The sequence below is a fragment of the Anomaloglossus baeobatrachus genome, chromosome 5, assembly GCF_048569485.1.
Source record: "Anomaloglossus baeobatrachus isolate aAnoBae1 chromosome 5, aAnoBae1.hap1, whole genome shotgun sequence".
Classification (NCBI taxonomy): domain Eukaryota; kingdom Metazoa; phylum Chordata; class Amphibia; order Anura; family Aromobatidae; genus Anomaloglossus; species Anomaloglossus baeobatrachus.
The window spans coordinates 340,961,074-341,033,162 of NC_134357.1; positions in this window are offsets into that span (position 1 = coordinate 340,961,074).

Genomic DNA, 72,089 nt, shown 5'->3' on the forward strand with positions numbered 1-72,089 from the left:
GAATCTAGGCTTCCATTATATAAGGAAATAAGGCCCCATATACAGTATGCTGTTAGACGGGCTTTGCACACTACGACATCGCAGGTGCGATGTCGGTGGGGTCAAATTGAAAGTGACGCACATCCGGCATCGCATGCGACATCGCAGTGTGTAAAGCCTAGATGATACGATTAACGAGCGCAAAAGCGTCGTAATCGTATCATCGGTGCAGCGTCGGCGTAATCCATAATTGTGTGTGAAGCCGCAGGAGCGAGGAACATCTCCTACCGGCGTCACCGCGGCTTCCGTAGGATATGCGGAAGGAAGGAGGTGGGCGGGATGTTTACATCCCGGTCATCTCCGCCCCTCCGCTCCTATTGGCCGCCTGCCGTGTGACATCGCAGTGACGCCGCACGACCCGCCCCCTTAATAAGGAGGCGGGTCGCCGGCCAGAGCGATGGTCGCAGGGCAGGTGAGTGCATGTCAAGCCGGTGTAACGATAATTTTCGCTACGCCAGCTTTCACAAGATATTGTACCTGCGACGGGGGCGGGGACTATCGCGTGCGACATCGCAGCATCGGCTTGCGATGTCGCAACGTGCAAAGCCCGCCTTAGACTTCATTGAAATCAATGTAATTAACCACTATTCATATCCTAAGGATCCATGCACATGACAAAGCTGTGTGCACAGAGTCTGTAGGACAGAATGTGGAATCTTAGGCACTGCGTATGTTGCTGTATGGTACCTGTTTATAGCTTACACTGCTATATGGTCTCTATGTATAGCGTATGCTGCTATATGGTGCCTGTGTATAGCTTATGGTGCTATGTGGTACCTGTAAATAGCGTATGCTGCTGTATGGTGCCTGTGGATAGCTTATGCTGCTATATGGTGCCTGTGTATAGTGTATGCTGCTATATGGTGCCTGTGCATAGTGTATGCTTCTATCTGGTACCTGTGTATAGCATATGTTGCTATATGGTGCATGTCTATGTGGCGCCCCTGAGGCTTCAGGCGCCACAGGGTACTGCACCTCACATAGGGTGCAGTATTCATCTCGGGTAAGAAGGGGGTTATTCACCAGTGTTTCCACATTTTACCTTACATACAGAATAGGTACCCTCCCACTGAGGACTAGACTAGGGTTGGCAGGGAGTGCGGCCATCACGAAGCACGGGACTTTCCCGGTCACTAGGACAGCCTCCTGGGGGGCGGGCACCACTTGGGGTAGAAGTAGGAGCAACTCTTACACAAACTTCAGTTTAGTCGGGACTAAAGTTCTGGCAACATGACACCAACTCCTTCCTTCTTTCTTCTTCACGGTACCTCTGGCTTGGAGCAAGAAGCTCAGCCCGGGTTCCTCACCTCCACAGGGGCAACTCTTAGGAAAGGACATTTCCAAACACCGGTGGCTATTTCCAACTTATCCGGGATCGGCTGGGCAGGTAAGGGCCACCCGTGACATCCCCAGACCCGACATCACCGGCCCAGCGAAGAGTACGTTTAACCCCCTTGCCCCATGGGTGCTACAACTTGGCATCACAAACAGGATTGCGTGCCCATGGTAAGGGGCACTGTGCGCCTTACAGGAATGTGCTAAACCATATTTCCTGAAAAGGACAGTGGCCATTAACTATTCCAAGTGGGAAAAGAAGGGGCGTGCCATTGTGGGACGAACCCAAAAAAACCCGCGAAAGCGTGGGTGGAGCCCAGAAAGAGCGTGAAGACGAGCCCCACTGCCAGAAACGAGCAGGAAACCCTGTGCTTACAAGGACATGTCCACTGAGGAGGAAGTAGAGACTGTTCCTATAGCTGTAGCAGCAGCTCCAGTGCTGCCATTTACCATGCCGTACCTTCCGGAAGCTACCTGGTTACCACAATATTCAGGAAAAGCCTATACCCTGACCGACTGTAAAGAGAGACTTTACGGTTTATTCCGGGTGTACCCTATGACCGAGGACCAGTAAGACAGCATCCTTATTGGCCAACTTGACCAGGGCAGCACAGCGAGAAGTCAAGTCCTGGCCGTAGACCGATAAAAGAGTGGCAAAGGACATTTTGACTAAACTCAAGGAAACCTTTGACACCCGTACAGCAGCCGAGATAAAGATGCGGTTTTACGGATGTAAGCAACAGTTGCAGGACAGTATATGGGACTATGCTTTAAATCTTCAAGAGGCGATGAGCGCTGTTCGGCAGTTGGAACCGGAGGAAGAGAAATATGAGAACCGCCTGCTGACTGACCAGTTCATCGAGGAGCTCCTGTCTGATGCCCATCGGACCCAGATGCACATCGTGTCCATGCAAAACCCTAACTTCAGCTTTGCAGAATTCAAAGATCAGGCCATCCGGGCATTGCGCAAACCATATGCCTGCAGCGCCACGCTTCGGCAACCGGGGTTGGTGCCAGCTACAGCGGTGACGGTGGAGGCCAAGGAACAAGCCTTGGGTAAGGACTCCATCAAGGAACTGCGGCTCCAGATCCTAGAGTTGATCAAAGGTATGACTACTTTGACCAAGGCGGTACAAACCAAGCCGGGGGCTCAGCAACCTGTAACCATTGAGCTGGCCTCCGGCGCTGATGACCTCCCCTTGCGGCGACGTGGAAGAAACCCGCTGCCTCAAGTACCTGACCGTTATGATGCAAATGGGCAGCCAATCTGAGGGCGCTGCGACAAGGTTGGACATATTGCCCGGGGATGTCCTTTGAGTGCCCATAGCCAGGGGGCTGGGACCAGCCCTCTGGTACCATCAACAGTCAAGAAGGAGTAAATGTTTCTTTATGCCAAGAACTGTTGTTATATGTTGCAATTGATTACTCTGATTTTTGAAATGTTTGCAGTACTGGTGCCTCCCATAAAGGGAAAATTGTTAACTTGTTTATATGCTTCCAGAAAAATTGCAGTGTACTAACTTTGTTTTTGTTGCAGCTTGGGAGTGCTGCCATTTGCCGTGGAGGAATATGGCACCCCTGAGGCTTCAGTCGCCGCAGGGTACTGCACCGCACTTAGGGTGTAGTATTCATCTCGGGTAAGGAGGGGGTTAATCCCCGGTGTTTCCACATTTCACCTTACATACAGAATAGGTAACCTCCCACTGGGGACTGAACTAGGGTAGGCAGGGGGGTGGCCATCACAAAACATGGGACTTTCCCGGTCAATAGGACAGCCTCCTGGGGAGCGGGCACCACTTGGGGTAGAAGTAGGAGCAACTCTTACACAAACTTCAGTCAAGTCGGGACTACAGTTCTGGCAACACAACACCAACTTCTTCCTCCTTTCTTCTTCACGGGACCTGTGGCTTGGAGCGAGAAGCTCAGCCCGGGTTCCTCACCTTCACAGGGGCAACCCTTAAGAAAGGACATTTCCAAATACCTGTGGCTATCTCCAACTTATCCGGGATCGGCTGGGGCCCATCACAGCTGAGACCGGTACCCTGGGGCAGCACTTGAACTGTGAGTAAAAAGACCTGGAATCGCAGCAGCTGACTCAGCCTCTTATTGCTGGCACCATCACCCCACGCTTCGGTGCCAACGGCCACGACTACAACCTCCATCATCTTCACCCTGACCTGCTCCACCTTTGGGGAGCAGAACCATCCTTGCTGCGACACCACCAGCCGCGGAGGACATCACCCGCAGCGGCGGCTAATCCCTGGCCACGTACCACAGGTAGAATTGTGGCCCCCTGAACAAGCCAGGACGTCACAGGTACTGCAACAACACACCCCACACCCTGGTTAGACACACCAGCCACACACACACAAATCCTTGTTGCCTCCCTCCAGGGGCTGATGTCCACACCAGGTGGGGCGGAGCCAGGCAGTTGGCTCCTCCCACCGAGGAGTTCACAGTCCTGGAGGTGGGAAAGAAGGTCAGACAGATAGTGAAAAGGAGTAGAGAGTGAGAGTCAGGGAAGTGGTAGTGGGGGAACTGACTGGCCGTGTCCGGGTACGTGGACCGGGCACAGAAACAGCAAGGTTGGCAGACGGTGGTGACCGTCTGCAGGAGAGGCAGATTGGCGCACAACCGTAGGGACCGGGGACGGGCGATGGCCCGCCGGTACTGGACCGGGGAGCGAAGAGAAGCCAGCACCATCCGGCAGGGCATACGGACCCCGACCAGGCTAGGAGTCACCGTTAAACCGGTCAAATCCGTCAGCAACGGGAACCTCCGGGGTTTCCCAGCAATAAAGACCCGATTGAAGGCAACCGTCCAAACCGCGAGGGAGATAAAGCTACCGCCAGAGCTGGAGCTCCCAGGGCCAGAGCCTGCGGGCAACAAAAGGGGCTCCCTTAGCCAACACACCACTGGGGAGAGGGTTACCGGTGGGAAGCCATCGGGGCCAAGAACATAACACCGGTGCAGGGAGAGACCGTTACCGCCAACCGACCGGGAGTGACCGCCGCAGCCATCTGTGGGATTCGTCCATCCAGCCGTTTGTTTTACAAGAGACTCCGTGTGCGTTACTGGCTGAGTAAGTACCACCGTGCCACCTGGCACTGCGCTGCCCCGCGACCCTGCACCTGGCCAGGCCCTGCAATCCACCAAACAGACAATAACTCCGGGCCCCGGGACTACCAAAACCCCCCTACCCACGGAGGGGAGAGAAACATCTCAGCTGCTCCCTGCCATCGCTCCCAGGATCCCCGTACAGAGCAGCGGTGGTGCCCCAACCTCACCACACACCGTGGGTGGCGTCACAAACCGACATCCAAAACACCAACAAACCACCCCTTTCACTCACGGGCGAGGAGCACCGCTCGAGTCCCCAGATCCGGCCCAACGCTCGAGCCACCGAGCAGCAGCAGCAGCGCCGGACCCGAGCGTGGTGAGCGCAGTGTCCCCTCCCCGCCCGCGACAGAATCACGAGAAAAACTACAACTCCCACCATCCTTCCTCCCTTTCATTGTACACATTGGGGCCACGAAGCCCGGCAGGGCCACCCATGACATCCCCAGACCCGACATCACCGGCCTGGCGACGAGTACGTTTAACCTCCTTGCCCCGTGGATGCTACAACTATAGTGTATGCTGCTATATGGTACCTGTGTATAGTGTATGCTGCTATATGGTGCATGTGTATGTGTCGCCCTGGGCAAGCCAGGGGACACAGGTCACACACCACCACACCCCACACTCCAGGTAGGCACATCACAGCTAACCTACAAATCCTTGTTGCCTTCCTCCAGGAGTCTGATGATGCACACCAGGGGGTGGGCCAGGCGGTTGGCTCCGCCCACCGAGGAGCTCACAACTCTGGAGGCGGGAAAACCAGGCAGTTGAAGTCTAGCTGAGGGCTAGTGAGGAGACAGCTCAGGGAGGAGCAGGAGTGAGGAGCTAAGTAGAGGAGTTAAGAAAGTGAAAGTGAAAGTAGAAAAGTGGAAAAAGGAGGAAAGCAAGTAAAGTGACAGTGAAGAAAGAAAGCCTGAAGGGTCCAGCTTTGTGTCGAGCCAGATCAGCAAGGTCAGCGACGGCGGTGACTGTCTGGAGGGGGACCGTTTGGAAGTTCCTGGAAGGACCCCGTTGGCTGTGTGCCCGGTGGTCTGGAGCAGTGTTCCGAAGGACAGTCAGCACCAGGGCAGGGGCCTCTCAGACCTCGGCAAGGTCGGAGTCGCCAGATTTGCCGAATCCGTCAGTGAAGGGGACGTAGATCCCCCAGCAACCAAGTCCCGATTGAAGGCAACAGCCCAACCTGAACCGGAGAGACACCGCCACCGCCACGGCACCAGTTTCTCAGGGCCAGCGCCTGCAGGCAAAGTGTAGAGCTCCTCCGGCCCAGATTGCAGCCGGGGAGCGGGTAACCGGAGGGAATCCACCGCTACCACAAGTAAAACATAGGTGCAAGGAAGAGGGACATCACCGTCACCTACCGGGAGTGCAGGTGCAGCCGTCTGTGGGACCGTCCTACCAGCCGTTTGGTTTACCGTACAAACTGTGTCCACGTCTCAGGCTGAGTGAGTACCACAGTGCCGCAAGGCACAGCGCTGCCCCCGCGTCCCTGCGCCCACCGGGCCCTACACTTTACATCTCATCACTGGGCCCCGGGATCACCAACCCCTACCCACGGAGGGGCAACACAACACCTGGCTGCTCCGCATCACCATCCCCGGGACTCCCATACTGAGCAGCGGTGGTGCAATCACCACAACCGTGGGTGGCGTCACGAACTATAACAATCCCCACACCCAACCACAAACACCCCCTTTCACTCACGGGCGAGGAGTGTCGCTCGAGAAACCCCGGGATCCGGCCCACAGCTCGAGCCACCAGGAGCAGCTGCCGGACCCGAGCAGAAGGGGTGAGCGCGGTGTGCTGACACCCTCCTCCCCGCCCGCGACATGTATAGCGTATGCTGTTATATGGTGCCTATGTATAGTGTATGCTACTATATGGTGCATGTGTATAGCTTATACTGCTATATGGTGGCTGTCTAGTGTGATGTTATGGGCAGACAAAGCACCAAACAAATGACAGTACGCTTGTAAAATGCATAATTTTAAAGAAATTGTTAAATATCGTGTAATAAAAAAGACGTGTTTTATCTTCAAAATGAGTGGGAAGCTTGTTGTAAGCAGATTTGAAATGTTGTTACGTGGATTGTGGCACTGAATAAGCACCAGAATCCATGTAAAAAAAACTTATGTTATTGCTAACGTAGTGTGCTCTATTACAGTCAATGGCCATGTTGGCGCATGCGTCTGAAACATGTTTTGCAGGATGGGGGAGGGGCGGTTTGAACGGATGCCCCGACAGGACCACTGAACGTAAGGCAAAACGCAGTGTAAAAGTAGCCTTATAATGCAATTCCATAATATAATGTTTTGTGGAACTGGAAGGAGACAGCAGGGACTGAACGAGTAAACAGGTTAACCTTTAATAGAAATAAGTGACTGATAAGATCATTACTATCTGGTATCCATGTAAATGTGCATCATTGCTCCTTGCTCCATTCCAAGAAGACGTTATGGGCGCACAGTATGTTCCCAAGCTCATGGGGCAAGTTATTAATCTATGGACAGACCTGCATGGAGGATTTATCCCCATACTTTCTACTATGCTTTGAATTAAAAAGAATTTTCATCACTGAGTAAAAAGGCTTCTCAATGCATGGGCACTATGAATGTGTAGCGCCCAGAGAAGGGGGTACTCGGTCCCGGGCGGTAACAAATGGGAATGTCAGTCTGGTGGCCATTGCCCAGTCCCGTGCCCTGGGTCCATTTTGTTAATGGGGGGTATTTACAGGGGAGATAAGAGTTTTTGTCATGTGACGCTACCTGCGGGTCGCGGTTAGTGATGGAGAACCGCCGCTGCTGAATGTGGGTACTCCCAGGGCTGGTGGTAGTGTCAGCTGTGATGGTAGGCCCTCCGCAGGTAGGGCTGTGCCTGGGAGATGTAGTGGGGCAATAATGGAGACCACACCAGGTTGTCTTTAACAGTCTCTACTCACTGTGGACCCAGGGGTTGCTGGTTCAGGTCCCCGGAGGACCAGTGCTAATGCAGTGACCCAGGTTGCTCTGTCCTCGGCACTCTCTGTAGATTGAGTTCCTGTAGCATGGAGCGTTTGGGGACCCCGACTGTCCCTCTTGGGGTACAGTGTCCGTCTCCGTACAGCAGACAGTGCGGACCCTGCAAGGAGGTAAGTGTCCAAACTCCGGTCCTAGTTTACTGCTGATGCCCCCGGATTATTTGGTTCAGTGAAGTCCGTGAAGGTGTCCTCACCAGGCAGGTATTTGCCAAACAGTCTAAAACTTGCACTTGACCTAGGGCCCTGTGCCCCATGCGTGCTCCGGTCCCAGCGGTATCTCGGTACCCGTCTTGGCGGCCTCTCTCCTGTGCCCCCGGGGTCACCGTTACATGGAACCAGCTCTGGCACGTCCGCACACCTCTCCTGTGTGCTTCACTCTCCTCTGGCTACCACTGACTGACTGACCCCTCCCACTACGCTGGCTATACCCAGGGACTCGTTCCCATGGCGACCAGCCCCTTACATGGTTAACCCTCTATGCCCAGTGTGGAGAGAACTAGGATTTAGATTGTGTTTTGGTGGAAAAGGCACAGATACTCCAGGTCCCAGGCGGTTCTCCTGCATCCCCAAGAGGATGCAGTTCCCTGTAGTGCCCTGAGGGTCTCAGGGGCGCTACAAATGAACAGCTAATAAGACATATATGCAGCAGATTTCTTGAAGAAATGTATGCAATAGAGTTCACACCTGGGACATCTCCCCCTGCCCTCATAAGAATGCAACAGTATGACAGAGATGCCAATATTTCTGAAGTCATTTAAGCCCCACCCCGATTGACAGCAGCAGCTTGTATTGAGCAGCAGCAGGGAGGAGGGACACTGAGGAGCTATCATTTAGGCTCAGTGTGCGGAGAATAAGTTTAAACTTTCAAAAAGAATTACACAACCATTCTGACATATATTACTAAAGCAAGTACACCAGCCTCATCAGGTGTACGAGATCTATCTAGTAATGCATCCAGCTTGTATTGTGAATAAGTGGTGACAAATCCATATTAAATTACCACCTATGTCATTACTGTGACAATGGTGACAGCATAATACTTGTCATCAACCTTCCCAGACAAATGGAAAGTCGTGAAGTAGCTTGAACTCTATAATATATCTTTGTCAAAGGAGAACGCCTAAATTGATGATAGTAGAAAGTAAAAACACAAGTTTAATTGATTCAGGGTGTTTTACCGGGAAATCCTGGAGATAAATATCTCATTTACAGGTGGTTTTGGCAGAGACACAAACAGCATTTCTTGTTACACATGTCTCAGAGGCAACAAAGGGATGATGGAATAGAAATTGTGCAATGTACATACCTGGAGATAAGGCGTCTGGGTGCACGTATTATTAATTGCCGGCTATGAGCAAAGTTATGATGTCAAGTTTACACATACACATCATTGTTCACAAAGATTCCCATATGACAAATCAATGTCTTGGAGGAAACCCTGAAGAAGCATGGAGGACAGAGGAGATATAAGGATAAAATGTATTAGTGGTGTCTTTTTGGGTAGAAAATAGCTTGTATATTCACATTGTGTGCAAAATTCATACATGTTTTTTGTTGTTATGACACTTCTAAAATATCCAGCAACTGAATGGAAATTTCAGCTATGTCTTACAAGGTGTCTTCTGCCAGGAATTTAAAGGGCTTGTCCAGTTGATAAATTAATAGTTGTAGTTCTGCTTAAAAAATAGGACTTGTTAATGTTCACCTATCAGCAGGTTCCCCGGGTCCTGGCAGCCGCACTTCTGATCCTGTGATCTGTGTTAACACAGGAAAGATGAGTAAATGGGTCTGGATGACTTTTTTTATTTAGTCAAGCATGTCTATTTCAGTGTCATGACCAAAACATAGACAGACAAGAGTTAACTCCTTAACGGGACTATGTTAGGTTGTTTTTGCCAGCTATTCTGAAGCCAGCATGCTGTAAGAGTTAACATGCAGATTACAGCCAGCCATCTTTTATCTGAAAGTGTGTTTTTGTTTACCTGTAATGTTAGTTGAAGCCTCTTAGCTTTATCATTAGTGGGTCTCAGGAGCTCCAGAGCTGTAGTCTGACTCTGCCCTCCATTGTGATTAGCAGCTCCTGTCTATGGAAATGTACACTGAAAGCTTGGTGTGGGCAGGGGCAGCTCTGCTACATGCTAAAAATAAAAATGTTCACTGTGTCAGAATGGCTGCAGCCAGTAATCTAAGTGATACATCATTAGATTCAGAGTTTCTTTGCCTTCATCATGCTGCTCTCAGAGGAGGTAGCAAAAACCTGTTGACAGTTTCCCTTTAATGACCTATACTATACATTTTCATTATAGGTCAATAAGAAATGTATGAAGTTGGAATAAGTAGAATCTGCCTGTAGTTACAGCGACTGGACCTTGCTCCAATCACAGTAGCTTAACCACTTAAATTCCACTGTTGGTGCTTCCTTTTATAACTACTGAATAAACTCAGTCAGCCAGCCCCCATTACACAAAGCACTTAGGACCTCCAAACGCAGAAAACTCTCTCCAGTGATGGGCACAAGGCCAGAAATGCTTCTGGTACTCTACATTGATATGTAAAATCAGGGCACCATTGATAATTCAAGTACTTTAGTATGTTCTATAATTTTTTGTTAGGAACACATCAAATATGAAAGCTGCAGCGTGGTGGAGAACACAATAGGGTATGGAGGCGTGTCACTGGGCCAGAAGAAGAGTTGGGCTACGTTCCCACAATGAGCTTTTGGTGACTTTTTTCGCTGCATCAAACATTCAATGTCTTACAGTTTCAGCAGAGTGGATGGGATTTATAGCCCTCTAGTGCGTTTCAAATCCACAACATGTCAATTTCTCTTGTGGGAACGCTGAGTTTTAAGGGTGCTTTACACGCTGCGACATCGCTAATGATATATTATCGGGGTCACGGTGTTTGTGACGCACATCCGCCGTTGTTAGTGACATCGCAGCGTGTGACAGCTATGAGCGACGATCAACGATCGCAAAAACAGCAAAAATCGTTGATTGTTGACACGTCGTTCCAAATCATAATGTCATTGGTGTTTCATTCCGCAGGTTGTTCGTCTTTCCTGCGGCACCACACATCGCTGTGTGTGACACCGCAGGAACGACGAACATCATCCTACCTGCGTCCATCGGAAAGGAGGAAGGGAGGAGGTGGGCGGCATGTTCCAGCCGCTCATCTCCTCCCCTCCTCTTCTATTGGGTGGACGTTTTGTGACGCCGCTGTGACGTCGCTGTGACGCCAAACACACCTCCCCCTTGAAGGAGGGATTGTTCGGCGGTCACAGCGACATCACTGAACAGGTATGTGCGTGTGACGCTGCCGTAGTGATATTGTTCGCTACGGCAGCGATCACCACATGTCGCATGAACGACGGGGGCAGGTGCTATCGCTCGCGACATCGCTAGCAATCGCTAGCAATGTTGCAGTGTGTAAAGCACCCTTTACTGTGCAGATTTGCCCCATAGAATTGCATTAGATGCAGAAAATCCGCAGGTAAAAAACGCATATTGATTTTAGTGCATTTTCGCTTTGGAAACACATAAAAAAAGTATGTAATTTGCACTTAAATATATCAATAAAGCTTAATACCAGGAAGTATCAAAAACAAAACAGCTTTTTTTAAAGCATGGCACCCCAAAAGTAGACAATGAAAATGCAGGTAAAAGAAAACCCCCACAAAAACGCAAGTAACCTAATTTACCTAATAGGTGCAGAAATAGTGTAAAAATTCTGTAACATAAAAAATTCACCTAAACCTCATTAGGGGAACGCAGGCTAAAGAATTTCTTCGTAAATTCTGACGTCATTAAAATATATAAAGAATAATTTTGTCCTGTGGGCTGAGACCCCTAAAATGATTAAAAAGTCATCCCCTCCAGCTGCCATTGGCTTTATTTGCCCTCCACCTTGTTTTGTACTTTCTTTAGATGGCTTAGGGCCAACATTTTAATGGAGTAAGGTGTCATATGTCTATTTTAAAGCCGTAATTTGGCTGCAAAATATCAACAGCATTTGAGTTGCTCCTCACATGTAGCTTACATTAACCCCTTCACCCCCGGACACTAAAACACCCTAATGACTGGGCCATGTTTTGCAATTCTGACTAGTGTCATTTTGGCAGGTTATAACTCTGGAACACTTGACCGGATCCTTGTGATTCTGACATGTTTTTTCATAACGTATGGTAGTTCCGGATAGGGATAACTTTAGGCCGATATTTTTTTTTTATTTACTTGTTAAAATTTTGGAAATTTGGGAAAAATTTGAAAATTTCGCAATATTCAAATTTTGAAATTTTATGCCCATAAATCCGAGAGATATGTCGCACAAAATATTTGCTAAATAACATTTCCCACTTATCTACTTTACACCAGCGCAATTTTTGAAACAAAATTTTATTTTGTTAGGAAGTTAGAAGGGGTCAATTTTCATCAGAAATTTCTAATTTTCCCAACAAAATTTACAAAACCATTCTTTTAAGGACCACATCACATTTCAAGTGACTTTGAGAGGCCTAAGGGACTGAAAATACCCAAAAGGGACACCAGTCTAAAAACTGCACCCCTCACACTGTTCAAAACCACATCCAAGAAGTTTATTAACCCTTTAGGTGCTTCACAGGAACCAAAGCAATGTGGAAGGAAAAAAATGAATATTTTTTACACAAAGATGTTACTTTAGCGATAAAATTTTGCATTTTCACAAGGGTATCAGGAAAAAATGCACCATAAAATTGATTGTGCAATTTCTCCTGAGTACATGATACCTCATATGTTGTGGAAATCAATTGTTTGGGCGTACAGCAGGGCTCGGAAGAGAAGGAACGCCATTTGACTGCATAATTGGCTGGAATCATTGATGGACGCCATCTCGCGTTTGGAGACCCCCTGAGGTGCCTAAACAATGGAGCTCACCCACAAGTCAGCCCATTTTGGAAACTAGACACTCAAGGAAGTTATCTAGATGTTGGATGACCACCTTCAACCCCTGGGGGCTTCACAGAAGTTGATATCTTTGAGCCATGAAAATATTTTTTATTTGTTTTTTACCACAAAATTGTTACTTCAACCAGGTAGCTTTTTTTTATAAGAGGATCAGGAAAAAACGCACCATAAAATATATTGTGCAATTTCTCCTGAATACGCAGATACACGAAATGTAGTGGAAATCAATTGTTTCGGAAAACCTCCTACAAGTGACCCCAATTTAGTAACTAGACCCCCCAGAGGAACCTATGCAAATGAGTATTGAGCACTTTGAACCCCCAGATGCTTCAATGAATGTTATAATGTTGCACCCTGAAAATGAAACAAATACATTTTTACCACAAAAATGTTCTCTTAGTCTCTATTTTTTCATTTTCACAAGGGCAACAGGATAAAAATGGACCTCAAAATGTGTTGGGCAATTTCTCCTGAGTATTCTGATACCCCATATGTGGAGTAAACCACTGTTAAGGCGCACGACAGGGCTCGGAAGGCAAAAAAGCGCCATTTGAATTTTGAAATGCAAAATAATCTAGAACTGTTAGCAGACGCCATGTTGAGTTTGAAGAGCCCTTGATGTGCCTAAACAGTGGAAACCCCCCACATGTGATCCATGTGACAAACCCCCCCTCTCCAAGGAACCTATCTGTGGGACATTGTGTAGTGTGTGTGGGGCGTGTGTAAAAAAAAAAAAAAAAGAACAAAACTTTGTGTGTGTGTTTCTGTGTATCTATTTTCGTTCAGCAGAAAAAACCTAAAAAGAAAAAGAGAAAACAGAAAAGAGATTCAAATTTGGTAACATAAAAAGAAACCTACTAAATGGATGTCAGTAAAAAACAAAAAAAAAGTCCTGACCAAAATCGAGCATGGATGCCGATCTGTGATGTGCATCACAGATCAGCGCCCAGCAGCTTGCAGGACGGATGAGGTGCAAAATGCGACAGAGAATGACGGACAAAAAATAAATCCTGACCAAAATTGAGCATGGATGGCGGCTGCAGGACACATGGACGGATGAGGTTGAAAAAGGGATGCGGGATGAAAGACAAAAAAAAAAAAATTTTACTCACAGGACCAGGAAGATCAGTGACCAGAGGAACTCTGCAGCAGCTAGCTAGATGGACGACTGAAGCTAGGACCCGGGAACGACCCAGCGATGGAGGCACTCACTGGCAGATGAGTTCAGATGAAGACCTCGGATGACCCAGCAGGAGGAATCGGACAGCAGTGTCAGCAGGCAAGCGGACGTTGGAGGGAAACAGGAAAAGCCAAGGGCAGAGAGGAGGAGGGGCGGGGGACAGGAGAAGCCATGAGGAAGGGGGGGGATGGAGAGATCGGAGGGCGGGGGATGGAGAGATCGGAGGATGGGCAGTACTTGCAAACAGCGCGGCGGAGATCAAGCAACTCTGCGGAGATTGGGCAGCACAGCAGAGACGGCAACGTGGAACTACAAGTCCCAGCAGGGGTATGGCGCAGACTGGCTGGGTGAGGGCTCTCCAGGCCAAAACAAGCCTTGGGGGAGATGTCACCATAAGGTCAGCCCGCCCCTCGCCCCCTGATTGCACATCATAGCATGATCGCTCCAATCAGTGCTGCGGGGGGGGTGCAGTTTTTGCTGGCCTCCAGCCAATGATCGGTGCTCCGAAGCACAGATCATAGCTGGATCGCACTATTTTAGGAATCTATTTTGTGTGAAACAGTGTGATTGCTGTGATTGGTGGTTCAAAGTTGAACAGCCAATCACAACGATCGTGGATTGGTGGTGGCGATGCCACTCCCCTGGGGTCAAGAAAAGGTTTCCCTTCTGTAAAAATGTAAGAAACAGCAGGGGGCATCATTTGAAAGCCGTTGCTATGGCCACAGCAATGAAATGAATTTTAGGCAGTAAAATTACGTCCCTGGTTGTTAGGTGACGTAAAACTAGGACGTAATTTTACTGCCCACGGTCGGGAAGCGAAGACAATGGGAGCAGAATTATCTGAAATGTGTAAAACCAGTGACGAAAAATCCCAGTGTCACTTCACGGTCATCATCACAACCCCAATTATTGGCAAATCGGCAATCTTTCTGTCATGCAACACATTTCATGTGGCCCTGTCTTAACTCCAAATAACTGAAATCACAAAGGGAACGCAGCTGAAGATGAAAACACAGAGCACTTACCATGTGGTGGTGTTTAGCCAAATTCTTGTTTAGCACAATGTCTTCATGACTGGCAAATTACTGTTTAGTTTGACTTCATGACTTAGATCAGTAGACATGTCTACATGAAACACACAAGAGCTCATTAACCTACCAGTATGTTTTTGCTCTGTAGGTAAAAATAGAGAAATCGGTGGGAGGAAAACCTATTATTACTAATAGAGCAGAACATATTATTACCAATCATCGTGGGAGCTGCACGACCAATGGTGGCCATACGCGAACAGATCATTCACACATCTAATACCAAGCCCATCCACTCAATATACAGTTTTGTTATATAGTTTTAGTACGCTTTTTAGATCCACCAAGAGCTGCTGACTTTCAGGTGTCAGGTCACAGGATCATGGCCATATTTTGTGACCTAATACATATCACACTTTGTGGAGGCATGAAGTAGCAGTTCAACATCACAGGTTATTTCATCTAATAATATGTATAAGGGGGCCCGTATAAAATAGCAGGTGTACGTGGTGTTACGTGGTCCCAAGAAAAAACTTCTTAATGTTTTTGTTTGGAAAAGTGGAAAGAAGCCATGTTGGGTTTTTGATAAAAGAGAACCTGTCACTTGATTTATGCTACAAATTCTTCCAAAGCCCTGGGAAGGCAATGATTGCAGTCAGATACTTTTTAGACTGGGTATTTTAGGGAGAGACCTTAGGGTACGTGCGCACGTTGCTTTTTACCTGCTTTTTACCTGCTTTTTTGCTGCTTTTTCTTCTGCGCTGTTTAATGCCAAAATGGATGTGTTCTTCTATTCAAGCAAAGTCTATGGGAATTTGGGTTTCTTGTTCACACTATGTTGTTCAAAATGCTGCCTTTTTGTGGCAGAACTTTGGTCAAAAACTCAGCTTTGCAGTGCAAAACCCAAATGGCAAAAACAATTGACATGTTGCTTCTTTGAAAAGCTGAGTTTTTGACCAAAGTTCTGCCACAAAAAGGCAGCATTTTGAACAACATAGTGTGAACAAGAAACCCAAATTCCCATAGACTTTGCTTGAATAGAAGAACACATCCATTTTGGCATTAAACAGCGCAGAAGAAAAAGCAGCAAAAAAGCAGGTAAAAAGCAGGTAAAAAGCAACGTGCGCACATACCCTTACAAATCAGACTTTTCCAAGTGCCACAAGAGGTGATTGACAGGTATCTCGCAAAGAACACACATAATAATAAATAATAATAATATTTATTCTCTTATATAGCACTATTGATTCCACAGAGCTTTACATACATTGGCAACACTGTCCCCATTGGGGATCACAATCTAAGGTGCCTATCCGAATGCCTTTGGAGTGTGGGAGGAAACCCATGCAAAAATGGGGAGAACATGCAAACACTTTGCAGATGTTGTCATTGGTGGGATTTGAACCAAGGGCCCCAGCGCTGCAAGACTGCAGTGCTAACCACTGAGCCATTGTGAAGCCCCGCTAGTATGTGTCGGTGCAGTACCTTCAGGGACTCCACATGGATGGAACAGTCTGGTCACAGGTAGGGAACCTTCTTCTAGGATTGTCGTGACGCCACTCTCAGTATTGCGGTCAGCGGGGACCGCCACTACAGATTAAGGGATGCCTGGGGCTGATGGTGGGTGCAGTCAGTATATTAGCCCCCTGAGAGTGAGGCAAGCCCCAGGCCCCGGTGTATGTGTGTGGGACCACAGGTCGCAGAATGACTCAAACACAGTCCAAGAAGTCTTTCAACGTGTTTACTCACTGTTTGGAGGTCACGGTGAGATGCCCGGGCGACACTGTGATAACCAGGTTGAACCTGGAATTCCAGGAGGCCGTTCTGAGGGTAGCTGTCCACTCGCCTTCCTTGCACTCTTTCTGTTTTAGGAGGATCCTTTGCTTGAAGCGTGGTAGGACCCCTCCAGGGAAGCTGTTACCACCCTGCTCCCCTCTCTCTGGCTCGTCTGCCGGCAGCGTGGCCTTGGTGGGATGGCTTCTGGCCCTGTCCCCTTATGGGCCTGGTGATTGCTGCTTGGCTCAAGCTCTGTGTAGTCGTGGTGAGGGCATGAAGTACCCCCCCCACCTGTAGGTTAAGCAGCTCTGGATGATCTGCTGCCTGTACTGGGGACCTAGTTCCCCTTGTGTGCTCGGATACCGGGATCTCCGTACTCAGCCACCCTTCTCTCTGGATGATTTTCAGGCCGACCCACGGTACTCCTTTCTCCCCCGCTTTCAGCTACTGCACTCCTCAGGACCTGTCTGACACGAGAGCTCCTCTGCTCCCTTCCACACACTTCAACTTCTTCCTCCAGACTCTCCTCTTCCTCTCTCTCTCTGCCCTGCTTCCTAGCAACCAGCCCCTGAACACACCCCTAGCTGGGAATTGAAAGTTAACCCCTTCTGGCTACCCAAGGGTCCCCTCTTGTGGTGTGGGAGACCTGGTCACTATCTGTTTGTGTGTGCACCTCATCCTGGCCTTTGGAGATTACCTGGAAGCATTGCTCCCGCATGGGTGCAATACTCTGTGGTGCCTGACCAGGTCAGGGGCGCCACATTCCCCCTTAGTTATCATCAGCACGTCCTCGGGCTGCAAAGACAAGAGAAAGAAAAAAAAAGGTAAATACAAACTTTTCCCACACAGGGGCAATTATTTACATTTAAACATGCCAGGTACCATTCCACCACCAACCACCCACATGTCCGAAACCCACCCAAAAACCTCCAGGAGGTAGGTCGCCGGTCCTTTTGGTGACCAGGGCTGGGCCATCACATTCCCCAGACCTTTCCTCCAATCTTCCTCTCCTGAGGGGAGTGGTGTAAGGTAGGCCCCATAAACAGGCGTACCCGCTTCCGAGTGTTGGAGGGCAGGCCCCATAAACAGGCGTGCCCCCTTGTTGGTGCAGAGCCATGCCCCTCAACAGGCAGACTCTGGGGTTGATACCAAGGAGGCAACTTTTTACAATGCAAAGTTTGTGGTTAAAGCCAGTTCATAACCAGTGGTCTAACATTTTAAGGAGGTCTCACAATAGTCCTTGTGGGCACATTTCACTTAAACGTTACTTAACTGTACTTTCTCTATAGCGTAATGGGAGCTGACCAAAGTTGCTGCGGGTTGACCTACGCAGTACTATACTGTCATCTGTCTGAGGTTGTGTCCTCCCACCCGATGTATGTGTCTCGATGTGAATAATAGGTGTACTAGGTATTGATACCAGTGCATGGTCTTCTGCTTCAGCTACATTTGACAAATGGCAGCACACTGAGCGCTGGCTCCCTGCTCTCCTAGTTACAGCACACATCGGGTTAATTACCCGATGTGTGCTGCAGCTACATGTGCACAGAGCAGGGAGCAGCGCACATCGCTTAGCGCTGGCTCCCTGCTCTCCTAGTTACAGCACACATCGGGTTAATTAACCCGATGTGTGCTGCAGCTAAATGTGCACAGAGCAGGGAGCAGCGCACAATGCTTAGCGCTGGCTCCTTGCTCTCCTAGCTACAGCACACATCGGGTTAATTAACCCGATGTGTCCTGCAGCTACATGTGCACAGAGCAGGAGCCGGCACTGACAGTGAGAGCGGCGGAGGCTGGTAACAAAGGTAAATATCAGGTAACCAAGGACAGGGCTTCTTGGTTACCCGATGTTTACATTGGTTACCAGCCTCCGCAGAAGCCGGCTCCTGCTGCCTGCACATTTAGTTGTTGCTGTCTCGCTGTCACACACAGCGATCTGTGCTTCACAGCGGGACAGCAACAACTAAAAAATGGCCCAGGACATTCAGCAACAACCAACGACCTCACAGCAGGGGCCAGGTTATTGCTGGATGTCACACACAGCAACATCGCTAGCAACGTCACAAAAGTTGTTCGTTAGCAGCGATGTTGCTAGCGATGTTGCTTAGTGTGACGGGGCCTTTAGATTTCAGTAGGAATCAGTTCTAGATTTCCATAATTTAGTAGCTACAATTATACGGCTTTTACTGTAGTGTGGTTAAAGGCAGAGGACCCAGTCAAAATAGAAAGCCAGAAGGTCAGAACAACCTGCAAACTTCATGCTAAGTTTACCCATGCTGATTCTTAGGTCCCATTGAAGGTGTGAAGGAAGAAACCATTTCTTGCAAAAGGGTTCATCCTGAAAATCTCGGTTCCTTGCAGAGCTGGACCTAAATTCTTGCATCAATGAGATATAGCTTAGCTTCAGTGGTTTATGGAAACTGATCACTGGAGAGGTTGACTGCTAAGTGTGTGGAGAACAGGCCAGCACGGTTTGCAAGTTCAGAGCTTAATTCATGATCAAAGCCAAGGCCGTTGTCCCACAGCTAGTCATTCTGGTTTCTTGACTGACTGCTAACCCCTCCCGCAGCCAAGGTGTTAACTTTGAATCTCTGCTCCAGGCACCGAGCGAGTCTCAGGTGATTGCGAGCTTCTGAAGCACTTATTACATCAGAAGGCTTCATTTTTTTTCTAAGTCCTGCCTAATTAATGAGAGGCCTATCAATATTCATGTGCATAGACGTTTAGAGCCTACAAGGTATGTCAATATATCCATTTTCTTGTTGGAACTAATTGCCCGTGGCTATATCAAAAGATAAATCTATTAATTAAAGTGTACTTTGAAAAGATTTGAGTGCTCGGAATTGGGCCTTTTGGGAAAATTCTTCATGAAAACACATACCCAATATCACTAAAAAAAAAAATTGCAGACAACTTGCAAAACTTGATAAGTGAGAATCAAAGGAAGACCAAAAAAAAAGTGCTCAGCAGCAAACAAGGCGTTTGGAGCGCAGAGAGAAGAACCACATTCTGAGCTTTTGATAGTCGGTTGGAGTTTAAAAAAAATAGTACTTTTGGGTTTCTTTAGAAAAGTTTCATCTGCAAATAGTTGGGGTGGAAAACAAATTGGGAAGTTGAGTGTCAAAAAAAGTGAATTTCTACTACTTACAATGGAAAATGATTTCCGTATAAACTCATCTCCTAGCATAATAATTAAACTGGTGTCTGTCTCCCAAAAATAGGAGGTAAGGGTTCAAAATGTTGTAAAAAGAATGTAACATAGAGAGGTGCTTTCAAATTCTAAAGGAAAATGCCAGAACTTTTAGTCATAAGATGATTCTCACGAACATGTGGGTCATGCAGCACACAAGTCATTCTACAAAAGATGTTTAAAGAAGAAGAGTAAGGTCCCAATTTTGGAACGGCCAAGTCACAGTCCAAACCCTAATCCTATGGGAAGGACCTGGAGTGATCAGTTCATCAGAGAGAACCACCCAACATAATAAGCTGAAACTGTATTGTAGCGAGAAATAGGCTAAAATGTCTCCAAGCCGATGTGAAGAATGATTTAGATTCAGTTATTGGTTGTCACACCAGATATTTAACCACTTTGTGACATGCACAATTTTAGTTTTTACGTTTTCATTTTTCTTCCTCTTTTCTATTTTTCTGCCCACAAAGACATATGAAAGTATCACGCAACAGGCATGACGAGCACGTTCAGACCAAAAAAAAAAAAAAAAGAGTCTGCTGCACAATGAAAAACACCAAAACAACAACTAAACAAGGGGGAACATAATACAATGGAGGTCCCTACCGCTAGGGAGAGGGGTAGGGAGCACCTTCTGAACTCACCTCAAGCTGACTCCTCAGCTCCCTAGCATCCCTATACAGGTTCTTTCAACCTATCGGCGAGCAGGATACCTTGGGCCCTTAGCTGGCCCTAAAGGCATCCTGCCTAGTGAGTAGGCCAACGAGTTCACTAGGCTCGCCACTACAATACAGAAACACAAGGGAATGGAAAAAAACAGAGGAAATACCGCAACGTAAAAGAATAAAGTCCGGCTTCTGGAACTCTTCAACATTGCTCCTTTCACCAAGGAGGTCAGTATACAAATGGATTTGTATCAACAGCAGTGATTGCTGGGTAACACCTCTATTTAAACCTGATGGGCGTGACTACAAAGTAATTGCGACTGAAGCACTCGGGTAGAGACTACTAGAGAAGATGCCAGCAGAAAAACTGACATTAACCGTTTAGGTATTAAAGGAAACGAAAATACATTTAAATGTGGATAGCCTTATGAATATGAGAGGCTGCAGTTCGGATGCTGTCACTAGACTCTAAAAACAGAGAGACGACCGTGACAGAGGGCTTGTTATTTTGTGGGACAAGATATATTGTTGAATGACACAATTCATTTTACTACTTAGACATAAAGTTAAATGAAACGGGGGGAAAAGTCCAAATGGGGTGAAATTGCAAAAAAACACAATTCAGGCATGTGACTTGGGGAATTATTTTTACGGTGTACACATTGTTATAAAAATGACCCCGCTATGTAATTCTCCTCACCAGTGTGATTATGGCAATACTAAACATGCTCATTTTTTTTTTTTATTAGTTAAGTGATGAAAAAAAAATCAGAAGTTTGCATAAAAAAATTGGAGGAGTTGTGTAGCCATTTTACAAGACCCGCAACCTTTTCATTTTTCAGTCAATGGAACTGTGTGATGGCTTCCTTTTTGTGGGACAAGGCAACATTTTTATTGATACTGTGTTAGGATATATATGACGTTTTGATCGCTTGTTACAGCATTTTTGTGGTTTTGCGGAAACCATACAAGTGTAATTTTTGTGTTCTTGAAAGTTTTTTTGTATACAGTGTTTACTAATAGTGTTCAATATTTTCATATTTTGATAGTTCAGACTTTTCTGAAAGTGGCGATACCACATTTATGCATTGTTTTTATTTTTCTTATTATCTTTATTTTTAATGGCGTAAAAGGGGGCTGATGTGATGTGAATGGTTCCTTTTTATTTTTTCATAGTTTTTAAAACTTTTTTTTTTACTTTTTGCTGTTTATAAGGCTATGTGCCCACATTGCGTATTTGCATGCAGTTACGCTGCGTTCTGCACTGCAGCGTAACTGCATGCGTCCTGCATCCCCAGCACAATCTATGAAGATTGTGTATAATCCATGCCCACGTGGCGTTTTAGAACGCAGCAATTTGCATGCTGCCAAGATGCTGCGTTCTAAAAAGCAACATGTCACTTCTTTCGTGCACTCTGCATGCTGTCTCCATTCTGTCTATAGGGAGAGGCAGCATCCAGAGCGCACAATTCTGCAGTCACCAAAGTTTCAGAACGGAGCTTTTTAGCTGCGCTCTGAAGCGGACATGCAGTGACTTTACGCTGCGGTGCAGAGCGCACACACGGGGGCACATAGCCTTCTAGTCCCTTTAGGGGGACTGTAACCTGTGATTGTCTGATTGTTTGTGCTATATGCTGCAATGCCACAACATTGCTGCATATAGTAAAAATCACTATCTCTTTTGAACCCTGACCAAAGGCAGGGCTTCAGAGGAGCGCTGCTATGACCAACACAGAGGTCTTCAGCAGACCCCCTGTGGTCCTAGTGTACCGCCCTGAGAGGGGCCCGGCCCCTTCTCCGCTGCTCGTGCCGAGCCACTCGAGGTCCGGGCTCGGGTTGTCGGTGGCACGAGCGCCTCTGGACCGGGGGCCACGTTGCTCTGTTAACGGGAAGGCAGTGGGGCGGTGGTGGTGTGGGACGAAGCGCGCAGCCGGGTGGGCCGCGCTGTCGTTCCTACAGGTTGTGACGCTACCCACGGGTCGTGGTGATGGGATGCACCACCGCTGCGGCTGGAGTGAAGGTGGGCTCGTCTGGGATCGGTGTTGCGGCCGCAGCTCAGATGTCAGCCCCTCCGTGGGTAGGGGCGGTGTGTCCCGGGGCCCAGTGGTGGAGGACCGCTTGTGTTGTTGTCGGGGTGCAGGGTGCCGTGCTGCGGTGCAGTGTCGTGCCCGGATGGCACTGGTGTACTCACGATTAATTCACACTCAGAGTCACTGGTAAACCAAAGTTCGGGTATGGTCGGGTCCTGCAGCCGGCTGCTTGTGTCCCCTGTGAGGTTGATGGTGGCCCCTTTCCCTTGCACCTCTGGTTGTGGTTTTTCGGCTCCCCTGCCTGGACAGTGGTAGCCCGCTCCCCGGCGCTGAGCTATCGGAGGAGCCCAGGGTTGCCCGCAGGCGCTGGCCCGTCGGATGTTTGGCCCTTGGTGGTGGTACTCACCCGGTATCGGTGGGCTTTTGCCTTCTTTCGGGATTTTGGGTGTGGATGAACCCATGAGGTCCAGCTAGCAATCAGTCAATTTGCCTAAACTCAGTGGCTTCTAAGCTAGGACGGGGTCTGAGTACCCGGTTTCTGGTGCTCCGGTACACGGTTGACTCCCCGATTCAGGGCCGGCGGGCTCCAACCCAGGCCCGGTCCCTACGGTTCCACCGGTTGCTGTACCGATACTCCTGCAGACGGCCACCACCGTCTGCCTGCCTGACGTTTCAAGGGTCCCAAGCTCCTACCCGGGTCCCTGACAGCTTTACAACTCCACTCCTCTCACTGTCACTCTACAACTTAACTGTTTGTACTTCCTGTCTCAGGACAGTAGTCTCCTCGGTGGGCGTGCCTTTCCGCCTGACTCCGCCCACCTGGTGTGCCCTACTGGCCCTGAGGGAGGCATCAGGTCGCCCTTTCGGGTGACGGGTGTGTCCTCACAGGGGATGGGGGTGTGTGTGTGTTATTGTTACGTCACCGCCGGAGTCTGCTCCAGTGACTTCTGCTCCGATCGCCAGGCGACGCCGTGTTCCTGCCGTGAATGGTGCTGGTGATGGGAGAGGAGTCGATGCCAGCAGCACCGGTGGGCGCAGGCTCCGATCATCCACTGGGCTGGGTTATCTTGGGATCTGCAGTACCGCTGGCTGACTGTAGGTGGCGGGTGTCTCCCAGCTGAAGTACCATCATTCAGCTACAGCTAATGGGAAGACACCACACCCTTCTTATTCCCCCTCCTGTCTGCTGGCCTCTGCCAGAGATAGTTCTGATTCTGGCTCATGTGCTGTTTGTTTTGTGATTCCTGTGCGCTGACTTGCTTGTTGTTGACTACCCTTCTGCCTGCTGTTTTGTACCTCGCTGCCCGACCCGGATCTGACCACTGCTACGTTTTCTGTTTACGCCTTTGCCTGCCGATTCTGTCCCTGTTCTGCTGTTCCTGGTTTGACCCTGCCTGACGACTACTCTCATCGGACTGCAGCCTTCCACGGGTAGAGATCTCCAGGGCCTTGTGCAATTCCAAATCCCTGTATAGGGATTAAAGGGTTCTGGGGTCCTGCTTGGTGAGGGTCTTCCCTCTAGTCTGTCCATTACATCCTACCTGAGTCTGTTTATCCAGGCAGGTGTTACAGTTATGTGGTAGGTGTTATTACCTGTGACCCCTGGGGTACAGGGAGTCACACTGGCAACCCATCAGTAACCCACGATCATGTCAGTGGCACCCTGATGATGGCTTAAAATAGCACCCCCCTCCATACACCTACTCCCGACATGCGCATTACATGTATGGCGGATGTCATAAAGGCGGTGAAACAGAGGTTCACATACTATTATAGTCTAATATTTTTGATTATTTGTTTGATTTCATCTTATTTATCTACTTTTAGAACTTTTGTGAAAATATGGTGTAGTTTTAGGCTAAATTTATACAGAAATCTGGATAATTCTGGTGTTTAGAAACTTTCAATCACTACCTTAATTTACATAACGTATTTAATTTGGCACCATTCGCACTTAGAACTGGGCCTAAAGTTCATCTTGTCATCACAGAACAATGACCTTGTGTCTGCCGCTTTGAATTGGTGGCATCATTATAGATGATACTTCTGTTTTCTTTTTTGGTAAAGGGCATGGATTGGATGTTGAAGTAAAGAACATGAATATCTTAATACTAAAATTATAGTCCATATCGTGTGTATCCGATGCTGCCCAATATCCCATGTGCCGCTGTGGACGCATACTGCACTTCCGTGTATGTACCATATGTTTTATACGGAGGTGGGCAGTTGTCTTTACATGGACACCCTTTGAATCTAGAAAAGAATGAGAAAAAAATTATAATAGCCTACAACAAAAACTCTGCCACATATAGGCACCATACAATTAAACACAGCGTGCCCACAAGGCAAAATGAAAACCTATACGGCATGTGCGACCCTAAAAGGTCCCTACACGCAACTTTTCCTTAAAGTGTCTGCTTTCATCAAAAGTACAGCCTAAATCTCCTTGATTCCTGTGGAAGCTATGCCTTGGCCAACATCCTAACCACAAATAACATCATTGCTCTTTGTATATGATGATGTCATATAAAGGCATTATTTATTTGTGTAGCAAGCTCTATCTACTGCCATTACGACACTGTCTAATTGATATGGTATTCCATTACCTCTACTCTACATCTCTTTGTAAAACTGCCTAGGAGCCAGATTGCAGTTGCCACTTTTTCCCCTCCAATGACCATCCTTTATTACATATAGATAAAACCTGTACTTTATTAGCTATATGAATTTATGTTGCAAATAACTCATATTATGTATGTAATGAACTCTAAGAGACCAATGAGAATGGTAATTTGAATTCCCTCTGTCACAAATAACGTGACAGGTTTCATTACAGCCACCTATTTTACTAGCATAAGTAGTTCTTGCCTATGCTACGTACTGATGCATCTATTTTATACTGACAGACACCAAACTGTTCAAAAAAGTTAAAAACTACACTATGATCATGCCAGAAGTGTACAGTTGTTTCTCACTGCTTCCCTGAGTATTCTGGTTTTTGTTTTTCTAAAATTTTGCCAAACGGGTCCAGACATATTGGCCTTTTAATTCAGTGCTGATTTTTATGGCTGTTACCAAGAAGAGCAATTCTCACAGGGTAATAATGCGGGGAAGACTAAAGACACACCTCCAGGTAATCCTGTGATCCACCCCTTCTTGATAAAGACACACCTCTGGGGAATCCTGTGAACTACCCCCTCTTGATAAAGACACACCTCTGGCTAATTCTGTTATCCACGCCCCCCCTTGATAAATATGTAGTGCCCCTTAAACCATCAGGGTGCTACAAGGTTCTTCATCCCCACCAGGATGCAGGGCCTACCCCCTTAGGGACCCAGAACCCCAGTGCTGGTACCAGCAAAAACCCAGGTAATCCCAGGTTTCCCCAACAATCCCCCATACAATGGTACTTAGCTAGGGTGGGACCAATGGATGGCCGCCTAGAGGTGGAGCCAATCCAGTCCACTAGTTGACTAGGTGGGAGGAGCAGACTATGTAGAGAGGGAGTTGAGTAGTGACTGTAGAGGTGTGAAGGTGGAAGCAAACTGATATCCTGACTCAGGTTAACGGTGACCTGGTACCGAGGAGAAGTGGTTGCCGGTGGAGTACGGTAGAGTACTCCCGGAACTACGCACCGACGGGGTACAGGACCCTAGGACAGGAAAGAGCTTCAAGCCGACCTGTTAACACCTGCACAGCAAGGGGACCATCAAGGACCTTTCTGACTCTACAGAATCCGAAGACTCAGTAGCAAAGGGAGAACCAGGGACAGGACCAGAGACTCCAACGCCACAGGGTTCACACTACCGTCAGGCAGACAGAAGTGGACAAGCCACAGAACGGGGACCCCCAGTTGTTCTATACCACGGGGACCCACTTACCAGAGACAGATGCAGGGAAGAAGGTACCAGAGAACCTTACTGGCACTGGGAGGAAGGGGACCTGGAGATGAAACCAGCCGGCCTCGGGCAACCAGTTAACATCTTAAGCAGTGAGTAAACCAGTTGCACTGAACATCTGTGTGGACTACCCTCTTCCGACGCCCACTGCACCATACACCCTCTGGGGCAAAGCCCTACTCGCGGAGGGACTACCACACAAGATGCCAATACCATCAGCCCCAGTAGAGACATTCTGCAGCGGCGGCTCCACACACTTAGCTGCAACACCGCAAGTGGCATCACATGTGAACATTATCCTAATCTCCCCTGTAAATATCCCCATTACAAAAAGGGCCCAGGGCATTGAATCGGGTAACAGCCACCACCGTGACATTCCCAGTAGAGACTCTGCCCAGAACCGAGTACCCCATATACCTGGGAGCTACAAATATACACCTCATTGGAATCCTGTGATCCACCCCCTCTTGATAAATATGTACCGCCCCTCTCTTGGCAGCCGAGCTGCTCGGATCTGGTCCTTCTGTGGGTGGCTCGAGGGTCTCCGGACCTGGGGGTCTCGCGGTCACTTCAAATGAAATGGGGAGTGATGGGATGGTGGGTGTATGATGTATATGTATGGGCTGAGCCGTACGGAGTTCATGACGCCACCCACGGTATGTGGTGATATTGGACACCACCGCTGCAGTTACGGGGTACCCGGGGGAGATGTTGCGCAGCAAGTTGTTAACCCTTCCGTGGACAGGGATGGTGGCCCCGGGACCCGTTGGGGACTGGTGGTGCAGGGAGATGGGCGACCGCAGGGTGCTGATGTACTCACTATTAGAAACACACACGAATCTCTGGTAAACCAAGGTGATGGTGGTCGGTGCCCGCAGTCAGCTGCGTTCGGGTTCCCCCACCTGGCTGGTGGTCTCTGTCTTTCTCCTGCACCTGTTTTGGAATGGTGGACTACCTGCGCTTGCAACTTCAGGAGTCCGCTCCCGGCTGGATGTGGCCTAAGGAGCCCTTGTCCGCAGACGCTGGCCCGTGGGATCTCTGAGCCTTGGCAGTGGCCTGTTATCCCACTCGGTGGTCTGTTGCCTTTAATCGGGACTTTGAGTGGGACAGGACCTCTAGTCCTGGCCGCAATCAGTTAATTAACTGGTTCCAGTCGCTTCTGGACCTAGGCTTCAGGGTCTGAGTACCCCCCTGTGAGCTCCGGTTTCCGAGTCGGTTCCCCGGGTCGGTACCAGCGGGCCATTACCCTGTCCTGGTCCACCTCGGTTCCACCAAGCCGTCTTCCCGGCTCCTGCAGACGTAGACCACCGTCTGCCTCCTAGCCAAAGGCACCAGGGCTCCTACCGTGGTACCTGTCAGTTTTCCTTCAGACCTGAGACACAGGCCTGACCTCCACTCTCACTGGACTCTACCACTGATCTGACTTTTCCCCTCCCCAGGCTGTCTAAACTACTGCCTGGTTCCGCCCCCTGGTGTGTCTATCAAGCCCTTTGGGGGTGACTAGGGTTTTAAGGTTGGCTGTGTGTTACCTGTGAGGGAAGGGTGTAATGCGGGGCCCTATTTGTGACTACCTGGCCCGGCCAGGGCGTCACAAATACACACCTCCATGGAATGCTGTGATCCACCACCTCTTGATAAATACACACCTCCATGGAATCCTGTGAACCACCCCCTCTTGATAAATACACACCTCTGGGGATCCTGTTATCCACACCCTATTGATAAATACACACATACATGGAATCCTGTGATCCACTCTCTCTTGATAAATACACAGATCCATGGAATCTTGTCATCCACACCCTCTTGATAAAGAAATGTCTCCAGGAAATCCTGTAATCCACACTCTGTTGATAAAGACAACGTCTCTAGGAAATCCTGTGATACACGCCTTCTTGATAAATACACACCTCCATGGAATCCTGTGATCCACGCCCTCTTGATAAAAACACACCTCCAGGGAATCCTGTGATCCATGCCCTTTTGGTAAAGACACGTCTCCAGGAAGTCCTGTGATGCACACTCTTTTGGCAAGGACACGCTTCCAGAGAATCCTGTGATCCACGCCCCCTTGATAAACAAATGCCTCCAGGAAAGGAAAAAGATGAAAAATGTTATTAAAAGTCCAAATTCCATTTTACATTATTTCTTTTAATGCAGAGACATAACTACAGTGGATATAAAAAAGTCCACACACCCCTGTTAAAATGCCAGGTTTTTGTTCTGTAAAAAAAAGTCATACCAAGAAGAATCAATGCAGACGTTTTCCACTTTAACTATAATCCACAATCTGCACCAGTAAAATGAAAAATAAACTAAAATATTTTCGGGTAGAAAAATAAAAAAAAAAATTTAAAATAATGTGGTTGCATAAATATGCACCCCCTTAACCTAATACTTTATTGAAGTACCCTTTGAATTTATGACTAAAGATGACCGATCCTGATGGGCAAAGATTGGAAAATGTTAAAATTGTACGACCTTTGGCGTGATCAGATCGGGATCGGACATCCGAACATTTACTGGAAAAGTCAGCGATCTTGCCAAGGACCGATAAATGTCGGATGGCAAAAACTATCCTCTCCTTGCCTATCACAGCTATGTCAAGTATTGCCATGTCTGTGATTGCCCACTGTAAAAAAAGGAAGCAAAAGGGTTAAATTAGTACATAGTTACAGAGTCTCCCCATGCCCGCTGACGCTACTTCCGAGGCTGATAATTATCCCTCATACATATTCACTGCTTTCCCTGCCCACTACTGTCTCTGATTAGCTACAGTCAGCCCAAGCCCCCACCCTCTCTGACAGCGTTATACTGCTGGTGTAAAATAAATAAATTTAATAAAATGCCATGCGGTTCCCCTATATATTGATACCAGCACAGACAAAGCATAAGGCTACAGGCTGCAGCCCCCAGCCGTTCGCTTATCTTGGCTCTGTATCAAATTAAGAGGAACCGCATGTGGCTTTTTTTAAAAAATTATTGAAATAAATAATTTTAAAAAACGGAGTTCGGTCCCCTCCAATTTTGATCTAGCCAAGATAAAGCGCCACAGCTAGGTGCTGGTATTCTCAGGCTGAAGAGACCCATGCTTATTGGTCGCCCCCAGCTTAAAAATAGTAGCCACCCAGAATTGTTGCATCCATTAGATCCGACAGTTCCAGTTCTTTACACGGCTCTTCCCGATTGCCCTGGTGCAGTGGCAATCAGTGTAATATGGGGTTAATGGCAGTCCACAGCTGCCACTAAGCCCTAGATTAGTAATGCGGTGGGTCTATAAAAACCCCCCATAACTAATGTGTAAGCGAAAAGAATAAACACAAACATTGAAAAAATCCTTTATTTGGAATAAAATACAAAGAAAACCACCCTCTTTCACCACTTTATTAGCCCACAAAAGACCCAGGACTGATGTAATCCACACAAAATACACATGACAATTCCAGTTCTGAAGGCACAGAGTGCGGCCATAGAACAATGACCGCCCGCTGTGAGCTTCAGCAAGAGACTGAGCCTCATCGATGAGCGGATACATCACTCAGGTTAGTTGTGGTCACAGCTGGAAGTTACCACAGCCCTCCACCTGTGACCGCAGGTAACCTAAGCTCGGGGGACCTTCTGGGGTAAGGTCACTGAGTTCATTGAGGTCAGGTTACTTTCGGTCACAAGTGGAGGGCTGTGGGAAACTCCAGCTGAGACAGCAACTAATCTAAATGATTTCACCACTGATCGCTGTGGCACAGTCTCTGCCTGAAGCCCACGGCGGATGGTCATGCTCTATGGCCATGCGCTGTGTCTTCAGATGTAGCAGAGCTGGAATCGTCATGGGACCTCGTAGTGTGGATTACATATGACCTGGGTGTTTTGGGGGCTAATACAAGGGTGGTTTTCTTGTGGGTTTTTTTTTAAAGGAAAAGATTTTTCTGTGTTTCTATTTATTTCTTTTTACTTATAGAATTGGTAATGGGGGTCTCATAGACCCCTACTCATCACTAATCTAGGGTTTAGATGCAGCTCACATCTGTCATTAACCCCTTATTACATTTAGTACAATCCTAGGTGGCTGCAAGCTGCTAATTTTAGGCTGGGGGGCCCAATAGGCATGGGTCTCCCCAGCCTGAGAATACCAGCCCCGAACTGTCAGGTTTTTATCTTGGCTGGGTATCAAAATTGGGGTGAACCGTTTTTTAAAATTATTTATTTAAATATTAAAAAAATAAACAAAAGCTGCATGCGGTTCCTCTTATTTTGATACACAGCCACAATAAGCGCACACCTGAGGCTGCAGCCTCTAGCCGTGGCTTTATCTGTGCTGGTATTAATACAGGGGGACCCTACGACACAGACAGTGTTGTGATTGCAACCAATCACAGACGCTGTCTCAGAGGGTGGGGGCGTGGTCCAAAGGCAGCCAATCAGAGATGCCGGTGGAAGTGAAAAGCAGTGAATATGTGTGAGGGATAATTATCAGCCCAGGGAGCAATGCTGCAGCCCGGGGGACGCGGTAAGTATGTATTGCTTTAACCCTTTTATATTTTCTTTCTTTTACAGTCCACCTACACCAGTTCACAACACATCACTTTTGCATCCCATTGAATTTAATGGGTTTGGCTGGGACTCCAGTATGGTTCTCAATGGATTTGCACAGATTATGGGTGACATTTACATTGGAAATAGTTTAGAAATGATTCTTCTTTGTATGATTTTTTTATATGACAAAAATATGCCATTTTATCAGGGGTGTGTAGACTTGTTACATCCACTGTATGTGAAGTGAAGAGGTAGCAGTTAAACCTGCCCCAGGTGTATCAGTGGGCCTTCTGCTACACAAAACGACACTTATTATAAATGGCACTTGGCCAAGGGGGAGGGGTTTTTGAAGATTTTACATTCTTCGTGGATATGACTTATGAAAATCTTAAATACACAGAAGGTGACATATGATATTATTAAAGCTGACACTGAACATCTTGCACAAACACAGCTGATATGAATAGTTATCAGCCACTTTTCAGCCCATCATAGTATCTCATGCGCTCTAGGTTGACCAGGGGCATCTTACAACTAAAGTGCTAGCTCTGCAGAACACGGAGTTATCTTGGAAAGAGAGTTCCACAAAGTGTGCGACTGCCACTATAAGATTGTTGTGACCCAATTTCTGTTTAAGGCAGGGAAAAGAATTTTTTGCAGCTTAAAACACACCCCACTGTGCATTGCACGGTGAGATAAAATGAAAGAACATGTATTAAAGCCTTAAGCCATGTGTTAACCCACTAAGTATAATTTGACGTCTGCACTGCTTTGTTCTTGCCAACAGATATAATATAAGGGTTACAAGTAGCGAAGGTAGACTACCATTCTCTTCTCACACATTGTACCTATTTTTCACCTCTTCCATACTCTGCTTTTACAAGACCTCTGCTGATAACATGGCCTGTGCTTACAAACCTACCAGGGGCTGCTGCTAGGAGGAGGTGGCATCTACACAAACCTACCAGGGGCTGCTGCTAGGAGGAGGTGGCATCTACACAAACCTACCAGGGGCTGCTGCTAGGAGGAGGTGGCATCTACACAAACCTACCAGGGGCTGCTGCTAGGAGGAGGTGGCATCTACACAAACCTGGCATCTACACAAACCTACCAGTGGCTGCTGCTAGGAGGAGCTGGCATCTACACAAACCTACCAGGGGCTGCTGCTAGGAGGTGACATCTATCTACACAAACCTACCAGGGGCTGCTGCTAGGAGGTGACATCTACACAAACCTACCAGGGGCTGCTGCTAGGAGGTGACATCTACACAAACCTACCAGGGGCTGCTGCTAGGAGGAGGTGGCATCTACACAAACCTACCAGGGGCTGCAGCTAGGAGGTGGCATCTACACAAACCTACCAGGGGCTGCAGCTAGGAGGTGGCATCTACACAAACCTACCAGGGGCTGCTGCTAGGAGGAGGTGGCATCTACACAAACCTACCAGGGGCTGCAGCTAGGAGGAGGTGGCATCTACACAAACCTACCAGGGGCTGCAGCTAGGAGGTGGCATCTACACAAACCTACCAGGGGCTGCTGCTAGGAGGAGGTGGCATCTACACAAACCTACCAGGGGCTGCAGCTAGGAGGTGGCATTTACACAAACCTACCAGGGGCTGCAGCTAGGAGGTGGCATTTAAACAAACCTACCAGGGGCTGCAGCTATGAGGTGACATCTACACAAACCTACCAGGGTCTCATTGGGCCCCTGGTAGGTAGCATTTAGTCTGCTTCTCCTCTGGGAGCTCCAACCCCCAGCTTCCTCCGAGCTCCTCACAGTTCAAGGGCTACCACTGAACTGACTTGACACCTCCCTCCTCCCTGCCTGACCTCTAGGTGGGCGGCCTTAGCTTAGAAGCCCACTGGTGAGCCTGACAGGGTGTGGTGTGAGGTGTCACTGTGGCGCCCCTGAGGCTTCCGTCGCCACAGGTCATTGCACCCCATCCAGCGGTGCGATGCCCATTCTGGGTGAGGAAGGGAGTGAACACCGGTCCCCTGGTAAATCTACACTACACCCATTGCTAGGAACACACTGGGACCAGGGATAGTGGCAGTTACCCTCCCATGCTGCATGCTGGGAGGGGCCGTAAGACCCATCCCTGCTCCTATAGGGTAGATCAGAGCAACTGGGGAGGTGGGAGGAGCCACAAGAGTGCAGATACAGAAAGGAAAGTCTAGAGAGAGGAGATCGAGAGAGAGTGGGGAAGGAGGAGGAGGCCTGCAGGAGGCAGGCAAGGAGGAGAAGTGAAAGGAAAGAGAGCTCCAAGTCAGTCAGGAGCTGAAACGAAGAAAGAGACGCTTCCTGGTGAAGATCCTGGGACTCAGAGGGTCCAGGTGCCACCAAGCAGGGAACAGAAGGGGTCCCAGGGCCACGGGTAGCTGTAGAGCTGCGGTGGCCTGTTCCACAGGAACATCGGTAGAGGGATCAAGCTGCAACAGGGGACGGTCCCTAGAAACCGGAGGAGTGCAAAATCATCTCCAAACAGTAAAAACCGAGGCCCAGGGAAAGTTGTAAACTCCCCGGGCCACAGCCCACAGCAGCACCTCTAGAAAAGGGGTAATCAGCCGACAGGTGACCCCCCAGCCTGGAGGCTGTTGTGGAGGCCAAGCCAGGTTTACCCTACAAAAAGGCAAGGTTTAGGAAGACAGCGGAAGACAGAGACACTTAAGAGAAGGGCACCGGGTTTTTCTCCAAGAATCACCCAGAAACGGCGGAGGTCCCTGACAGTGGTCCCAGCAGTCCAAGGGTTCCTGCCGGCCTTGACAAGAATTGTGAGTAAAGAACTTGAACTGCACCCTTGGAGTGGTCTCTGTTATTTTAGCCGCTTAGACTGCCACAACACCATAGACTCTCATGAGCACCAACAGTGCCCCGGGCATTGCTCCACCTATGGGGAGCAGTATCATCATTGCTGCCACTTCATCACCCCGGAGGCCTTACACAGCAGTGGCGGCTTAATAGCCGCATACCACAGGTGGCGTCACGAACACAAACTTTAATTCACCAAGTCACTGAAGCCATATTTTAACTGACACCCACCAGGGCCACGGAGTCGGGCCCCGCCACCACTGACTACCCTCGGACTAGTCCGGCCCGGCACCGGGTGTCCCATAGTCCTGGGGTGGGCGAGTCAATTTTGGCATCACGAACAGGATTTCGTGCCCGGCGCCCACCGGGTACTGTGCGCCTGAAGAATCGGGAAATAGCCTGTGTTTTACTGTGAGAGACTGCCGCCATTGAAGCCACTGAGCGTGGGAAGAAGGGGGACGTGCCTGCAGAAAGGGCGCGAAGAGAAGCCCCGCCCCCTTGTCCAAGAAAAGAGCGCGAAGAAGTGCCCGCCATGGAAGGCAGAAGAAGAAGATATGGCGACTAGAAAAGCTGGCCGGCTGGCAGCAAGAGTCTAGATGTCAGACCAGACAAGAGCCAAAATGTACCTCATCGCATGCGGAGCGGTGCCGGCCGTGATGGGCTGGGCGCCAGTGTGGCGCCAGATACTAGTGCAGCCTCCGGCCCCGCCTCCGAGAAGGGAAAGGGTGCAGCCGAGTGGCATGGTCGAGAACCCGAGCAGTGTTCCAGCAAGCGTTCCCCAGGTCGGCAGCATGGCAGAGAGGCTGCAGAAGTGCGCACCAGGGACCGGGAAGATGGATCCGGAGCTGGACCTGCTCAGGGAGGAGATGAAAATCCTGGCCCGGAGGCTGAACAGCATGCAAATGGAGGTGGACCGGCGGAGAGAAAATCCGATGGTGCCGGAGAGCGTGGGCCACAGGATGGAGGCCGCCGAGCAGCGACCGGGTGAGCTATTTGAAACCCTGACCCGTCCGGACCCACTGCCCTACCAAGCGCCACCGCCCAGTCCCTCCACCGTCCCGCTAGCCTTCCCCGCCAGCCCCGCTGATGCCCGGTGGGGCACCGGAGGCCTGCCTGAAACCCCCGAAGACGGCGCCTGGGGAGGGGTGGACCCCGAGCAGTTAGTGGGCCCCCTACCGAGTCCCCCTGTAAGCCTCCTGGGAACAACATCCCCGGGAGTGAACTGGGACGCAGCGCCCATTGAGAGTGGGAGACTGCAGCAGCCACTGCGGCCCAAGGAGACTCCCCTGGCAAATGAGCTGACCTGCCAGAGATTGGTGAAGGAGTACCAGCGGGAGCGGGAGGCCCGGGAGGAGAAGCGGAGGGCCGAGGAGGCGTCCAACCTGGCCTCCAAGGATCAAATCCGAAAGGCCCTCAAGGGGTCACAGGGCCCAGTGAGACGGGGCCTAGTGATAGACTTTCGGCAGAAAGGAGGCTGGGGCTTTATCAGAGAGCCCGGACTGGGCAAAGATGTTTTTGTGGCCCGCCGGGATATCGAGGAGCATTTGCCCAAAGGCCACCCAGAGCGGGATTCTAAGCCGGGTGACGCTGTAGAGTACACCCGGCTGATGGGGAGCCGTGGCTGGTACGCTCTGCATGTTCACATCCTACGGGAAGAGGCGGCCCCAGAAGAACCGGAGTGGCGCCGCACTATGCCAGCGTGCAGCGTCTCCCCTGTCAGCAGCAGCCGCAGCACTACCTCAAAGCAGGCCCAAGCCGCAGAACTGTGCAGCGGGCCTGCAACAGCCACGCAGGAGACACAGACCCGGATCTCCATGGCTTGTCTGATGCAAGGTGCACGGCCAAAGCAAGACCCCAAAGATCACAGCAACAGTCCCCTGCAAACCAGTAGCCCTTTGCAGGAACGCCGTGTTGTGCTTGCAAGCAGTCCCACTCCTACCCGGGCTGCAGCGCCTCGCAGTAGGTCGGTGACCAGCGCCCAGGGGACCCAGACAATGATCTCGTCGGCATACCTGTTGCCCGGAGCAATGCCAGAGTGGGACCCCCGCATCTATCCTCGTGAATGAAGAATGAAGAAATGATGCTGAACTGTAAATAGCCCCTGTCTGCCCCTTATTCTTTGTGAAGATGTCCGTTTTGTGCTGCCCTAATGTTCTTTTCGAAGACGACACCCTACCCTGCCTTTTTGCCCCTTGTGCTTTTTGAAGAAGTCACCCCCCATGTTTATGTGTTACCGGGCCACGGAACTGGAATGTGGTCCCCGGTGAATGTCAATGTATGTGTCCTGTGTTACCAGGCCACTGGACTTAGTGGCTGGTATGTTGTTTTTGTAGCTTGAGAAAGCTGAACAAACTGTCGGGCTACTGGACTTGTTGTAGCCAAAAATGTAATTAGTTGCACCCGTTGTGCCCCCTACCAGAATTATGGGGGATGTGCCCAAACTGTGCAATAGACTGAAAGTGCACACTTAGATGTTTCTTTATAAGAAGTTTGCAACGTTTAAGTACTTGTGCCTCCCATAAAGGGAAGAAATGTTTAATTGTTTTATTGTTATGCATAACAAAAATGTTTTTGCAGTTCTTCCACATGTTTTTGTTGTCTTTTCAGCCCGAGGACGTGCTGGGATTCGCTGTGGGGGAGTGTGGCGCCCCTGAGGCTTCCGTCGCCACAGGTCATTGCACCCCATCCAGCGGTGCGATGCCCATTCTGGGTGAGGAAGGGAGTGAACACCGGTCCCCTGGTAAATCTACACTACACCCATTGCTAGGAACACACTGGGACCAGGGATAGTGGCAGTTACCCTCCCATGCTGCATGCTGGGAGGGGCCGTAAGACCCATCCCTGCTCCTATAGGGTAGATCAGAGCAACTGGGGAGGTGGGAGGAGCCACAAGAATGCAGATACAGAAAGGAAAGTCTAGAGAGAGGAGATCGAGAGAGAGTGGGGAAGGAGGAGGAGGCCTGCAGGAGGCAGGCAAGGAGGAGAAGTGAAAGGAAAGAGAGCTCCAAGTCAGTCAGGAGCTGAAATGAAGAAAAAGACGCTTCCTGGTGAAGATCCTGGGACTCAGAGGGTCCAGGTGCCACCAAGCAGGGAACAGAAGGGGTCCCAGGGCCACGGGTAGCTGTAGAGCTGCGGTGGCCTGTTCCACAGGAACATCGGTGGAGGGATCAAGCTGCAACAGGGGACGGTCCCTAGAAACCGGAGGAGTGCAAAATCATCTCCAAACAGTAAAAACCGAGGCCCAGGGAAAGTTGTAAACTCCCCGGGCCACAGCCCACAGCAGCACCTCTAGAAAAGGGGTAATCAGCCGACAGGTGACCCCCCAGCCTGGAGGCTGTTGTGGAGGCCAAGCCAGATTTACCCTACAAAAAGGCAAGGCTTAGGAAGACAGCGGAAGACAGAGACACTTAAGAGAAGGGCACCGGGTTTTGCTCCAAGAATCACCCAGAAACGGCGGAGGTCCCTGACAGTGGTCCCAGCAGTCCAAGGGTTCCTGCCGGCCTTGACAAGAATTGTGAGTAAAGAACTTGAACTGCACCCTTGGAGTGGTCTCTGTTATTTTAGCCGCTTAGACTGCCACAACACCATAGACTCTCACGAGCACCAACAGTGCCCCAGGCATTGCTCCACCTGTGGGGAGCAGTATCATCATTGCTGCCACTTCATCACCCCGGAGGCCTTACACAGCAGTGGCGGCTTAATAGCCGCATACCACAGGTGGCGTCACGAACACAAACTTTAATTCACCAAGTCACTGAAGCCATATTTTAACTGACACCCACCAGGGCCACGGAGTCGGGCCCCGCCACCACTGACTACCCTCGGACTAGTCCGGCCCGGCACCGGGTGTCCCATAGCCCTGGGGTGGGCGAGTCATCACTAGGATCTGTAGATGCTGGTGGAGGCAGTACTGCAAGATGGGAACCCAGAACCATGGGGGGTTGAGTCCTGCACTGGGAGATAAAGAGCGTGTAGTACCCTGTGACGACCTGACTAGTCCAGGGGCGTCACACATGCCTCTCAAAAATCTGAAAAGTGAAATAAAGGTATTTTAAGTTATAGAGAACGAAGTGGTGTCTTTCTAAGGGGAAAAAGTGGTGGTTGGGTCCTGGCAGTCAAACCTACCAGGGGTTGCAGCTAGGAGGTGGCATCTACACAAACCTACCACGGGCTGCAGCTAGGAGGTGGCATCTACACAAACCTATCAGGGGCTGCTGCTAGGAGGAGCTGGCATCTACACAAACCTACCAGGGGCTGCTGCTAGGAGGTGACATCTACACAAACCTACCAGGGGCTGCAGCTAGGAGGTGGCATCTACACAAACCTACCAGGGGCTGCTGCTAGGAGGATGTGGCATCTACCACAAACCTACCAGGGGCTGCTGCTAGGAGGAGCTGGCATCTACACAAACCTACCAGGGGCTGCTGCTAGGAGGTGACATCTACACAAACCTACCAGGGGCTGCAGCTAGGAGGTGGCATCTACACAAACCTACCAGGGGCTGCAGCTAGGAGGTGACATCTACAGAAACCTACCAGGGGCTGCTGCTAGGAGGTGACATCTACACAAACCTACCAGGGGCTGCTGCTAGGAGGAGGTGGCATCTACACAAACCTACCAGGGGCTGCTGCTGCTAGGAGGAGCTGGCATCTACACAAACCTACCAGGGGCTGCTGCTAGGAGGTGACATCTACACAAACCTACCAGGGGCTGCTGCTAGGAGGAGGTGGCATCTACACAAACCTACCAGGGGCTGCTGCTAGGAGGAGCTGGCATCTACACAAACCTACCAGGGGCTGCAGCTAGGAGGTGGCATCTACACAAACCTACCAGGGGCTGCTGCTAGGAGGAGGTGGCATCTACATAAACCTACCAGGGGCTGCTGCTAGGAGGTGACATCTACACAAACCTACCAGGGGCTGCTGCTAGGAGGTGACATCTACACAAACCTACCAGGGGCTGCTGCTAGGAGGAGGTGGCATCTACACAAACCTACCAGGGGCTGCAGCTAGGAGGTGGCATCTACACAAACCTACCAGGGGCTGCTGCTAGGAGGAGGTGGCATCTACACAAACCTACCAGGGGCTGCAGCTAGGAGGTGGCATCTACACAAACCTACCAGGGGCTGCAGCTAGGAGGTGGCATTTACACAAACCTACCAGGAGCTGCAGCTAGGAGGTGGCATTTACACAAACCTACCGTGTTTCCCCGAAAGTAGGACCCCCCCGAAAGTAAGGCAGGGTGGGGGTTTCGGGGGGGTCCGCCAATGTAGGGCACCCCCCGATTGTAAGGCAGGGTAGCGGGGGTGCCCGGGGAATGTAAGGCCGCCTATGGGTGGTGGTCGCGGCGTAATGTATACCTCCTCCGGTGAATGGCCCCCGCAATCTCGCCGGCCTGCGGCGCGTCCCGGGTCAACGCTCTTCCTGCTTGATGCTGATTGGCCGATCAGCCTGTTCGTCACAGGCTCCCTGCTGGCCATCAGCTCGAGCTGTGATTGGCCAGTCAGCCGGCTCGCAGCTGATTGGCCGAATCAGCCGCGACGTCACCGCCTGCAGGCTCGCTCCCATTGGTCCAGCGTCCCCGGCGTCCCCGGCAGAAGGAAAGTAACGGTAAGTTCCGAAACTCTCTCTCTGTGTGTGTACGGTATGTGTATGGGGGCTGTATGTGTCAGAGTGTGTGTGTGTGTGTGTGTGTACGGTACCGGTACGATATGTGTGTGGGTGCCGTGTGGGTCTGTACCGGTACCGTATGTGTCAGTGTGTGTGGTGGCAGAGTGGGGGGCAGAACCACTGTATGGGGAGGCTGCAGGGGGGAAGATGGGGTGGGTGGATTCCGGACTCTCAAACAATGGGGAGGCTGCAGGGGGGAGGATGGGGTGCATGCCGGACTCTCAAACAATGGGGAGGCTGCAGGGGGGAGGATGGGGTGGATGCCGGACTCTCAAACAATGGGGAGGCTGCAGGGGGGAGGGGGGAGGGGGAAATTGTTATTTTTTTTTTCCAATGTAAGGCCTCCCCCGAAAGTAAGGCAGGGTGGGACTTTTGGGGGTAAAATTAATGTAAGACAGGGCCTTACTTTCGGGGAAACACGGTACCAGGGGCTGCAGCTAGGAGGTGGCATCTACACAAACCTACCAGGGGCTGCTGCTAGGAGGAGGTGGCATCTACACAAACCTACCAGGGGCTGCAGCTAGGAGGTGGCATTTACACAAACCTACCAGGGGCTGCAGCTAGGAGGTGGCATTTACACAAACCTACCAGGAGCTGCAGCTAGGAGGTGGCATTTACACAAACCTACCAGGGGCTGCAGCTAGGAGGTGGCATTTACACAAACCTACCAGGGGCTGCATCTATGAGGTGACATCTACACAAACCTACCAGGGGCTGATTGGGCCCCTGGTAGGTAGCACTTTGTGGGGCATCGCAGCCATGTTTGTGATGCTGCCCCCTGACTGCCGGCCCTAATATGGTCAATAAAGTGATGTCCCCTTTAAGAAGGAAACATCTCATTAGTTATGCAGTGATGTGCAGGTGATGTCACTGGCCCCGCCCCCTGTAGTATATATACCTCAGCACGTCCCGGGGGCGGCCTCTCTCTGAAGGACACGGACCTGTCTGGTCAGCCGGAACGATGGACCCGCTTCAGGAAGCGGTAAGAGAGCGTATCGGCAGGGAAGGGAGCAACTGGCTCACGGCGCTTTTAGCCGCGGGTGACTCCGTTCCTGCCGAGGTCAAACAACAAAGACCGGGGGGGCGGAGATCTAAAAGGATTGCCCGCCCTCCGGTGCGTTTGAGCCCACATTTACAGTCAAAAAAGAGTGGGAGGAAATTTACCTCAGGCTCTGTCCAGGAAGCCACGCCCACTCGGGTCTCTGAGGTAACCACTGCAGCTGTGGGAATCCCAGTGGGAGTTTATCAACACAGGCCAGTCATTCAGGGGGACAGGGGTTTATCGAGTCTGGGCGCTGTTTCACCTCAGAAGGGGCTATTCAAGTGCAGCCGAGTTTGGAATTTTTGGCTCCCATCACTGGTGGCTGCAATTTAAGGGAGGGGATAAACGCTCAGCAGGGTAATTTAGTTATTGTTCCCACATACACTGACCTGGGGAGACCCATAATGGGAAATAACCAGAGTGTGAGTCAGGGTTCCTCAGAATCCACTGGTGACCCTGCGCCAAGGAGAGATAGCCGAGGCACTATGACAGAATCTCAGAGGGAGGTAGGGAGAGGGGGTGGGAGGACCCCTACCATATTACAATATGCAGCAAGCCAGCAAACAGAGTGGGTTCCTGGAATTGTAACTCCCCCTATACCTCAGGCTACTCTGCCTATGCTTCCCGCCCCTGTAGGGTCTGCGACGGTGCCTCAGGGCAATAATACCCATGCCCAGGTACTTGTTCAACCGGCTCCTCAAGCATTAGGGGAAATATTTAACCCATCTTTAATTGTACAGAGCGGGGTACAGCAGGTCGTAGCAGCGGCGGTTCATATTACAGAACGGCAGTCGCAGCGGTCATGCGCAGGAACCCTGGCCGGTGCTATGTCACACGGTGCAGGCAGCCGCCATGATTTCTCGTCATCCTCATCATCAAGTGAACGGTACGGGCATCGTCATTCAGGGCATTACGGGCATCGTCGGCATAGTAGACGTAATAGGAGGTCGAGATCCAGACGGCGTAGTAGACGATCAAGATCGTCGCGCTGGCGTTCTCCCTCTTCTTCGGAAGATTCACTAGCTGAGTCAAGGATCAGCAGAAGATCAACAAGGGAGCAATCGGTCAGGACGGTCGCCCAACCTCCAACACAGAGCGAACCTTTGCAAGAGCTGGTTTCAATGACATCGCCACATGGTGAGTACCCTTATGTGGGTGTATGGAAAGGTGGTTCGTCACAGGGGATGGGGAGTATAGAGCCTTCCGGTCATAAAGTTTTTATAAATCCTAAATTGCTTCATACTGATGGAGTCCCTCCATTGCCCACCCCTTTACGCCCGGATTTATATAAAGAGGGCTTATTTTGTGGAGTCCCTCCATTGGGAGCCCATTTGGATGAACAAGTAAAAGAAGCTACATGGGCTAATAAATATGTGGACATTTGGTCTTTTATATCTACCGAACAGAATGCAGTAGATAGAGAACGGCGTTTCGGGGAGAAGTCTTACGATCGTAAACCTAAGGTCGCTAAGACTATAAACAATTGGTTACAGGCTTTCGCAGCAATGGGTTGTGTTATGGGCCAACGTCATCCGGAACGGTGTTCAGAACTCTTTATTTATATGGATGTTATCTACAATTCATATAAGTCACATGGTGGTTCAGCTTGGTGGAAATACGATGAGGATTTCCGCCGGCGCTTGGATATTCAGCCGCACTTAGGTTGGGGTGTAAAAGCCACGGATTCATGGCTGAGGCTGATGATGGCGCAAAAAACCTTTCAGCCCTTTCCAGGTTCGGCCGCTGGACACGGGAACCAACATACAGGTCCAGTGGCCGTCCGCCGTCGCGGAACATGTTGGGCTTTTAACGAGGGGTTCTGCAAATTTTATGGGCTGTGTAAGTTCAAACATGAATGTTCAGCATGTGGAGCCCTCCACCCGGTTTCAAAGTGCCCAAAACCGGGACACAAAGTTCCAGGACAAAAGCCAAATACCCATAGTGAACACCGCGACCCCGGTGAGCGTAATCAGGATGGGACCGTGGCTAGACAGGTACCCCAATAAACCGGCAGCTGCACAGCTTAGGTTTGGTTTTTCTTTTGGTTTTTTCATCCCTTTTGTTTACTCTAGGTCTCCATCTTCTTCCCCCCCTGAAATCTGCGGAGGAACATCCGGAGGTTATTCGGAAAAAACTGGATAAGGAAGTTGCGCTTGGTCGTTTTAAAGGCCCTTTTAGAGTACGGCCTTTTCGCAATTTAAGGGTATCCCCATTGGGGGTTGTGCCCAAAAAAGACCAAGGCCAATTTCGTTTAAGCCATCATCTGTCTTATCCAAGGGGCACTTCGGTGAACGATGGTATTCCGGAAGAGGAATCCGGTGAAATACGTGTCTTTCGATAAGGCAGTGGAATTAGTTAGGGAGGCAGGTCCAGGTGCCCTTTTAGCAAAATCTGATATTGAATCCGCTTTTCGGTTGCTACCAGTACATCCTGATTGTTATCACCTTTTGGGTGCTATGCTAGAAGGTGCATATTATTTCGACACCTGTCTTCCGATGGGTTGCTCCATTTCTTGTCAGTATTTTGAAACTTTTAGTACATTCCTGGAATGGGTAGTGCGGAAGGAAACAGGATGTTCTTCAATAACCCATTATTTAGATGATTTTTTATTTGTTGGCCCCGGGAATTCGCCTATATGCGCAAATATTTTGGTTCAATTTAAACAACTCATGAAAGATTTTGGGGTTCCACTGTCACAAGAAAAGACCATAGGCCCAGTGACAGAATTGGTATTTTTAGGGATAGTGATCGACTCCAAGGCAATGGAATTCAGGCTCCCACAGGACAAAATATCTGGTTTACTGCACCTTATTCTGGGTTTTTTGTCCGTTAACAAGGTCACGTTAGTTCAAATGCAATCGTTATTGGGATCCTTGAATTTTGCGTGCAAAGTTATGCCTATGGGTAGAATATTTTCAAGGCGCCTTTCTTTGGCCACCCGCGGGGTAAGATTGTCTCACCATAAAATCAGGTTAACTGTTCCTTTGAAGGAGGATTTATTGGTATGGCGGTCCTTCTTGGAAAATTATAATGGCCGCACATGTTTCCAGGAAAATATGCAATCAAATGACGAGGCGGAACTGTATTCCGATGCGGCCGGGTCAGCTGGATTTGGAGTAATTTTTGGTAACCAATGGTGTTCAGAGAAATGGCCTCAAGATTGGGAAGAGCGGGCATGGACGAAGAACCTGACTTTGCTTGAGCTGTTCCCTATAGTGGTCACTACGGAATTGTGGGGTGAGGCTTTGAAAAACAGGCGTATAACTTTTTGGTGCGATAACGCCAGCGTCGTACACGCTATTAATCATTTGTCCGCTTCCTCTCCTCCGGTCATCAAGTTAATTAGGTTCATGGTTTTAAAATGCTTAAATTTAAATGCGTGGTTTAGAGCAAAATTTGTACCTGGTTATAGTAATAAGATGGCTAATGCGCTCTCACGTTTCAATTTCCAGAGATTTCGAGAGCTCCATCCTTCGGCACAGGAGGAAGGTCTGGTCTGCTCGGCATGGTTGTGGGATGTCCCCATGCACTAACATCCATGGTTCAAGGATCGGTGGCCCCATCAACCTGGCATGCTTATGGTACAGCATGGAGTGAGTGGTGTGACTCGGGAGGTGTGGCTGAGGGCAAGCCCTCAAGTGATGTTTTATTACAGCAAACATTGCATTACTTAACATATCTGAATAACTGGAACACATCTGGGACTGTCGCTCATAACCGATTATCGGGCCTGGCTTTTCATTTTAAATTGCGGAACTGGCCGGATGTGACAAAGGCTTTTTTAGTGACCCAGGTATTAAAGGGCTGGTTAAAGAGTGCCAAGCGAAAGGATCCTAGAAGGCCCATTTCATTCCTTTTGCTGGCAGAGTTAATAAAGGGCGTGGGAACGATTTGTTACAATATGAGTCCATTTTGTTTTCGGCCGTTTTTGCAATTGCGTTTTTTGGTGCGTTGCGAATTTCGGAGCTTATTCCAAGGACACTGGGGTCAGATGGGGGCTTGCGCCAAGATGACGTGCTGATATGTGGAAATGGGTTACGTATCAGACTGCGTAAGTCAAAAACAGATCAGTCAGGTAGAGGCACATGGTTCCCATTGTTTTCTATGGACGGCCCAGTATGCCCGAAGGCATGCGTTACGGCCTTCTTAGGGGTTAGGAGCAATGGCGAACAATTTTTCATTCATGAGGATGGTTCACCTCTTTTGTCGGGACAATTTTTGGTGGTAATGCGAAAAATTTTAAGCTCATCGGGTTTACCCGCGTCGGAACTCGGCACCCATTCCTTTAGGATCGGGTCGGCTACGGAGGCATCGCGGGCTGGCATGCAAGAACTGGAAATCCAGAGGGTAGGAAGGTGGCAATCGAAATGTTTCATGAGATATATAAGACCTGATTTGATTCTAAAGGCTACTTTACACACTGCGATATCGGTCCCGATATCGCTAGTGTGGGTACCCGCCCCCATCTGTTGCGCGACACGGGCATATCGCTGCCCGTGCCGCACAACATCGCCCACAGCCGTCACACATACTTACCTGTCCGGCGACGTCGCTGTGACCGGCGAACCGCCTCCTTTCTAAGGGGGCGGTCCGTGCGGCGTCACAGCGACGTCACTGAAACGTCACTGAACCGCCGCCCAATAGCAGCGGAGGGGCGGAGATGAGCGGGACGTAACATCCCGCCCACCTCCTTCCTTCCACATAGCGGCCGGGAGGCAGGTAAGGGGAGCTTCCTCGTTCCTGCGGCGTCACACGCAGCGATGTGTGCTGCCGCAGGAACGAGGAACAACCTCGACGAGATTTGAGAATGGACCCCCGTGTCGCCGATTAGCGATTTTGCACGTTTTTGCAACGATGCAAAATCGCTTATCGGTGTCACACGCAACGGCATCGCTAATGCGGCCGGATGTGCGTCACGAATTCCGTGACCCCAACGACTCCGCATTAGCGATGTCGTAGCGTGTAAAGCCCGCTTAAGTCCAGTTTTCTCTACAAATGTTGTTTAGTTCCCCGGAAAACAATGTATATACGGATATACAAAAAAAAAAAAAGGGGATTGTCGGACAGATATGACATTCGGTGGTGGGTTTGTAGTTCTGGTATTAACACAGTTTTTATTACAGGTGAAAACCGGCCTAGCGTTTGGATTTTGGGACATTCGTTTGTATATTGGGCCGCAAGGAGAGCCAATTCCTGTCCCGGTGGTCGAAGTCTAGGATTTCTGGAAGAGGACATCAATTGGAGGGGTTATAGGGGCCTGTCATGGCCACAGGTCCTACCGGAAGTCGTGAAGATTGCAAAGAGTGTGGCAGCGCCAGTTGTCTTGGTCATTCATGCAGGGGGAAATGACTTAGCCTCTTTTCCCTTGGCAGAACTTTTAACGTTAATGAGGTCAGACATGGATAAGTTTCCATGTTTCTTCCCGGTTTTCAAGATAGTCTGGTCTGAGGTGATCCCCAGGCTTACGTGGCACGGGGCTAGAGAGGGTAGCGCCATGGAGAGAACCAGGCGCACGCTTAATCAGCGAATTTCGAGGTTTGTCCGTTTCAAGAACGGTGTAGTGGTTCGCCACCATCGCCTAGAAGGGGACAACTCCTTTTTCTTGCGTCCGGATGGAGTTCATTTAAATGATTCTGGTTTGGATATTTTTCTGGAAGGGATTCGTGAAGGTATTGCCCAGGCTCTTATGGGCTTGGGGGGGGTCACAGCTCATCAGGATTTCGCTGTTCCTTGGCGGAAGGGGTTGTTAGAGGTGGCTGGAGACACCCGCACCGGACGGCCGGTTTAGGCGGTAAATATGCCAAAAACCCCATTTTTTGTGTGTTTGCCTTGTTAAGGCCTCCTGTTGAGTTTATAAGCTGTGACCTTTAAATTTTTGCCACTGGAGAAAAAGATGAGAGCTTCTAATTATCAGTCTCTCCTTTATATAATAAAATGATATTTAATAAAAAAGTTGGATTTAAAAGAAAAAAGACTTGTTGTGGTGTTTTCTTTTTGAAGGGGACGGTTTGGTGGTGGGTCTGGGCAGTCTGTGGGGCATCGCAGCCATGTTTGTGATGCTGCCCCCTGACTGCCGGCCCTAATATGGTCAATAAAGTGATGTCCCCTTTAAGAAGGAAACATCTCATTAGTTATGCAGTGATGCGCAGGTGATGTCACTGGCCCCGCCCCCTGTAGTATATATACCTCAGCACGTCCCGGGGGCGGCCTCTCTCTGAAGGACCCGGACCTGTCTCCTGCCCTCCCTCCCTTGTTATAAAAATGTTTTATTTTGTTCGGTTGTTTTTCTTTGACAAGTCGCAGCAGCGGAAGGGGTTGTTAGAGGTGGCTGGAGACACCCGCACCGGATGGCCGGTTTAGGCGGTAAATATCCCAAAAACCCCATTTTTTGTGTGTTGGCCTTGTTAAGGCCTCCTGTTGAGTTTATAAGCTGTGACCTTTAAATTTTTGCCACTGGAGAAAAAGATGAGAGCTTCTAATTATCAGTCTCTCCTTTATATAATAAAATGATATTTAATAAAAAAGTTGGATTTAAAAGAAAAAAGACTTGTTGTGGTGTTTTCTTTTTGAAGGGGACGGTTTGGTGGTGGGTCTGGGCAGTCAGTCTGCTTCTCCTCTGGGAGCTCCAACCCCCAGCTTCCTCCGAGCTCCTCACAGCTCAAGGGCTACCACTGAACTGACTTGACACCTCCCTCCTCCCTGCCTGACCTCTAGGTGGGCGGCCTTAGCTTAGAAGCCCACTGGTGAGCCTGACAGGGTGTGGTGTGAGGTGTCACTAGGATCTGTAGATGCTGGTGGAGGCAGTACTGCAAGATGGGAACCCAGAACCATGGGGGGTTGAGTCCTGCACTGGGAGATAAAGAGCGTGTAGTACCCTGTGACGACCTGACTAGTCCAGGGGCGTCACACATGCCTCTCAAAAATCTGAAAAGTGAAATAAAGGTATTTTAAGTTATAGAGAACGAAGTGGTGTCTTTCTAAGGGGAAAAAGTGGTGGTTGGGTCCTGGCAGTCAAACCTACCAGGGGTTGCAGCTAGGAGGTGGCATCTACACAAACCTACCAGTGGCTGCTGCAAGGAGGTGGCATCTACACAAACCTACCAGGGGCTGCAGCTAGGAGGAGCTGGCATCTACACAAACCTACCGGGGGCTGCAGCTAGGAGGAGCTGGCATCTACACAAATCTACCAAGGGTTGCTGCTATGAGGTGGCATCTAATATCTGTTGGGTTTATTCCTGGGATCCAGTGGTGTGCTCTTCTCAGTAGTGACGTGCTGCTTATTATTGCGGGGTTTAGTATAGTTTTGGGGGCTGTACAAACAATCAATCAATCAATCAGAGAAGTAAATACTTGCTTTTAAAAGTGAAGCTCCATTGTAGGACTTTTTGAGAAATCTATTGATAAACCTACATATGGCTACAGATTGATGTACATGTAAAGTACCACTCTAGCTTTTTTTTTCAGTACTGGCGTGGCACTTGAAATCTAATTTCCCTGCCCACTGTCTTAGGGCTTGTTCGCACTTACTGTAAATGCTGAAATTTCTGCAGCAATTTGACAGCATGTGCGCTTCAAATCGCTGCAGAAACACTGCATAATGGATGCAGTGTTTCAGCAGATTACATGCCGATTTCATGCGCTATGAATGCTGGCTCTCCCATAGGCCTCCTACACACATCCGTGAAAATGCACGCACAAGTGTTATGGTCCATTTTTCGGGTCTGTGTCCCGTTTTTGTGTCAGTTTTTATGGTCCGTGTGGCATTTGTGTGACCGGCGTATGATAGCCGTGTGTGCGTGTGTGTAATGCCTGTGTGTGCGTGAGATTTGTAACTGATGTGTGAGTGTGTTTACTGTAACTTACAGATTAATCATGGAACGTAGCTCGGGGAGATGCCGGACATGATTAATCTTGGACTTAGGCTGGGTTCACACATAGCGACAGCGACAACGACGTCGCTGTTACGTCACCATTTTCTGTGACGTAACAGCGACCTTGTAAGTCGCTGTTATGATCGCTGCTTAGCTGTCAAACACAGCGACGCAGCAGCGATCATAACGTCGCTACATGTGCAGAGAGCAGGGAGCCGCGCACACTGCTTAGCGCTGGCTCCTTGCTCTCCTAGCTACAGTACACATCGGGTTAATTAACCCGATGTGTACTGCAGCTACATGTGCAGAGAGCAGGAGCCGGCAATGGCAGCGAGAGCGGCGGAGGCTGGTAACGAAGGTAAATATCGGGTAACCAGGGAAAGGGCTTCCCTTGGTTACCCGATGTTTATCTTGGTTACAGCTTACCCCAGCTGCCAGATGCCGGCTCCTGCTCCCTGCTCGCTTCATTTCGTCGCTCTCTCGCTGTCACACACAGCGATGTGTGCGTCACAGCGGGAGAGCGCCTTTGAAGAAAACGAACCAGGGCTGTGTGTAACGAGCAGCGATCTCACAGCAGGGGCCAGATCGCTGCTCAGTGTCACACACAGCGAGATTGCTAATGAGGTCACTATTGCGTCACCAAAACCGTGACGTAGCAGCGATTTCGGTAGCGATCTCGCTATGTGTGAAGGTGTGAAGCACCCCTTAGTGGCAGCTATGGGCTGCCATTAACTCTTTATTACCCCAATTGCCAACGCACCAGGGCAATTCGGGAAGAGTCGGGTAGAGTCCCAGAACTGTCGCATCTAATGGATATGGCATTTCTGGGCGGCTGCTGGCTGATATTGTTAGGCTGGGGGCTCCCCATAACATGGAGCTCCCCATCCTGAGAATACCAGCCTTCAGCCGTGTGACTTTACCCTGGCTGGTATCAAAATGGGGTGGAACCGCATGTCGTTTTTTTTAAATTATTTATTTATTTATTTTACAGCACAGTATAGACCCGCCCACCGGCGGCTGTGATTGGTTGCAGTGAGACAGCTGTCACTTAGCGTGGGGGCGTGTCTCACTGCAACCAATCATAGACGCCGGTGGGCGGGGAAAGCAGAGAATATGAGATTGATTAATGAGTGGCCGGCTTTTTCAAAATAGTAAAAGCTGCCGGAGCAGTGTGAACACCGTGCAGCGCCGCGCCGGGGATCGGTAAGTATGAGAGAGGGGGGAGACTGACCGACAAACAGAGAGAGGGACAGACAAGACACAGAGAGAGACCGACCGACAGAGAGAGACCAACCGACGGACTGAGGGAGATTGACCGACATAGACAGAAAAAGAAAGAATAGCCGACATCGCTACAAAAAAGCACAAAACGTACACGGAGCATACAGAGATGCATCCGTGTCACGTACTTGTGCGCACCAAACCATTGACTTTCATGGTGTCCGTGTGTGCGTGTTCCGCGCAGGAAACGGACATGCTGCCATGAAAAACGGAAACACATATGGATCACGGACACGGACACACGAACATGATGAAAAACGCAAGTTTGACCTCAAACATAGATTAACATTGGTGCACGTCTGTCCGTGTCTCCGGTATATACGGAAACGGACAAAAAACACGCACATTTTTAACGCATGTGTGTCGGAGGCCATAGACAGAGTGGGAGCAGCATCCAAAGCGCATGAATTAATTGACATGCTGCATTTTTGAACGCACGGATTTAGATCAAAATTTTAGCACCCAAATCGCTGCGTTCAAAAAAGCATCGTGCGCACGGTTTATGCACAATCCTCATAGATTGTGCTGGGGACACAGGGTGCTTGCATTTACGCTGCAGTGCGCTAAACGCAGCGTAAATGCATGATATTACGCAACGTGCGCACGAGCACATATACTCACCTTCCATTGGCTTCACCTTTTACCAGGGCATCATCTTGTGACTGTAACTTCTGACTAGCTGGAAGTCAGAAGTTACATCACAAGCTCCCAATACAAGTCTATAAGATCCAGAACGTGGCCAAAATGAGACTCTCATAGAGTTTTATTGCGCTCCATGAAGCAATGGAGCAGTCAACAGGTCACAAATCACAATAGACCGGAACGAGAGATGTAAGGAGACAGGGGGCAGGGGACTTAGATTTAAAGCACAGCTCAAGTAGTGCAATTGAAAAAAACAAAATGCTGGAGTGGTGCCTTAAAAAGCTTAATCTGTATACAGACTTCAAATACAGCTTGGGCCCGATTCATTAGGACTGGAGCTGTACATGCCAGTCTTATTGAAGGTTGAGCAGCCTAATTCAACAATAGGAGCAGAACACTTCGTGAATTAAGGCATCTTACAACTGGCATGTGCCTCTATGCGCTTAAGCTTTTATGGAGGGCACAACTTGCAAAAAGTGGTCAGCCTTGACATACCAAAAAAGTACAATGTATGCAAAAAAAGAGAAAGAAGGTATGTATCCATAAGGGATCACCTTAAAAAATTATTAGTACTACAACAAGCAAGATGAACACTATTTAAAAGCAATAAAAGGCACACAAAATGGCCACAGCAAAAAACAAAAAAAAAAAAACAGACCAAGTATACAGTATATAGAAATCTGATCTACCTCATCTATGTACCAATTAAAACTTCAAATAATCATATAATTGTATACTAACACTATAGTCACACATGCAGTTGCTGCAAAGCTCAATAAATGAATGCGTGCAAGCTTTAAAATAGCTATCCCTTCTATTAAGGTATGTGAGAATCACTATCCTATACAGTAGTCTTACATAAACAATGTAAACAATGAGCAGCTAATACAAAACTCGAGATGTTAGATAAATGCAATCTGTATATATTAAAATTGTTTAAAAGAACTGAAGTCCTCAGTGGTTGATACCTTTTGGCTATGTGCGCACTTACCGGATTTTGCCGCGGATTTTCCGCGGATTTGCTGCATGTTTCGCTGCAGAAAATGTTCATAACATCTCTGCAGTGATTCACCAGCAAATCCTATGGAGAAAAAAAATCCTGTGCGCACTGGGCGGAATTTGACAGCTGCATGTTTTGCGGCGGGAATCCCGCAGCAAAAACAAGTGCATGTCACTTCTTTTCCGCACATCGCTGCGGGATTTCACTCCATTGACTCCAATGTTAATCATGAAATCCCGCAGGGAATAACGCAGGCAGCAAATTCTGTGCGGTTCACTGCGTTTTCCTGCGTTATTCCCTGCGGTATTTTGCGGTTTACCTCCGGTAATGTACATCGCCTGTCTGCGGTTTTGCAGGGAAGTGATGTCATTACAGGAAGAGGAAGCATAGCAGAGAGTACACACAAAGATCACAGACACAGACACACACAGACATAGATCACAGACACAGACACATAGAACACACATAGAAAAAAAACGGAAATATAGAAAACAAAGAACGTGGGCTCCGCTGCATATTTACCTTCCAGCCGAGGTAAGCACACAGCGGCGGCCCGGTATTCTCAGGCTGGGCAGGGAGAGGGGCAGGGTTAATGTCCCCCGCCTCACTCCCCCTCCGGCAGCCGAGAATATCAGCCGCAGCTGGCCCGGCACTGTCGCATGCATTATGCGGCAGCACCGGCGTGTCCTCGGCTCTTCTTGCCACCGTGTAGCAGTGGCAGCAAGGTAATTCAAGGGGTTAATGATGGTGGGGGACCACCGCCATTAACTCCAGGCTTGATCATGGCAGCGTCTATGTGACAGCTGACATGATCAACCCGTAAGTAAAGTGAATAAAACACAGACACCGAAAAATCCTTTATTTTAAATAAAACAAACAAGCCTCGTTCACCATTTTATTAACCCCTCCCGCACCAAAGCTCCGGCGTAATCCACCGCTCCGGCGTAATCCACAGGTCCTGCGCTGCTTACATCCAGCCGCGACTGTCACAGACACAGCGCTGAATGAAAGCAGCAGACAGCAGAGGTAATTACCGGTCATTTCCCACAGCCGGTAATGTGAACTCACTGCCGACCGTGGGAAATGCAGCGATCTGTCATCTATCTATCTATCCCTCTGTCTGTCTATCTATCTATCTATCTATCCCTCTATCTATTCTTCTGTCTATCTACTATCTCAGAATTAAATGACTTTTTTTTTTTTTTTCAATGTGCTTTATTGCATTGAATGCAATAAAGCACATCCCAACCCGCACGCGGCAAAACCGCGGCAATACCGCGAATAATACCGCGGTAAAACCGCAGCAAACCGCGGCAAACCGCATGCGGTTTTCGGGTGCGGTTTCCCGCGGTTTTTTTTACCGCGGGTGCGGTAATCTTTGAGAGCATGCGGAATTTTCTCAAGAAAATTCCATTTCCCAGTGCGCACATAGCCTTTAATGGCTAACTGAAAAGATGGTAATAATAGCAAGCTTTCCAGACTACTCAGGGCTCTTCATAAGGCATGGTATAACACAAAATCTGAAGAGTCACATATTTATACACAACAGGACATAGAAAAGAGCAGTAAAAAAAAAAAAAAAAACAAGTTATATAAAACAGAACTATCTCTATGGCAGGGGGACAAACTGTTGTAGCCATAAATTTATTCAGAAAACAAAACGCATCGCACTTGCGTTGCACTCGGACCTAACGTGAACTAAAATCAGCCGAGTTTTTTTCAGCCCAGTCGGACCGATTTTACTCGCATAGATGTGTTTCCAGCCTTAGGGCGGCTTTGCACATTGCGACATTGCAAGCCGATGCTGCGATGTCGCACGCGATAGTCCCCGCCCCCGTCGCAGGTACGATATTGTGTGATAGCTGGCGTAGCGAACATTATCGCTACGCCAGCTTCACATGCACTCACCTGCCCTGCGACCGTCGCTCTGGCCGGCTACCCGCTCCTTCCTTTTGTCACACGGCAGGCGGCCAATAGCGGCGGAGGGGCGGAGATGAGCAGGATATAAACATCCCGCCCACCTCCTTCCTTCCGCATATCCTACGGAAGCCGCGGTGACGCCGGTAGGAGATGTTCCTCGCTCCTGCGACTTCACACACAGCGATGTGTGCTGCCACAGGAGCGAGGAACAACATCGGACCGTCGCGTCAGCGTAATTATGGATTACGCCGACGCTGCACCGATGATACGATTACGACGCTTTTGCACTCGTTAATCGTATCATCTAGGCTTTACACACTACGATGTCGCATGCGATGCCGGAAGTACGTCACTTTCAATTTGACCCCACCGACATCGCACCTGCGATGTCGTAGTGTGCAAAGCCCGCCTTAAAGTGCAAATTGTATGGGACACAACAATTGTTACTATGTATGCACATCCCTATAGAGTTAAAATTATTGCCAGCAGCACATCCAGTTTCTATATTAGTGAAAGAGGTTTTCTGCCACCATAAGGTAAGGCCTCATTCAGAAGCAGCCGGATCCAGCGGTGGCCGCGGGTAACCTCAGTGACAGCAGCTGATCGCGCTACTCATCTCATTTGCTGTGTGGAGGTGACCGGAGCGGCGGTGTCTTCTGCTGCTCCTGTCACCTCCATGCAGCAGAGCTGGACGCGACGCTGGAGGTCCGTGGAGTACGCCGGACATGGAGGGTTTGTCGGGGTTAATAAATTGGTAATGAGGGAATTTGTGTGTGTTTTTTATTTCAAATAAAGGATTTTTTCGGGTGTGTGTGTTTATTTACTGTAATTTACAGATTAATCATGGAAGGTGTCTCATAGACGCCTGACATGATTAATCTAGGACTTATTGGCAGCTATGGGCTGCCAATAACTCCTTATTACCCCGATTTGCCAACGGCACCAGGGCAAATCGGGAAGAGCCGGGTACAGCCCCAGAACTGTCGCATATAATGTATGCGGCAATTCTGGGCGGCTGCTGACTGATATTGTTAGGGTGGGGGGCTCCCCATAACGTGGAGCTCCCCATCCTGAGAATACCAGCCTTCAGCCGTATGGCTTTATCTGGCTGGCATTAAAATTGGGGGGAACCGCACGCCGTTTTTTTTTAATTATTTATTTATTTATTTTACTGCACAGTATAGACACGCCCACCGGCTGCTGTGATTGGGTGCAGTGTGACACCTGTCACTCAGCGTGGGGGCGTGTCTCACTGTAACCAATCATAGGCGCCGGTGGGCGGGGAAAGCAGGGAATACGAGATTGTTTAATGGGCGGCCGGCTTTTTCAAAATAGTAAAAGCCGCCGCAGCAGTGTGAATGCCGTGCAGCGCTGCGCCGGAGATCGGGGAACGGTAAGTATGAGAGAGGGGGGGAAACTGACCGACAGACTGTGAGAGAGGGACAGACAGACAGAGAGACCGACAGAGAGACAGAGAGACTGACCGACGGACTCAGGGAGATTGACCGACATACACAGAAATAGAAAGAATAGCCGACATCACTAGAAATAAAAACACCAAACGGACACGGACTATAGGTATATGCATACGTGTTTACTAACGTGTGTGCACATACCCATAGACTTTCATTGTGTCCACGTGTGCGTGCTCCGTGCAGATAACGGACATGCATCCGTGCCAAACGCAAACACATACGGATCACGGACACGCACACACGGACATAATGAAATAACGGACGTGTGACCACAATCATAGATTAACATTGGTGCACGTTTGGCCGTGTCTCCGGTATATACGGAAACGGACCAAACACGCACGTGTATCACGGACGTGTGAAGGGGGCCTATGGGAGAGGCACCATCCAGAGCACATGAAATCGGCATGTATTAGGCAGACACACTACATCCATTAGGCCCGTTTCACACATCAGTGAAAAACAGTGACGTTTTTCACTGGCGTGTAAAACACGCACATGTCCCTGCGTGTGCCGTGATTCAGGGCACACGTGGGTTGTCTAAGTGCAATCCGGGCTCCGTTCTCCGTGGCCCGTGATTGCACTTAGTAATCAACTCACCTGCGCCCGCTCTCCATGGTGCTGATCGCTCCCGCGGTGCAGCATCCGGCCGGCGGTGACCCCCGCAGCGGCTGCTTCCGGGTCGGCTGTGTCGCGCATAATGAATATGCGCGACAATAATCAGCCGGCACAGAAGCAGCAGGGAGAACGGGCTGCAGAGGACATCGCTGGACGCCGGGTGAGTTAAAATGTTTTTTATTTTAAAAGCACGTTTTTTTCTGGCACGTGTTTTACGGACCACACCACTGCGTGGTCCGTGGAACATCAGTGATGCCAGAAAAAAATGGAGATGTCTCCGTGCGGCAATCACGCACACGCGGGTACGCCGCACGGAGACACGTGCAGTGAAAAATCACTGACGTGTGAGCAGACCCATTCATTATAATGGGTCTGCGTATGTCAGTGATTCTGGTACGTTTAAAAAAAAGCACAAACGTACCAGAATCACTGACGTGTGAAAGGGGCCTTACGCAGTATTTCTGCAGCGATTTGAAGCGCACATGAGCTGTCAAATCACTGCAGAAATTTCAGCATTTACGTGCGAACAAGCCCTTAAGGCCATGTGCCCACGCTGCGGAAAATGCGCGGATTTCTCGCGGAAAAGCCGCGGATTTTCCGAAAATCTGCAGCAGCGGCACTTCCAAGCCATTTCAATGGCATTTTGGAAATGCTGTGTCCATGCTGCGGATTTTTCCGCGGCGGATTTGCCACGGATTTTGACCCGTAAAAATCTGCAGCATGTCAATTATTGTTGCGGATTTTGATCCAGATTTTGGCTTCAGAATTGGGAAAAAAAATCTGCATCAAAATCCGCGGCAATTCAGAGGTAAATCCGCTGCAAAAAAAAGGTGCGGATTTGCCGCGAAAGTCGCGGATTTTCATGCAGAAAAATCCGCAGCAACATTCTACCGTGGACACATAGCCTTAGTGTTTTTTTTATAGTACAGAAAAGCTCTGATTCTGCACTTAAAGGGGTTATCCGGCTTCTTTTGACTTTTTTTCATTATTACACTATTGGGCTACATTGGGGCAGGTAAGTAGATAGAGACCACTTATCTGCCCCGCTGTCAGCCCCTCTCCCCCGGCTCAGAGCGGTCATGTGACCCCTCCTGCCGCGATTTTGCTGCTTCCGGCCTTTGCACGTCTACATGGGCAGAGCCATGTTGACATGCAAATCTGGAACAGCATGTCACCTCCCTGCTGGGCTGTACAGTGTTTGGAGTAAACGCCCCCGTTCCCTGCCCCCTCCCACACATTCCCCCCGCACCCCGTACTCTGCCCACAACCTCCCACACACTCCGTAGTCTCCCTCCTCCGCCTCCTGTGCCCAGCTACGTGCGCCCTGAATTGCAGCCGAGTCAGTGTCCAGTTCAATAAGGCAAGGAACACTTGTTGTCCGATACACTGCCAGCGCTGTGTCCCCAGCGCTTTATTATGTTTACTGCCTGACGCCCTGGGAACTGTTCCCCCCCCATTTCACCCCTCCCCGCCCCCCCCTGTCAGTGTTTGCCCCCCTCTGCAGTATAAGCTGCCTCTCATTCTCAGCCTGCATTGCGTGCATCCGCGGGGATGACGAGCGCTGCTTCACTGCGCGTGCAGTCTGTGTCCCGCTCCCTGCCAGCCCCGCAGCTGCCCGCACTGCAATGTCAGTGTCTGCCCGCAGTATCTGCAGCTTCTCACGCCGCGGGGCTGGCAGGGAGCGGGACACTGACGCTCTCCCGCCCCCCTCTCTCATACTCAACGATCCCCGATCCCCGGCTCTGCACGGCGTTCACTCTGCTCCAGCGGCTTTTCCTTTTTTGAAAAAGCCGGCCGCTCATTAAACAATCTCGTATTCCCAGCTTTTCCCCGCCCACAGGCGCCTATGATTGGTTGCAGTTAGACACGCCCCCACGCTGAGTGACAGGTGTCTCACTGCACCCAATCACAGCAGCTGGTGGGCGTGTCTATACTGTGCAGTAAAATAAATAAATAATTAAAAAATCCGGCGTGAGGTCCCCCCTATTTTAATACCAGCCAGATAAAGCCATAAGGCTGCAGGCTGGTATTCTCAGGATGGGGAGCCCCACGTTATGGGGAGCCCCCCAGCCTAACAATATCAGCCAGCAGCCGCCCAGAATTACCGCATACATTATATGCGACAGTTCTGGGGCTGTACCCGGCTCTTCCCGATTTACCCTAGTGCGTTGGCAAATCGGGGTAATAAGGAGTTAATGGCAGCCCATAGCTGCCAATAAGTCCTAGATTAATCATGTCAGGCGTCTGACCGAGATACCTTCCATGATTAATCTGTAAATTACAGTTAAAAAACACACACACCCGAAAAATCCTTTATTAGAAATAAAAAACACTAACAAATTCCCTCATTACCAATTTATTATCCACAACAAAGCCCTCCTTGTCCGGCGTAATCCACGTTCCTCCAGCGTCGTATCCAGCTCTGCTGCATGCAGGTGACAGGAGCTGCATAATACACCGCCGCTCCGGTCACCTCCACACAGCAACTGAAGACAGCCGCGCGATCGGCTGAGCTGTCACTGAGGTTACCTGGATGCAGCGGTGGCCGCGGGTAACCTCAGTGACAGTCCAGCTGATCGCGCTACTCAGCCGCCGCTCCTGTCAGCTCCACACAGCAAATGAGGTGAGTATCGCGATCAGCTGAGCTGTCACTGAGGTTACCCGCGGCCACCGCTGCATCCACCGTGTGTGTGTGTATGTCCGCTAAAGGAATCCTCTCTCATTTACAATAACGTTTTTTTGCACAGATGACCCATGTGACCCAGGGAACGTCGTAGACTACGGTTTCACATGAAAATTGAACCCTGCGCTTTACAGTCACTCTCCAAAAAACATGACTCCATTAAAGTGAATGGAGCCTGGAACTACAGTTTATTAATCTCAGCTGTGATTGGTTACTATAGTATCAAAGGACAGTGTTAGTATAGTGCTGGGGACGAAGGACGCATACGTTTACGCTGCAGTGCTAGATGCAGCGTAAAGGCATGAAATACGCACACGTGCGCACAAGGCCTAAGACACACTTTGCCTTGTGAGGAAGATGAAGTGCGTGTCTTGTATTCAATTCATATAGTGACACATAGAGGAATAAGCCTGGAGAATCTATGTGTGTGTATATATATATATATATATATGTATGTATATATATATATATATATATATATAATGTATATGTATACACATAACTATATGACACAAACCACGCACACACACACACATGTACCATACATACATGGCGTATATATCTACTATAGACTCACATTGGGTGCTATATATAGTCTGCCTTACACAGTATTCATTTATCTATAAGGGGTGAGGAACATGTAACAACTCTTTCTGTTACCATTGTGGATGGGATGTGAGCTGATTGCTGTGTCACAGATGAGAGAAGCTGGATCTCTGCTCTGTCACATGCTGAGAGGTCAGGTGCTGGGCAGAATACTGACAGCCATTGAATGTGCAGAGGGAGGGCAGGGGGCGTTCCTGTACACTGAGGCCGGGCAGGGGGCGTTCCTGTACACTGAGGCCGGGCAGGGGGCGTTCCTGTACACTGAGGCTGGGCAGGGGGCGTTCCTGTACACTGAGGCCGGGCAGGGGGCGTTCCTGTACACTGAGGCCGGGCAGGGGGCGTTCCTGTACACTTAGGCCGGGCAGGGGGCGTTCCTGTACACTGAGGCCGGGCAGGGGGCGTTCCTGTACACTGAGGCCGGGCAGGGGGCGTTCCTGTACACTGAGGCCGGGCAGGGGGCGTTCCTGTACACTGAGGCCGGGCAGGGGGCGTTCCTGTACACTGAGGCCGGGCAGGGGGCGTTCCTGTACACTGAGGCCGGGCAGGGGGCGTTCCTGTACACTGAGGCCGGGCAGGGGGCGTTCCTGTACACTGAGGCCGGGCAGGGGGCGTTCCTGTACACTGAGGCCGGGCAGGGGGCGTTCCTGTACACTGAGGCCGGGCAGGGGGCGTTCCTGTACACTGAGGCCGGGCAGGGGGCGTTCCTGTACACTGAGGCCGGGCAGGGGGCGTTCCTGTACACTTAGGCTGGGCAGGGGGCGTTCCTGTACACTGAGGCCGGGCAGGGGGCGTTCCTGTACACTGAGGCCGGGCAGGGGGCGTTCCTGTACACTGAGGCCGGGCAGGGGGCGTTCCTGTACACTGAGGCCGGGCAGGGGGCGTTCCTGTACACTGAGGCTGGGCAGGGGGCGTTCCTGTACACTGAGGCCGGGCAGGGGGCGTTCCTGTACACTGAGGCCGGGCAGGGGGCGTTCCTGTACACTGAGGCTGGGCAGGGGGCGTTCCTGTACACTGAGGCCGGGCAGGGGGCGTTCCTGTACACTGAGGCCGGGCAGGGGGCGTTCCTGTACACTGAGGCTGGGCAGGGGGCGTTCCTGTACACTTAGGCCGGGCAGGGGGCGTTCCTGTACACTGAGGCCGGGCAGGGGGCGTTCCTGTACACTGAGGCCGGGCAGGGGGCGTTTCTGGACACTGAGGCTGGGTGGTACCAGCTCTGACTGAGGTTTGGCAACCAAGAATACAGGAAATTGTCATGTTTGTTGGAGCTAAATGTAAACAAGAGCTGCAGAGAATAAAGGGTGAATTCAAGAGGAGCAAAAGTTAGAAAACAGAAAATAACAATGTAGGGGTGATTTATATGACAATACAGCACAGATTAGCTTACAGTTTTTTTTGGAGTGTATGTCGGATAACTCCTTTAAAAAAGTAACTGCAGTTTTTTCCATGCTTTTTTTAAGGCTCCAAATAGAAACTTCTAGAGATAAAAAAAACACTAAAACTGCAGAGTTCAGCCGCGTCTTTAGAGGCACAACGGGCACACTTTTTATGAAATCACATGCACTTTGCTTGGACAGTTAAACACAGCAGAATTTCTCTGCAAAAAATCAGCACAAAAAATGCAGCATTTACATTACATGTGAACACGGGCTAAATGTCCAAGCAAACTGGATGTGATTTCATGAAATCTCCGACTGCTTTGAGTTTAAAGATGGTTTTGATGCTTTTTTCTCTCTGTAGGCTTCTATGTGGAGCCTGGAAAAAATGCAGGTAAAAAAATGCCATTTTTAAGTGCAGAATCAAAGTTTTTCTGTAGCATTAAAATTGCGGATTCACATCTGCTTGAAAAACACATCAAATAATGGAGAAAATGCATAAAAGAAATGCAGCAAACATGCAATAATGCGAAAAAATGTTATTGTGTTGTGTGGTGTGGTCACCTAGAGATTTTTATTATTTTTAGTAATTTTACAGGAAGAAAAAAAAAAAGCTTTCTTATACACTGCATTGTATAATACATCCCATTTAACCGGTATAATGTGCATGTCGACTCAGCTCTTCACTGCAGCTTCAAGTACAAAAATCTCCCAGTGACATTACCAGAGCTTGTGGCTTTACACTGTAGCTGTCTGCAGCTGTAAAGGTTGTTAGTTCAAGTCCCAGGGACACTCGTGAAAAAAAAGAGAAAATTATATTTTTGTAATCATAAAAAAGTTTACATTTTTTTTATTATTTTTTAGTAACTTTATAGGAACAATACAGCCTGATTATTTTTTCACCTCTAGAATACAGGTACATAGAAATACCCAGCTGTGTACAGATGTATCACTATGTACTTGTACAACCTACCTGCGCTACTGCATAAGAATATCCATTTTACTCGACGTGTGTGCTCAGCCTTAGGCCCTCTTCACACATCAGTGAAAAACAGTGACATTCTTCACTGACATGTAAAACACGCACATGTCCCTCCGTGTTCCGTGATTTACGGCACACGTGGGTTGTCTATGTGCAATCCGTGATTGCAAATGGACATTACTCACCTGCCTTCACTACTGCTGTCCATGGAGCTGAACTCCTCGGCTCTGCAGCGTCCTCCCACTGCCCTCTGCAGCTACTTCCGGGTCAGCTGTTCCTGCTTTCATGAATATTCATGAGCCAGACAGGAGCTGCAGAGAGCGGAGGCTGCACAGCAAATCGATGGAAAGGTTAGTTGAAAATGTTTAATATTTAATATGTCCGTGATTTTCTGGTACGTGTTTCACGGATCACACATGGATCACACCATAATGTGGTCCGTGGGTTGTCAGTGATGCCAGAAAAAAATGGACTTGTCTCCGTGCAGAATCACGGACACGCGTGTACGCTGCACGGAGACACAACCAGTGAAAAATCACTGATGTGTGAGAAGACCTATTGATTATAATGGGTCTGCGTATGTCAGTGATTCTGGTACGTACAAAAAAAAAAGCACATACGTACCAGAATCACTGACGTGTAAAGGGGGCCTTACTGTGCTGGACACCAGGGGAGCAGCATAGAACTTTTTTCTTTTTTTCGTCATGCAGTACAGTGTAGAAGTGGGGAAGGAGCTAGAGAAGTGATCAGCCATAGATGTCTGTATGTTACATTTTTGCAGAGGAGAGTTGTGGCGAAAAAGTGTAACACAGAATGTGTTCCTAACAAATGAGCAATCATAATAACAAATATTTATCCTCATACAAATTTCATTAACCAATGTTAAAGGCTTAAACGAGCGCTCATCAGCCTGTTAGGTGATTCATGTCTCTCCATATAAACACACATAGGGAGAGACCTGTCAATCTAGGTTAGTGGGGCAGGAAGAAGATGTTGGGAACTGACTCTCAGACTGGTCACCCAAGATACGTAGTCCCCAGGCTATTGTGCCAGAAATTTAGAGTAAAGCATACACAGCTGCACTATAGCAGTATCTTATTCATATCGGGTTGTATGAATCAGCTAAAAGGTTTCCTTTAAAAGGGGTTGTCTTTCCCTGAGAACATTTTCAGTAAGCCCTGCAGGTTGAAATGTGCATGTTGCAAAGTTTAGGCTTCACTTGCTCATTTCAAAAGTTGTCACATATGACCACAAGTGTGCGATTTGCATAGCTGCAGTCACATGCCCACTAGCATCTCAGCCGCTTCATACAACAGAAGCACCTGAAGGTCTAGTCTGCATGAAATCACAACTATGTAAATTGCACACTTATGGTCTAATGTGAACCGCTTCTGTACACTACGCACCCTTAAGATTCAGAAAGCTGCAGGGCTTGCACTGCAGAACATTTTGTCAGAGGTAGACAACCCCTTAACTTTAGCTGATTTGTGTTGTCAGAACCATGGGCAGCATGAATTCAACACTGGTAGCACTACTGCACCTGTGTATGTTTTACTCAGAGGTGGAAAAACCCCTTTAAGACATAGTTCTCTCAGTAAGATTAATAGGGATATTCTTTTAAAGGGAGAAATCAGTAGGAAATTTGAAATTAAAGGAGGGGTTAATACAATCAGCCAGTGAAATATACAACAGGTATTAGTGAGCTGCATCTTTTCAGAGCCCATTTGCTAAGTAGCCTGATTCAGGCAGATCAGATAACCTCACAGGCCATAAACAGTCTGAGTCAGTAACACAATACACAGCTGCCAGGCTTCTGGAGTACATTAGGGTTTGGCTGCTGGATGAAGTGAGGACTTTCACACTTGGCTGTTGAATATAACAAGTGGATGAGGAGTGGGCAGGCAAGGACATTAGTGTTTTATCTTTAGCAGTCCTAGGTAATATTGAAGAAGTCAAGGGTGGGGGAGGGGTGACCATACATACCGTAGGTCAGAGATCTTAAGTCTGATGCTGAATAAAGTGATGCTGAGTTAGAAAAAAAGATAGAAAATAATGGTACAGATTTAAAAGAAAAAAGTAGGCAGAAATTTTAGTCCACAACTAGATGTAGAAGTAGTATGCAGGCCCTGATGCATGAGGGGACATAAAAATCCACAACATAGGTGGCGGGAAGGGTACAGATTTTAGATTGGGCCCTTAGGTGTTAAGTAACTGTCGCGGGCGGGGAAGGACGCCGCTGCGCTGCGCTCGCTAACGCTCGGGTCCGGCGCTGCTGCGATGGCTGCTCGGTGGCTCGAGCGGTGGGCCGGATCCGGAGACTCGAGCGGCGCTCCTCGCCCATGAGTGAAAGGGGGGTAGTTTGGTTTGGGGATTTGGTCCGTGACGCCACCCACAGGTTGTGGTGAGGTTGGACACCACCGCTGCTGGTGACGGGGATCCCAGGAGCGATGGCAGGGAGCAGCTGGGATGTTGTTTCCCCCTCCGTGGGTAGGGGTTGGTGGTCCTGGGGCCCGGTGAGGTGACGGGGAGGCAGGGCAGGCAAGGTGCAGGGTCACCTGGACTGCGCAGCGCGGTGCCGGATGGCACGGTTGTACTCACTCAGCCACAAATGTACGCAAAGTCTATGGTAAACCAAACGGCCGGATGGACGGGTCCCGCAGCCGGCTGCTGTGACTTCTCCCGGACGGTTGGTGGTGGCTGCCTTTCCCTGCACCTTTGTGTATGTTCGGTCCCGATGGATTTGTGGCGCCCCTGGCCTGGTCAGGCACCACTGAGTACTGCACCCATGCTGGGGACAGTACAAAACAGGTAATCCAGAAGGCTGACCGAGGTGTGACTACACAGGCGCATAGTGATCAGGTCTCACACATTTACCTTTGAGAGGACCCCTGGGGATCCCAGGAGGGGGCAAAGCCTCCATCTCCACTCGAGGGGTGTGGTAGAGAGCCTGGTTGCTAGGTGACGTAGGCAAGAACAGGAGAGGAGGAAACAGTGAGCCGAGGACAGTTGAGTGGTGAAGTTCAGGGAGAGCAGAAGCAGACCCTGTAGCTCTACACAATTCTGACAACGTACGCGCAGTGACTACCGACGGGGAAGAACGGTCACCTGGTAGTGCTGCCCGAAATCCACCCACAGCTAAAGAGAGAGCAACGGAATGGAGAGTAAGGAGACTGTCAGGGAGATACCAGGCCCAAACGGGTAGCAGGTCACAGTGCAGGGATAGATCCACCTGTCCTTTGCCAAACCTGCATGAGGGGGCACTTTACACCCCCAAGACAACACCACAGAGTCCGCAGCCACGTAGCAAAGTGAGGGCCCATAGCTCACAGGAGGCAAGCAGCCGGAGTGACCTGGTCCAGGCTACAAGCAAACGGGCCAAAAGGAAGGGGAGAGAGGCACCAGCAACTTCCCTGGGCGACCCCAGCAGGGCTTCAAGCAGGGGTTACCCCAAAACGCAAAGGGCTAAGGAAGGCGAGTCGGTAGCCACCCTCATCAGTCAGCCTGAAGGACACCTGGTTCCAGCCTGGTTCATCCCAGCTACGCCCGGGTTACTCACCCTGCCACCATCAGTGAGTAAAACCCCTGAAAGACATCCTGCTTGTGCGTGTGAGTCATTCTGCGACTTGTAGTTCCACACACCTACACGGGACCCTGGGGCATGCCTCACTCTCAGGAGGCTATTACAACTGACTGCACCCACTATCAGCCCCAGGCACCCCTAACCTGCAGTGGCGGTCTCCACTGACCGCAATTCTGAGAGTGGCGTCACGACAATCAAAATAGAGGATTTCCTACCTGTGACAAGATCCAGCCGCGTGGAGTCCCTGAAGGTAATGCACAGCTGCACCGACACCGCACCTCGGGGCCCCACATATCTGGCGTCACGAACAGGATAAGGACTAGACCTGTTCAGACAGGTGACCATGTGCCTGGGCGGTCCGCTTGAAAAATTGGAAGCGCCGCCATATTGCCACCATGAAAAGCGCGCTGAAAAACAACAACAGCCCGCGCTGGGAGAAGTTACCGCCCACGAAGAGGTGTGGCTACCCAGAGATCCCCTGCAGGGTCCTGGTCTCGCAAGTGATGAGAGCGGAGGCGTTCAGGGACGTCGGGAAGGAAAGGGAGCCAGAAGCCTGCTGTTGGGAGAAGAGTTCAAGGCAGTGAAGGAACTGGCACTGAGGCTGCAAGGAAGAGTCGGAGGCCTGCTGCTGAAAAAAGATCTGCAGAGCAGCGACGACGTGGTGAAGATGGCGTCTGAAGATAGGAGCCCAGAGCCGGGTTCCGCTGCCTGGTGGTCCTGGGAGCTTGCCCAGTTCAGTGACCGACTGGAGGCGAGGATCGTGCAGCAGATCCGAGAGGGACGTGCGGAGCTGCAGGAGATGGCTGCGGCGGTTCAGGCCTACGAGAGGGGAACCGCACGACGGGTGCCAGACCGAGCGGCGACGACTCAGGCCCCGATGATGCTACCGATGGGTGAGTCCTGTGTTGCCCCCGCCAGCGCGAGTGCCCCGACCCCTGCTGCCATGCCCGCGGTCCCTGGAGAGATGCCCGGCGCGGCGGCGCTGACCCAGACCGCCGCCATGATAGGCCCGGCCCGCCAAGGCCCCGCCGCAGCAGCAACGCTCGTCCGCGCCGCAAGTGAGGCGCTGAACCAGGCCGCAGCCAAGTCAGGTGCGGTCCGCCAAGCCCAGACCGCTGCAGCGACGCCCAGCCCGGCCCGCCAAGACCAGGCCGCAGCCACGCCAGGCTCGGCCCGCCAAGACAAGACTGTACAATTATCTACCCCGGCCTGCAAGGCCAGAGCAGACACCGCTCCTCAGCCCAAGGAAGTCCCTGCTGGGAAGTCCCTGCTGGGGGAGGACCCCGAATACTGGAAGCTGAAGGCTGATCTAGAGGCCCACTTCCCAAAGGAGATGGTGGACCGGTATCTGCTCCCTCCGCATACCCACAGGAAGACTCCTGCAACATTCATGCCAAAGAGTCCCCCGCCCTGGCCTACTGATGAACATCCATCCCTAGCGCTGCCACAAGAGGAGTGCCCAGAAGAACTAAGGGGGAGGGGAGGCCAGAAAGCTGAGAAGCTGACTCTAGAGCCATCAGCAGTGGATGCAGCACCAGTCCAAGAGCCAGAGATGCTGCCGTACTCCCGCTGGGATGAAGAGGGTCCGACATCCTCCGCTGAGGAAGATCTGTCCAGATACATCACCTGGGAGCCTGCAAGCGGTGAGATAGCAGCCAGGCAGGACCCAGCCCGCAGGACACGGCGCCGCAGCAGGACAAGGGATCCACCTGCACAGCAGTCTCCAGAGGAGAAGGACGAGGTCACGGCCAGAGACTTAGAGGAAAAGCGGTCCTTGAGAAGGGCCAAATCCCAGGTCAGAGGCCCACTTTGTCGAGGAGTTGTAGAAGACTTCAGTCTAAGGTCTGGATATGGCTTTATAGTAGCACCTGGTGTAAAGGAGGGCATCTTTGTGAACAGAAGGGATGTAAGAGCACATTTACCTAGAGGACATCCAGGAAGAAACCTACAGATAGGAGATCCGGTAGAATTCACAAAGCACCAAGGAGAACGCGGATGGTACGCACTAGATGTTACACCATGTCCCAGAAATCCCTACAGAAATCCTGCTGTCTCAATACTACAAGATACAGAACAAGAAAAAGAAACAGACACAGAAGAAGAGGAAAGAAAAGACAAAGAACCCATTGATGAGACCACTACAGATGATGACAGAGATGGAGAAAGCAACAGGTGCCGCAGCCCTACAGGCCCAAGCCCTGGTGAGGAGGAAGAAGGAGCAAAGTTCATGTAAAGTAAAGTAAAGTACAGAAGTTACAAGTTTTGACAAGTTTTGCAACGTTTACATGTTCAAGAAATGTGCCCACATGAACTAATGTGAGAAACCTCTTTTTTCACTTTGAAAAATGAACCTTAAGGCTATGAACTGGCTATAGCCACAAACTCTCGCAGTGTAAATAGTTACCCCAGAGGTACCACCACCAGAGCCAGCCTGTTTAGGGGTCTGGCTCGCCTGCAACCAGGGAGCACGCCTGTTTATGGGGCCTGGCTCGCCTGCAACCAGGGAGCACGCCTGTTTATGGGGCCTGGCTCTCCACCACAAAGAGGGTACCTGGTCAGCACCAACTGTGGAGGCCGCCTCTACATCCTGCCAGAAGAGGCTGAAGGCGCGGCTCCACCAGGCCAGGTATACCCTGAAACTACCCGACCACGAAAGCCGCCTCTACATCCTGCCAGAAGTGGCTGAAGGCGCGGCCAACGGGAGAGGCAGATTGGAGGAAAGGTCTGGGGAAACGGATGGCCCAGACCTGGTTACCAAAAGAAACCGGTGACCTGCCTCCTGAGAGGGTTTAGGGTGGGTTAACGGACTTGTGGGTGGAGGGTGGTGATGTATGGTACCTGGTGGCTTTAAAATGTTTTACTATGTTTTACTGTTTTACGCATTCTAAAATGTTGTCTTGCAGCCCGAGGACGTGCTGGTGATAACTAAGGGGGAATGTGGCGCCCCTGACCTGGTCAGGCACCACTGAGTACTGCACCCATGCTGGGGACAGTACAAAACAGGTAATCCAGAAGGCTGACCGAGGTGTGACTACACAGGCGCATAGTGATCAGGTCTCACTTATTTACCTTTGAGAGGACCCCTGGGGATCCCAGGAGGGGGCGAAGCCTCCATCTCCACTCGAGGGGTGTGGTAGAGAGCCTGGTTGCTAGGTGACGTAGGCAAGAACAGGAGAGGAGGAAACAGTGAGCCGAGGACAGTTGAGTGGTGAAGTTCAGGGAGAGCAGAAGCAGACCCTGTAGCTCTACACAATTCTGACAACGTACGCGCAGTGACTACCGACGGGGGAGAACGGTCACTTGGAAGTGCTGCCCGAAATCCACCCACAGCTAAAGAGAGAGCAACGGAGTGGAGAGTAAGGAGACTGTCAGGGAGATACCAGGCCCAAACGGGTAGCAGGTCCCAGTGCAGGGATAGATCCACCTGTCCTTTGCCAAACCTGCATGAGGGGGCACTTTACACCCCCAAGACAACACCACAGAGTCCGCAGCCACGTAGCAAAGTGAGGGCCCATAGCTCACAGGAGGCAAGCAGCCGGAGTGACCTGGTCCAGGCTACAAGCAAACGGGCCAAAAGGAAGGGGAGAGAGGCACCAGCAACTTCCCTGGGCGACCCCAGCAGGGCTTCAAGCAGGGGTTACCCCAAAACGCAAAGGGCTAAGGAAGGCGAGTCGGTAGCCACCCTCATCAGTCAGCCTGAAGGACACCTGGTTCCAGCCTGGTTCATCCCAGCTACGCCCGGGTTACTCACCCTGCCACCATCAGTGAGTAAAACCCCTGAAAGACATCCTGCTTGTGCGTGTGAGTCATTCTGCGACTTGTAGTTCCACACACCTACACGGGACCCTGGGGCATGCCTCACTCTCAGGAGGCTATTACAACTGACTGCACCCACTATCAGCCCCAGGCACCCCTAACCTGCAGTGGCGGTCTCCACTGACCGCAATTCTGAGAGTGGCGTCACGACAATCAAAATAGAGGATTTCCTACCTGTGACAAGATCCAGCCGCGTGGAGTCCCTGAAGGTAATGCACAGCTGCACCGACACCGCACCTCGGGGCCCCACATATCCCCACTGGTAACCCGCTCCCCAGTGTGTATATGTGCCGGAGGAGCCCTTTTGCCCGCAGGATCTGGCCCTTGGAACTCTAGCTGTGGCGGTAGCTGTATTTCCTTTTGCTGGTCGGACGGTTGCCTTCAATCGGGTCTTGGCTGTTAGGAAACCCCTGGGGTTCCGGTCACTGACGGATTTGACCTCTAATGGCAACTCCAAGCCTGGTCGGGGTCCGAAGGCCCTGCCTGTGTGTGCTGGCTTCACTTCGCTCCCCGGTTTGGTACCGGCGGGCCACCGCCCGTCCCCGGTCCTACGGTTCCGCGTTGATCTGCCTCTCCTGCAGACGGCCACCACCGTCTGCCAACCTTGCTCTTAGTGCCCGGGCCACACACCCGGACACGGTCAGTTTACTCCTCACTTCTCCACTTCCCTAACTGTTCTCTACTTATCACTCACTACTCTCAACTGACTTCCTTCTCCCGCCTCCAGGACTGTGAACTCCTCAGTGGGTGGGGCCAACCGTCTGGCTCCACCCCACCTGGTGTGGACATCAGCCCCTGGAGGGAGGCAACAAGGATTTTGTGTCTGGCTGATGTGCCTGTCTCAGGGTGGGGGTGTGTGTTGTAGTACCTGTGATGACCTGGCTAGTCCAGGGCGCCACATAACCATTCTGCCTCAAAATGAAACGTTCTGTCACACTGAGGCCTAAGCCACACGGCGAGAAAATCGGTGCGAGTGGAGTGCGATAAAACATCGCATTCCACTCGGACCAATATTACTCTGTGTGTCAGCACACATGAGCAATTATTTTCTCAGCCCTAATCGGACCGAGAAAACAATTGCAGCATGCTGCGATTGTAATGTGAGACTCTTATCTCTCGCATCCATACAAATGAATGGGGCGAGAGAAAAATCGCACAGCACTCGCAGTACACCGGTGTACCACGCGTGCAGAGCGAGAATCACAATAGCCGGCTACGAACGAGAGAGGGAGATAAATCCCTCCCGCCCTTCCTCAGAGCCAGCCCGCCCCCGCAGCTGAGGTCCGCTCGCACAGTCGGACCTCAGACGCAGGGATACTAGCATGACACTTGGCTCCTGCTGTACTGCCAGCGCGAGCCGAGTGTCATGCGAGCATCGCACTAGTGCCCCGTGTGGCCCCGGCCTAAAAAAGTCTCTTCCAGCCATCTCTTCTCTGATAAAATGGTATTGCACTCTGACCGCACTATGACCGCACTCTGATCGCACTCTGATCTCACTCTGATTGCACTCTGAACGCACTCTGATCTCACTCTGATCGCACTCTGATCTCACTCTGATCGCACTCTGATAATTTAATTAGAGTTTGATTAGCATAATTGATCCGATGAGAAAAAATAGGTTATGTTCACCAAGCCAAAGGGGAAGCTATATGTCGGAGAAAAGCCTTAGGGTAGAATCACACTTGTGTATCATTTCTGATGTGAGAGCATGGGATGCGATATGCTAATGACCCTCAGCCCAGGCACTGCTGCGAGCGTGAGTTGAGTGTCATGCAACTGCAATCCCTTCCTGAGATTGAATCACAGCTGTGGAGGAGAGGGAGGTTAATCCCACCCCATCTCCTCCATTGTCAGCCTGTGCGTATATCGCACTGCACTTGGATGTCATCCAAGTGCAGTCCGATGTTTGTCTCGCACACATAGACTTCTATGGGTGTGAGTGACATGGCTCTCACAGACAATGGCAGCATGCTGCGATTTTTTCCTGTGTCCATTTAGGACTGAGGAAAAACTCGCAGATCTGAGCTGCAGCATTGTCTTACATGGGGCCGATTGCAATGCGAGATTTTCTCGCAATGCACTCATGCAAGTCATAAGCAAGTGTGACTCTGCCCTTAGGCTAGCTGCAGACGACCGTTTTTTTTCCTAAAATCAGATCAGTTATCCCAATCGCACTCTGATCAGACTCAGATCACAGTTTAATCAGAGTGTGATCTGATTTTCTCGGATGTGTGGAAGATAGAAAAAAAAATTCTCTATCTTCTCCAAATGACCATTGAACTTCACTCGGATAACCCATTGACTTGAATGACTGAGAGCGATACGATTAACAGAGGTAACTCGGGCATGCTGAGATTTTCTCCTAAGGCCAGAGTCACACTTGCGCATGACTCGGCGATTCTCGCATCAGCATCACCCGGAGCGGCCGCACACTCTCGGGCAGGAGCGACTCAGCTGCACAGAAATACATGCAGCTAAGAAGTTCCTGTTCATAGAGTGTGCAGCCGCCCCGGGTGATGCTGATGCGAGAATCGCCGAGTCATACGCAAGTGTGACTCCAGCCTATGACAGACTCAATCCGAAAAAATAATTGGGCTTGTGCACAGCCCCATAGAATATCATTGGCCCGAGTGTGAGCTGCTGTTTTGTCAGGTCGCACTCGGACTGCAAATAGAAATTAGTACAATTTGTTTAATTAATATTTTTGTGGCCACAAATAAAGAATAAAAAGCTGGAATACTCTTGACAAATACAGCATCAGAGTTAATTGTGTGGAGGAAGAATATGTAGCTAGCCTAAGCCACAATTCTTTTCTCAAGAATTGAGGCGTCACCCATAACTTGAAGATGTAGGTACCGGGCAGTTGTGCCAATGAAGCTGAGTAATCAGTTTTATTGTAAGTTGGGAGGATGTTAATTATTCTCAGATATTCCATTATTAGTATAGAAAATGCTGCTGTGCGAGTTACTGAATAAGGTAGAAACTCTTAAAAGAACATGATCTTGCCAGGACATGAATGTTGTGGACCGGTCAGGATTGGTTTACATGTGGGAACTAGATGATTGGAAGATTTGGGGATATCCTCACTAAGGATTGATTCATTGTATTCCACAAATTGGATAATATCTAATTAATAGTGAATCCAGAAGATTGTTGTAATTGTTGCCAATTGTTCTCGTGACCATGGTTGACCAGAAATGTCACAATTAAGTTGGCCTATTTTATTGATACAAGTGAGATGTAGGGGCTCTTTGCACACTACGACATCGCAAGCTGATGCTGCGATGCTGAACACGATAGTTCCCGCCCCTGTAGCAGCTGCGATATCATGGTGATAGCTGCCGTAGCGAACATTATCGCTACGGCAGCTTCACATGCACTCACCTGCCCTGCGACGTCGCTCTGGCCGGCGCCCCGCCTCCTTCCTAAGGGGGCGGGTCGTGCGGCGTCACAGCGACGTCACACGGCAGGCAGCCAATAGAAGTGGAGGGGCGGAGATGAACGGGACATAAACATCCCGCCCACCTCTTTCCTTCCGCATTGCAGACGGGACGCAGGTAGGAGACGTTCCTCTCTCCTGCGACTTCATACACAGCGATGTGTGCTGCCGCAGGAACGAGGAACAACATCGTACTGTCGCTGCAGCCAAAATAATGAAAATGACCGACACTACACCGAACATACGATACCGACGCTTTTGCGCTCGGTAATCGTAGTTAAAACGATTTACACACTACGATGTCGAGAGCGACGCCGGAAGTGCGTCACTTTCGATTTGACGCAAAAGCGTCGGTATCGTATGTTCGATGTAGTGTCAGTCATTTTCATTTTTTTGGCTGCAGCGACGGTACGATGTTGTTCCTTGTTCCTGCGGCAGCACACATCGCTGTGTATGAAGTCGCAGGAGTGAGGAACATCTCCTACCTGCGTCCCGTCTGCAATGCGGAAGGAAAGAGGTGGGCGGGATGTTTACG